Source organism: Quercus lobata, unplaced genomic scaffold (assembly GCF_001633185.2).
Source record: "Quercus lobata isolate SW786 unplaced genomic scaffold, ValleyOak3.0 Primary Assembly Scq3eQI_1902, whole genome shotgun sequence".
In the NCBI taxonomy this organism is placed as follows: domain Eukaryota; kingdom Viridiplantae; phylum Streptophyta; class Magnoliopsida; order Fagales; family Fagaceae; genus Quercus; species Quercus lobata.
In genome coordinates, this window is record NW_022154706.1 from 468,931 (window position 1) to 541,019 (window position 72,089).

At 37.0% G+C, this 72,089-nt stretch overlaps 1 protein-coding gene and 1 long non-coding RNA gene across 2 annotated transcripts; one reads left to right on the forward strand and one right to left on the reverse strand.

Annotated features, from left to right (window-relative positions):
- Positions 1–20,073: 20,073 nt before the first annotated feature.
- On the reverse strand, positions 20,074–21,468 carry LOC115972906. Its single transcript, XM_031093134.1, has one exon. It carries the CDS (start codon positions 21,466–21,468, stop codon positions 20,074–20,076), a length of 1,395 nt encoding a protein of 464 aa, XP_030948994.1.
- A 15,549-nt stretch (positions 21,469–37,017) lies between these two features.
- LOC115972894 lies at positions 37,018–37,494 on the forward strand. The gene is made up of 3 exons (XR_004087561.1): positions 37,018–37,107; positions 37,257–37,326; positions 37,485–37,494. It is a non-coding gene; the product is annotated as an uncharacterized LOC115972894 (long non-coding RNA).
- The last annotated feature ends 34,595 nt before the right edge of the window (positions 37,495–72,089 follow it).

Below are 72,089 nucleotides of genomic sequence, written 5' to 3' on the forward strand. Positions count from 1 at the left end.
TCTATAAAAGATGTTCAGTTGGAAAGATGCAAGTGACAAAGAAATCCAAGAAAAATATATAAAAACCAGGAATAATGCCTAGAATGTTGACAAGCTGCGTTAATTTGGTATGATTCGAAGCGGTTAAGGAAAGGGTGGGACAGTTTACTGGAGGAAACTACAAAAACAAGTGACACATGGCATTGATGCAGACAACTTTGGAGCAATTGCTTCAGAGAAGTTACAAGAGCTTATCAGAATCATTTGAAGCGACACATGAAAAGCATAATTGATGGTAACCTTTAAGCATAAATAGAGGCTCATTCTATGGAAGAAGACACCGCAACACACCAGAGAAGTTATTGAGATCATTTGTGTTTCTCAATAGATCTTCTAGTTCTTAGGAGTAGCGAAGAATTTTTTATGCTTGTAAATGTTCCCGTTGTACTTTGTAATTTACTTTAATCAAGTTTGATTCTAATATTTACTTGTAACAGTTGTGTTTGATCCGAATTATGTTTGCTTTCAATCAGTATAATGTTAGTGAGATAACGTAGGTTTTGATCTGCAGTAGTTTACTCCGAATTAGTTTTGTCAAGAATAGTTCACTTCGAATCAATAGCACTAAAAATCAATATATTACTAAAAGCTGAAGCGTAGCATTTAATGCTGCTATGCTCCCATTAAGCCACGTCAGCAGTCATGTCATTATCAATTTTTTTCCAATTTTTTAATATAATTTTTTAACATTTAAAGTGAATTAAAAACTCTATTATTTATTATTCTTATTTATTATTAAATTTTCAATTCCATTTTAACTTTCCAATTCCATTTTAACTTTTCATATCCCCACTACTCTTTACCTTAACTTTCTTCAACCTTTCTCATTCCATTTCAACTTTTCATATCCCCACTACTCTCAATATTAATATTATTCTATCTTTTTATCTTCCTTTATTTTTTACTCTTCTTATTCTTATCCTCATGCTATAAAATTGTCATTCTCCCTCTTATTCCATGCATAATTTCTATTTTCCCACACACAAAAGCCACTCTCTCTCTCTCTCTCTCTCTCTATATATATATATATATAAATATATTTTTTTTTTCCTTCAATTTTTGGTATATATATTTTTTAATTTTAGTGTAACAGGTTGACCATCAAAATATACTGATGCAGTATTGAAAACTCCACCAAATGCATCGCAGAAATCAGTTTTAGACTACTAGTAATCAGTTAGTTTGCTAAAATTGGAATTGACAGGTAATCAAGCTTAATACGATTTAGTTTTATATTTTATGTTGTTATCTTTTTTATTCTCATTGGTTGTTAAATGTTATATTATTGTATTATAAAGATAGTATATAAAAATATAATATTATTTTATTACCTAGCATAACTAAAATAATATGGTGTTTATTGCTATACATTTCATTTTTATTATTTTATTCTCATCTTATTTTATTCAACATTTAAATTTAGCAACATCCTCCATATCATAATTATTTATATTTTGTCTCATTTTAAAAAAAAAAAATTAAACATATAATATTTTATTCAATAGATAAAAATTGTTCTTATAAAGTCTTCCCATGAAATGTTACAATGCATCAATGGAAAAATGAAATACAAAAGAAATATCAATTTAGAAACACTAAATTTAAAAAAAAAAAAACAAAAGAATAAACAATTTTCTTATAAAGTATTCCCATAAAACGTTACAATGCATTAATAGAAAAAGAGAATACAAAACACATGCTATTTTAGAAACACTAAATTTATAATAATAATAATAATAATAATAATAATAATAATATCAAACCAAACATATCATAAAATAATAAACTAATAGTTATGGATGTACTAACTTCATGGCAGCAAAATGGAGTAAAATAAAAATAAAAATAAACGTTACAATATGCATATTTAGTACATTAGAATTATCATCAAATTTGGGAAAACAATAGGATGTTAACAAAGAGGGAGAGAAAGAGATTAGTAAAAGAAATCAAACGTCAATTAAATAAATTAATTAGTAACCATTAATTGGAAAACAAAGAGACCGACAGCTAAAGGAGTAAAAAATTAATTAAAGATGACCCTACGAATGTTATTATAAACTTTACAATGCAAATAAATAAATCGTTAAATTCACTTAATTAAATTATATAATCAACAATTAAATAAAATCATACAAAATTTAAACTTGAAACTAATCAAACTTTAATCTAGAAAATCATATTTACTATCAAAACTAAAAGGAAAACTTTCTTAAGTAATAATAGAAATATATAAGAAATAAAGATGAAAATTTTCAAAATCTTTTTTTTTTTGACATTTCATTTGACATTTTTTAAAAATAATAAAATATAAAAAAAATCCTTAAATGCTTATATTCTTCACACACCATGACTTTTAAAATCTAATGAAAGGTTCGAAGAATTTAACTCTCATTTAATGTCTTTATTATGAAAATCAACAGCCAGTAAAATATGATAATAGTAAGAAACATTATAAATGAGAACATGAAAAAACTAATTAGTCACTATTATTATGGAATAGATGTCTTTTTTTTATGCATCTAAGAAAATGAAATGTATAGGGTTTACTTATTACGGTATATGTAAAGATTCACGTTAAAAAAATATGTAAAGGTTTTTTGAAAAAAAAAAAATACTAGATGTAAGGTTTTTATTAACTTAAAAGACAATGAAAAACCAATTTTTAATTACTACAACCGTCGCTACTCTATGAATCACACACAACACTATATTCAATATCCTAAAGAACATAGTTAGGCCCTTTTGAATATACACCACCATATTCAACTTATAAATTACAACCCAAATCAATCATACAATTACACAATCAAAGCATGAACATGTAACATGTATTACCTTTTGAATTATTGCTTGGAATTTTCACAATTATTGAAAGAGAATCTCCAAATTTAATTTTTAGAAAACATCAAGACAAGGTGAATTTTATTCTTTTTAACTTCCATAGAAAACAAATATTACACACATTATTTCAACCCTTATGGAAAAGAAGGTTTACATGTAGCATGCAAAATGTGTTTAATTGACTTAGAAATGTAAAAATTAGTCAACCAACTATGGTAGAATTAATGTTTCAGATTTTAAATAAAACAATTCTACAATAATAAAAAATTATTTTGTGATAAATATGATTATGAAATGCATTACTTTTCATTAAATTAGTTCAAATTACAAAATAATAATAATAATAGTGAGATCACCATAAAAAATAATCACACGCAATGCGCGGGTTTGTGACTAGTATTGAATAATTTTCCAAACGATACAAATCTAAAGGTGTATGTAATGTCACACCATTTAAAAAATTAAATAACATGGCACTCATGTACACTATCAAATCTCATCAATAAAAAGTAGGCAAAAATGGGCTTTACCCCTTTTTCACAAATTTTCCAACAAAATGTCCCATATCTGAAACTAAATAGGAAAATGCCCCTATTTTGAAACTCGATTTTCTAAAAATCGAGTTTCAAATGTATAACTCGATTTTTGAAACATCGAGTTATAACGAACGTGGACTTAGAAAGAAAAAAAAAAATTTCTGGAACTCAAGTTCCATGAACTCAAGTTCCACTTGAATTTTTTCAAGGAACTAGTTCCAGAATATTTTTTTTTTTTTTTTTTCCGTTCGCTATAACTCAATTGTCCAAAAATCAAGTTTTAAATTGAAACTCGATTTTTAGAAAATTGAGTTTCAAGACAGAGGCATTTCCCTAAATAGTTTCGAAAATTGGGCAAAATGCTCGATATTAAAAAAAAAAAAAAAAAAAAAGGCAAGGGCAAAAGCCCATTTTCTCTATAAAAAATATTACCTATGAAATGAAGAGGATTTTACTCCGTACAATCTCTGCTCTGGCAAGAGTTCCCTCTCAATTTAATAGTGATGATCAGTACACTAATTTTATTCTACCCCTAATGCTGAGGTTATCACGACTTACTCCTTGTATACAAGATATAATATGTTTGATTCAAAATTGTGTAATTTTTTTTTTTTTTTTTTTTTTGAGAAACTTGTGTGTACGTTTTCTTGATGCACACATTCCCATCATCTTTTTTTTAATTTTCAAAAGAAACTGTCTAATTTTCTATGTTTTCCCCAACCATTTATTCTTTGCTTTATCTTTCCCATTATTGTTATGTTGAATTGTTGGAGGATTCTGGCCTTTTGCCCCTTCTGGGAAAAATATTTGGCATAATGCCCCTGTTTCGAAACTATATATGGGTGTGCCCCTGTTTAAATACTCTATCACTGTAAAGCCGAGTTACCTAAATAACTCGACTATTAGGAAGCCGAGTTGTGGGCAGGTTCTTGCCACCCTGGTAAGCCAGCCTGGCTTTTGGGCAATAAAAAATTTCCGCGTTACTGTTTGTAACTCGGCAACGAAGAAAACAAGTACTTAAAACCCGATTAACTGATAATCGAGTTATTAATTTTACTCGGCGCTGTTATAATCGATTTTCTGCTATTCTGACGCCATTTCACATCAGTTGTTTGCACGTGAAGCTGAACCCGATTAAGGGGAAATCGAGTTATTAATCGTACTCGGCTCTTTTATAATCGAGTTCTTTCGCTATATCTACTTCTCAAGCAATTCTCCTCATCATTTTCAGATATTCTCTTCATTGTAAGAATTTTCGGTCAGAAGTTGGTGTTATCTATCCATCATCTCAGGTAAGAAACTCATTCTCTTCTTTGAAATACATTGAGAATTTTATTGTGTTGGTAAACATATTTTTAGGTATTATAAAATTTTATCAATCATAATGTATGTTTTTTGTTAGAGTATAATTTTCATTTAATAAGTTGTATTACTTGTGCTTTGGTATTTTCTTGAATGAGTGTTATGTGTATTTTCTTGAATGGTATTTTAGGGGTATATTAGTTGTTTGGTGTTGTTTGATGTTACAAGAAATGTACAATAAGCTATAGAAACGGTGATAAATGTTATGTGTGTACATTGGGTTATATTGCGTGTTATGTGTCTAATGCTTATGGTCAAATTTGAGTGTTAGTATTTCATTTTTAGCATGTAATAGTACACAAATTTATGGATGTCTTTGTCATGTACCAGAGGCGGAGCCAAGGGGGGGGGGGGCGAGAGGGGGCAAGTGCCCCCCCTGACTAGTCCAAAAATATTCCATATGTACTACTATTAGGACATATTAGAATGCTTTACCCTCCTTGATGCAGAAAATAAACACAAATCAGGAAAAAAGCTTACTGGCCCTACTAAAATAGAGGGAAAATGACAAGCTTACCTAAGTCAATGACACCGTGTAAGGAAAAAAAATAGGAAACAAGGAAAAAGTTTCGTGACACAAGCAAAAATAATTGGAAGAATTTCTTAGGCACAATAACACACACCAAGAGCTTTAACTTGTTAGCTGTTAGCTTTTAATTATCATGCACTTAAGCTTAACATAATAATAATGCATTGTAGTGTTTTTCTTATGACATTTCAATCGATAGTCCTATATTGTACACAATTTTTTTTTTTTTTTTTGGTCCTCAATTTCTTGACATTTCAGTTTTAAATTGTGGGTTTACGCTATGAATTAAAATTTTAATTATTTTGAAAAATAAAAGGAAAGTCGAACTTTTTCTATAATTTCAAAAACAATCAAGAAAAGATAGTGAGATGTGTATACAACTTTGCAAGTAAATTGCTATATTTTAAATATTTTTCAAATTAATTTATTTCCACAATTTATTTTATAGTATTAACTTAAATGTCTAAATATAGTTTACGTATAATTAGTTTTTGTGTGACACTTATAGTTTTTTTTATAATTTTTTTAATATAGTTTTTTTTTTTTTTAATATTGACTTCTAAGCTTGCCCCCCCTGAATGAAATCCTACCTCCGCCACTGTCATGTACCATCTTATGCAGCATTACATTATTTACCAGCAGTTGATGCACACTGTTAACTTGATCATTTGATATTATTGTATTCAATGTCAATGTTTGGTTCTGGCAACCCACAACTCTATAGGCCTCACAATGTGTTCACTGCTATGGGTCGTTGCTGGGTATTGGAAGATGAGTTTAGCTATCCAATCAATCCAAATCTGCGAAATAGTGCTTACGTTCACAATACCATGAGACAGGAGTGGGATTGGTTATTTCGTGAACAGCAAATGTTTTATGATAAGTTGACTGGTTTTAGTTGCCAGTGCCTCGGTGACTTGCATCACAGATGCCTAGAGACACGATTGACGAACTTCGTAAAGCATTGAACCGCATAAGAGAAGAAAATAATCGAATGAAGATATGTCTTAATCGATATCGGACCCAAGTCGAGATTCGAGAGTCAGTGTAGAAAGGTGGTACGAGCACGCACAATTCATGCAATCACTTCTTGCTGATCCCATTTATCAGTCAGACATGGAGATGTCAGATGAAGAGTAATCGTGTCGTGGTGTAATTAGACTTTGTTATTTAACTTTTTTTTTTTAACTATGTTTTAAATGTATGTGTGTCACTGTTGTTGCATTTGTACCATGTAAACCTTATTATTGATTGTGAGGACCATGCACATTATTCGTAATCTAGTTTATTCCCACAGAACGCATAAAAGTCAAATATTCCCACACATGATGTTTTTCAATAAGCACCTAGAACATAACAATAAGCACCTACAACATAACACAGAAAACTTAAAATAACTTACATGATGTCACCAATATGCATGCATTGCATATTGAACACTAACGCTACTAACATTATTGACTTAACCTAGACATAACACACATACCATATAGGCATTCACTCTGACAGGTAGTCCTCGTAGTTAAGGACATTGTTACGTTCCGTCAGAGTGAGTTGCCAGTTCATTGCGGCGGCCAGCTCTTCTGCCAGCTGTAGCATGTGATACCTGGACCTACGGAGTATTATCAGATTATTCTCTTTTTTTATTTTTGTCATTGCACGCTCATATTGGTGCATGTTTTGTCGTGATAGTGTGAGTGAGACACGATTAACAAGAGGCGCTCCGAGTCACACGAGATCATCGTGCAGAGCGTTGGACTCGTTCACACGAAAGTCCCACTCCCGCCACAGTCCGACATAGTATTCCCTCTCGTCGAAATCTCTCTCCCTCTTATAGTTATCTAGAAAATGAGGTAGCATCCAATTGTGTATTGACATTGGAAAATGTGACTTCTAATCGATATGTGTAGATGTTTTGCAAGGGTAGATGTAAATGGGAGTGGGACTTTATATAGGAGTTTTGCAAGGGTAGATGTAAATGGGACTAGGACTTTATATAGGAGTTTTACAAGGGTGAGTATTCACGTGGATGTGATTATATGTAAGGGTAAGTATTCACGTGAATAAAGATGATATGTCTCGACATTGCATTGTTCAGTGAGGTGTTGAGAAGCACAAGCAAAACTGTGAACATGACTTGGCTATACAGTGGCACCTGTTGGTGCACGTGGTTCGCTGAGGTAGTTGTTTGATACGGATATAGCTTATGCTATAGTAGAAGGCTGGGGATGTGTACTGCAAAGGAGGTTGTGTGTTTATTCACGTGAAGACTATTCAGCATTCCTATGCTTCATCTGACATGACTTGACGAGACAGTGCCGAGTTGCATTAAATGTTTCATAAACTTTTCAAGGATGCTCTGCATCCTTGAAAACGGTGCATTGCAAAAGGATGCATATTTGTGTATTGATGTGTGTGTAGGTGATATGACTGGATAGGGTTCACGTGAAGACTATTCAGCATTCCTGTGCCTCATTTGACATGACTTGACGAGCTAGCGCCGAGCTATGTTAAATGTATCATAAACTTTTCAGAAATGCTCTGCATCCTTGAAAACGGTGCATTGCAAAAAGGATGCATATCTATGTATTGATGTGCATGTAGGTGATATAACTGGACAGGGTTCAATAGTGTGACGCACTGTTGAGCAGCACATGCAGCATTGCAAAGTGTATAAGTAGAAATGATGGATAGCTCACCCCTAAAATTAATGCATAAACTTTGAAGGGATGCTCTGTATTTTCACGTGAGTGTGGATGGGTACTTGTGGTTAGGGTTCAACAGTGCTGAGCTATCTATGGTAGCTACACTCACTGCTCCCTATGGTGGCATTTGGCAAGTGGGATTGAAGAAAGTTGATAACAACATTTGGTTTTGTAATGGTTGGCAGGATTTCATTGAATACCATTCAATCTGTTATGGTTATTTTTTAGTCTTCAGATATGAAGGAAATTCAAGCTTCCATGTTCTTATATTTGATAAGACTACCACTGAGATTCAATATCCACCCAATAAGAACTGTAAATTGGAAGATCATCAGATAGAAATAATAGACTTATACGAAGATGATAGAAACATATCCCTCAGCTGATTTACCTATAAAACATGAAGTTAGACAAAAGTTTGTTACGAAAAAACTTTCTTGTACATAAAGAGGAAGACAGAATGAGTGGTTGGCCTAGTTTGGATGAGTCTATATGTAATGTATTTATATAAAGTAGTACATTAGCAGAACTAAGATACACGGATATAGGTATATGATTCAGCGACTCATGGTGTCATATATATGAATTATTTGAATTATTGAATCATATGTGTGGTTAGTATGTGTGGTTTGAATGAGTTTGTATGTATTAAATCTATTAAATTTTCCTACAAGTAATGTGCAATAAATCTAAGTTGGGTGATGAGTATTATGTGGGTAACATTTCAATTTACACAGAGAGAATATTAGAAACATCAACATATCTAAGCAGAGGACATTGTCCAACCAAAGCACAAGAATCATATGTAGCAACAAAGAACAACAGGGAAAGAATGAGCAAGTGATTTCATATACACTTAGCTAATCCATTAAAAACATTGCAACATACTGACATACCAATGTAATACATTACCAGTTTCATGTCACGCATGTTGGAAGGGAGTATTATCTTGAACAAATGTGTGTTTTTACACCTCAACGGTGATGGTCTCAGTTGGGCCCCACTCTACTCCGGCGAGTCCTTGCTTTAGGAACCATATGGTTTTTCTGTGAAAGAGCGGTTGGTGTGTGTGGTTTGGAAGAGTCTGTATTGTAGAATGTATGAAATTTTCAGTTTAAATTTTCATATATAGCAACAAAGAACAGCAGGTAAAAAATGAGAAACTGATTTCATTTAAATTTAGCGAAAACTAATGAACAGTTACTCTTTAGATTTACAAAAGTTGAACGTACATAATCATCATTTGTCAGACGTTAAGAACAACATTTTGTATTGCACAGAATGTGTAGACATTAACAACAACATCTAATGTTCGTAGGTAGAAATTTCTGGAAGTCATCATTGCTTGAATCTGAGAAGTCTGAAATATCTCTTTCATCATCTAACGCAGTAATTTCATTAATAGACTTTATGGCTCGCTCTTGTGCCTTCCCCTTTAGATGCTTCCTAGCCTTTTGGATTGCGTGAAAACGGTTTAGTCGCCTTTGCATTTGATTGTTCTCTTGTTCAAGACCAGCAAGTATGTTGGTAGGTTCATCTCTAGGTAACTCAATTGAGTGTGCCTTAGGAACTCGTAACCCGTGCCATCGACAATACACCTCCAACTCACACCTCTTCTCGTATAGGGTTGACCATGGTGATTCTGCTACCGTGAACTCTATTGCGGTTGTATCTGTACTTAGTTTTGTAGGTTTGCCTACCATGATGTGTCCGACGCTTCCAAGACTCTCGTACGTGTATATTGGCATATTAACGAAATCTCTCTTCTTTCCGACCCATTTCCCTCCATAATGGTCTGTGTATGTCTGTAGTTGTTGATTTGTTGGAGCTTTTGATGATCCACATGCTGAAGTAGATCCAAACTTGTTTTGCATTTTACGATTTGACATTGAGACGTTGCGACTCATAGCTTACTCAATCTATGAATTTAGTGGGGGTAGAAAGAAGGTCATTATTGTGGTGCATTTATAACCTCATCTCATGGTTCAAGCATTACAATCAAAAGTTAGTAGGGCTTGTCATGTCAATACAGGCTAGAAAAACACTATATGAAGAGGGTCATAACTGTTACCAATGTCATGTGTCTAGATTCATGTGGGGACGACACCAATTTAAATATGAAATTGGTGTCTAATTTTCCTCCATCTGTCTAAATTTAACTGGGATCAGTTGTAATTACGCTCACTTTCATATAGAAGTTAGGTGAAAGTTAGCTGTGCTCCTTTTTTATTTATTTTTTTCCCCCACACCCATATATTTTCAAGTTCACCTCTCCATCTACAATAATCAAAACCCAAGATTGTTCCTCTCCTACTCAGCTAACGGTGCATGGTCCCAGTTACCACACTGATTCAGCCACCTTAACATGCAGCTCTCCTATTTTTCAATGAATGCTATTTATGTATCTTATATAGGAAGAGGTTCTCCATCTATTCCGATTTTACTTTTCTTTACAAGTTTAATGGTCCTGGTTTATGCTCTGCAAAACAAATTCCAACCATTCCTAAGGTTTGATTACTCCTTTCTTTAATCTGCCTAAACTTTCGTTCCTTTTTGTCAAAAAATTTTGTTGTCTAATTATATAATTTGATTGTTTTTCTATGATTGATGTTGCATGTTTATTTTCCGTTTCATAACAAGTTGTAAGGAAACTGAAAATTTTAATGCTCTTGGTTTATGCTTCCTAAGGTTTGATTACTTCTTCCTTTCATCTGCCTATACTTTTGTTCGTTATTGTGAAAAAATTATATTGTTTAATTGTATAATTTTTTTGTTTTCCTAGCACTGACATTGCATGTTTATTTTCTGTATCATAAGAAGTTGCAAGAAAACTTAGAATTTTACTGCTTCTGGTTTATGCTATGCAAAACGAATTCCAACCATTCCTAAGGTTTGATTACTCCTTTCGTTCATCTGCCTATGCTTTCCTTCCTCTTGGTGAAGAATGTTTATTCTTTAATTATATAATTATTTTCTTTCCTATGATTTATGTTGCATGTTTATTTTATGTTTCAGAACAAGTTGCGAGGAAGCTAGGGAATTGTTTGAATTGAAATTGAGAGTTTTGATAATGCATTAATATTTCCATGATGTATTTCAAAAAACTTGTTTATATTGCACACACAAGACTGTCTCCTCATGCTTTAGAAATCGAATTTCAAAACAGATTTGGTTCTACATCTTCTTCTTCCCCTGATTGTGTAATAGTATATTTTGTTTTATGTGTGTACATTTTCGGTAACTTATATGATAAAGGGTCTTTAAACAGTTTTAACTCATTGTAACATTGAATAAAGTGAAAATATTTAACATTTGTTAACTATACGGTGCATCGCACGACTTTGGTTATATATATATATATATATATAGATTAGAAATCCATAGAAAATACTTTTGCCCACTTAAGCAAGCCAAGTCCTAATTGGATGCTTATCAAAAAAGTCCTACTTGGATTCCATAATTATGCTTGACGGATATATATATACACACACACACACACACACACACATGTTTTGTGCCTCAACATTGGTTCTGTAATGTAATTAAGGTTTCTCCTTGTGGTGAGAGAGCTCTTTAGAGTTTGGGTTTTCTAAGAGTATTTTCATACTTTCTTTGTAATCTACCTCTTTTCCTTGAATCATACAAATTTGTGTATTCTTTTATACAAAAATACATGAGAGAGAGAGAGAGAGAGAGAGAGTCAAGTTTAAATTCAAACTCAAAAGTTGATTATTTATTTCCAAATTTGCAAGGTTAAGCATGAACACTATAAAAGCAATGCAAACCCTATTTTTTTTTTTTTTTGAAAGTTGAGTATAGGTATAAGCTCTTTTTCTTTTATTTTCTTCTCTTCTACTTTGTTTAAAAACAAAATTATTTTATGGTTTTTCATCGTTTAAAGTTTAGACCTGTTAAAATTTAAAACTGATTGTTTTATGGGTTTGTATACTTTTTTCTTTTTCTTATATTTCAATTTTGAATTGTTTCAATCACTTATTCTTTAATTATATATCTGTTTTCACATTTTGGAAGTTCTAACATCTGAATTTGTGTTAGTTTTTGCAATATTTGAACATGTTTAACAGATTTCAATAACTATACCAAGTATGATTCTTTTGAAGGTAATCAATTTTTCTTTTATATTTCTCTATTGTGTAATCATATACCTTTTTTTTTTTTGTTTCAAAAATTTATAGGAAGTAAATCTTATGATTCTTTAATATTTTTTAGTCTTTTAAAAGTTTTAACATCTGAATTATTCTTTTGATGGTAACACATCTTTCTCTTATATTTCTTTGTTGTGTGTGTGTGTGCGCATGTGTGTGTATAGGCTTTGAATCTTTTGATTCCTTTCAATAGTTATAGTCATGGATTATTCTTTTCAATGTAACCCATCTTTCTCTTATATTTGTTGCATATTTAGTCATACATATTTTGTTTTGTTTCAATAAATTCTAAGTAGTGAATCATCTAATTTGTTAATTTTTTTGGTTTTTCAAAATTTTTAATATCTAAATTTTTGAGTTATTTTTTTGCAGTATCTGAAACTGTCTAACAAACAAATTTTGTATAAACCATTGCAAGTTCAATCAATGGCTTCTTCATCAAACTGTAACACAAATTGAAGTCATACAAGAGCAAGTCATGCAATGTTGTAGTTTCTTAATCAATTTAAGATTTTATAAAATTATTTTAATTTACCTCAAAAATAGGTAAGTTCCCGTGCATAGCACGGGTTACCAACTATTGTATGTTTCTATTGCTTCTTTGTTATTTATTCTTCAGGTTTGGATATCAATTATCAAGTACTAAACAATTAAAATTCAACAATAAAACTCATAGATAATAAATAATCAATAGCTTATTGCTACGAACAGTATGACTTGTGAGATCACAACTTCAATAATATTCTATATACTCTCAAATAGTAGATTTTAAATTGCTTTTGAAAGAATTGGGATTTGTCTCAACTTTTTAATTTTATTTTATTTATATGAACTTGTGGTCTCAAATTTAGCCATTTCTTTGTTTTGGATTACAGGTTGGCCATATAGTGGATCACACTAGCATTTCATTGGTTCTTTATCTTAAAGATAAGGCTTCTATTTCTACCGCAAGAACTATTTAGGTATGTATCCCTTGCAAGCATACATGAATTTACATTGTCTTTTAATATATGCATGCTTTATTATTTTCCAATAGTTTTCCCGTGCATCGCACGGGTTAGCGACTAGTTAGTGTTGTTGTGCCCATTGTTGGTTCTGTACCCTTTTCTTTTAACTAGTCTCCTTCTCATGCCACATCTCTTCATTGATAGATTTATTGATAGATTTAGTTGTGCTCACTGTTTTCTGAATTACTGTTTTTCGAGTCTCTCATATACGTTTTCAATGCATGATGTCTAAATCATTGTGATTGTAGTATTTCGGGTTGCAACTGTTTTTGGGGGAAATATCACCTCACAAGTAAGACCAAAAAACCTTTCAAAGTGACACAATTTGGAAAACTGCTTGTGGGGAAACTTATTTTTATTTTGTTATTCTCCAATTATCTGCAAAAACAATTATCTGTCCCATGAAAGAAAAAGATTTTGATTTTCCTATTTCCATGGACGAAAACTTTTTCAGTTTAACTCCATCTATTTTAATATCAAATTGCTCAAGGAGAGTTAATATTAGTATATATTCTAAAACATTCACCATAAAAGACTTTCTAGAAAATTTTTAATTATAGATAATTTATTTGAAAATGGATTTTATTTAAATAGGAATAAAAAAAATGAAAAAAAGGACACTCTATGACCGGATCTAAAGGAATTTATGGAGGCATTGCAGGCTGGAGTGAATGTGTTCATCATTGGCCAATTTGGTGTTGGGTTTTAAGGGAATTAGGCTGCTTGAAGTGGTAATTTACGCTACTTTTTCCCTAAAGTAATTTACACTACTCTTATTTAGAGGGTATTATGTAAACAAGTTTTCCATGTAATTTACGGTTTTTTTTTTTTTTTAAATGTAATTTATGCCACTTTATTTTAGAGGGTATTATTATATTATATATTTGAGCTACTAGATAATGTTACCCAATTTAACCCTCACTTGAAGTGGTTGTTATCTAAGAAATTTTTGTAAACATATTTCTTTTGTAACATAAATTATATTTATCATTTGTATAATTCTATGTGAAATTCAATTTACATTTCCTCTTTTATCAACTATTACTTTACTGCTCCATGAACAATGTTACGTGCATTTTCTCAGTTTTAAGGGTAATTGATATCTTTGAAATCTAATCTCTTTTTAAGTTTTGTTATGGGGGTGTAGTAAGTGGCTAACCATTATTGATTCCTTCACCGGTGAAATAAATATATTTCGAATTTCAACTCTTTTTCACTTTTGTTATGGATGTGTAGTAAGTGGGATTTTTTAAAATGTGTAGTTTTTCTTATTTTGATAAACTTTTAAATAAGGATAGGGTCACACGAATTCCCCACCTTAATCTTTTAAATTTCCCTAATTATAAGGATATGGATGGAGAAGTGGAAACACAAAACAAATCAGTGACCAGAAATAGGAAACGTAGGTATTAATTATTAAAATAAATCTATATAACTTTCATCCAAAAGTATAAACGTGTATGAGTACGACAAATTTAATCTATCAAATACAACTATAAACTAGGCTTTCAGCACGCACGTGCTCAGAGTCTCTTCAATTTTTTGGGTAAGGATTAATTTACAGCATTTATTGTAATTTCGGATTACTACATTTTTCAATCACAAAAAAAAAAAAAAAAATTAAAACAAATAAAAAAAACGTATGGGTGTGATGGGTATTATGTGCGGTGAATCACAACGCCGTACTTTTTTTCTTGTTTGGAAAATGTAGTAATCCCAAAATATAATCAATGCTTTAAATTAATCCTTATCCACAACATTAGAACAACCTCTGTGCACGTGCGTGCTCAGAGGCTAGTATGTGTTTAATCTACTTTTATGATCTGTTTTTATTTTTTTGGTGTAGCCATTGCATAACTAATCGATAATGCATATAATGAGGTTATCATTTCAATGATTGTAGTTTTTCTTCAAATATGCATATGTTATCAGTGAGGTTACCTTATCAACATTCCAGTTGAAGGAAAAAAAGAAAGAAAAGGATCATTCAATATAAAAGTCATCACACATTGTTAATATGGTCATATTATCATAAAATTAAAACCATGTTTGTGGACCTTGAAGAGTGCATATAATAATATACAAATACTTGAGAATCACATTAAAAAACTTTCATATAATCTATGGAAGCTACAAATTAACCCTAAAGCTCCTACGCTACAATCCCTACTTCCCCTGTCTGTTATGTATTGCCAAAGGCAATCATCAAGAGTTAGAGGGTGGCGGAGGTGGAAAAGCACTGCTGTACTCTGAAAAATCCGCTCTCAACGCAGCAACCTCAGCAATAAGCCCATCTAAAAGTTGTCCATGAGCTGCTTGAGTCGTCATAAAGGTCTCCATCATAGCACAAAGAGATAGGGGAGGAGGAACGGTGGGGTCTGCAGCTGTGCTGTGAGCATGTACCCCATCATCACCAATGTTAGCAACGGTACCTATAGGATCAATAGGACTTTACTTAGCATGATCATCTCTAGTGGTGGACTGTACTCGTGGCCTTTTCGATGACCCAACACTCGGTCCAACATTCCTCTTTTGTGTAGTCCACTGTTTGATAGGGGCTATGATGTGGATCAACTCTAGGGAAGGAAAGTTTTCTAACCCTACATAGCGTAGAACCCTATAGATGAAAACTGGGAAGAATAAACCATGCTTCTTACTCTTACTCCTATGTGCCCCAACAAGCGTTTGATAGAAAAGGGAAGGAAAACAAATGGAGGCATCAGTGACGAGGGCATACAAAAAGAAACACCTCTCTATAGGAATAGTATAGACATGGGAGATGGGGAAGATCTTGTGACAAGCTATCCTAAATAAAATATAATTAAGCTCGGTTAAGTCACTCGAGTTAATTCTTGGGTCAGATCCCAATGTCATTGATCTTCCACAAAGAAGAGTCATAACAATAGATATAGGAGGATGCTCCGAGTATGGATAAGTAGGTGTTCTAAAATGAGGTACATTAAGAGCAATGGATATATCATTCTTAGTTATGACAAAACTTTGACCTCGAATCCAAGTACCCAAATTATCATCAGAACAAATTTGGAGATTGGAATAGAACTCTCTAATCAGTGCAACTGGAGAGGGTCGTAAATCTTTACATAGAGACAACCAGTTCCTACACTGTAGATTCCTATGGACAGCAAGTGGTAATTCATCTAGATTGATTTGTTGTTCTGGCCAAATTTTCCTATACTGAATTACATTTTCAAACCTTTGCTCGTTTGTAATCATTTCGAACGTTGTTTGATCAAACACAATTGCAGGCTTAGATGAGGAGGCAGACACTCTTTTGGCTTTGGTTTTAATGGTTTTAGACTTCTTAAGAGCCATAACTAGGATATACAAGTGGGAATGAAAGCAAAACAAAAAACCAATATTTAGAACTGCGTTACAGACACATAAACACAATGTACATATGCATGACAAAAAAGCCTGCATGAGATTGATGCACAATAAGTGTCAATGAATGAATGCATTGAAATGAAAAATTTTCTGTATGTACATGAACATTGACCCATACAGTCAACTTATTTGAAAAACATGCAAACCCACAGTGTACATTGTGCAGCGGGTGTAAAACCAGTCACTACCATCCATCAAACTTACCATGGTGGTCAATTTCAGGCAATTATACCCAATTCAACAAAACCCCAAATTTTACGAAGAACAAGATTGGCGAATGAACCAACATGCATACCAAGATGTGAAAATTTTGAATATAAACAATAGAGAACATGTCGCCAACATGCATACATAGCAACCCATGAACCAGTTCAAATCTAATGAAGCAATTCATCAAAATCCCCAAATTCCCAATATGAAGACATGAACTCTAATTTTTCATTTCTCACAAATCATGCGTTCTTTGCAATTAAAGGGTAGAAAACGTGTGTACAACATCCATACAAAAAACCCATTACATATTTCACGTCAAAACACCCACACCCATGAAAATCCCCAAATTCCATATTAACACATGAACCCTAAATTGAATGGGCTTGTAGAAATCAGCTATGTTTATGTAATTAAAGGCTACAAATCGTATGAACAACATGCATATGTAAAAACCCATGAGCCATTTCAGACCACAACACCCAAAATCATGAAAATCCCCACACTTGTATAGTTCGAAATTTCAGCTTTCACAGGGAGATTAATGTAGGATTTGAAATTAATTTGAATGGGAAGCAAGGGTAAAAGAGTCTTACTACAGTTGAGGATCGATGTTTGGAACCCAGGAAGTCGCTTTCGAGCCTAAGGAATCAAGAGCAATCGACTACTGCTACCGTGGGGAGTCCAATGCAGCAATCCAACAACAGTTATGTTTTTTTATTTATTTTTTTTTTTTATTTTTTTTTTTTATATATGAAACAACAGTTAACTCTGAACTGTGCAAATAAGGAACCATAAAACTTGATCCTTCCATTATCGAGTACTATATTACTCACTAAATATAAAACCGAGTTCCATAATTTGGACCGATTGTGCACCAATCAAGTAAGAATCGATTTTTATAGACAACTTTGCCTGGACTTATGCATTTCGATGGGTCGCAGCACAGATTTAACTAATCCATCTTCAATACTCACTTTCTCGGAGAGCGAGTACTTGATTGTTACTCGCTTTCTCGAAGAGCGAGTACTTGCTGGTTATATTAATTCAAAAACCAATTACTACTCGATAAGTAGATTATCGAGTTACTTAATGTAAATCGCTACCTGTAAAACCGGGTTTCATAATATGACCAATCGGATAACAATTGGTTTTTTCAGACAACCATGGCTGGACTCATGAATTCCTCGATTGGTCGCGTAGCAATCGAATAACAATCGATTCTTACAGACAAGTTTTGTTGGACTTATGCATTTTCGATGGGTCGCAGCCAGTTCGACTGGTTAGTTATTCTTCAGAAATACTCGATTGTATTGACATTGAGTTACATGGAAAACTTGCTTTATTGGAGATTGAGTACTATCTTGTTCTGGTGATTTAGAAACGACTACATAGTACTCTATGTTGCCAGTACCGAGTTATTAATGTTACTCGATGTCAGCAACATCAAGTTTTGGTGGAAAAACCTTCCACTACATATTACAACTCGGCCTGCATGTTTTTTCCTGTTGTCAGCTGCAGCTCAGTTTTATACACCAGCTATGTTCTATTTATTACAATGTTCATGAAGCAACAAGTGTATTGCATGCAACACACTTGAAGTTGGAAATCATACTAAACAGCTTAGTGAAACCCCACTGCAATAATAGAAATTTACATGTAACTGAATTGTTTGCTTGACCGGCTTAGTGAAACCCCCATCCAGTACATAACATTAATGCCACTAACAAAGTGCATGACTACATAAGTACAAAACTTTAGTATCAACTTCTAAGCAAAAAATGACCAATATAATTTGTCTTCTCATCATGGGCCCGTTCAACTGGTGTCATTCGGTTGCTTCCAATTAAAGAGGTAGGGATCATCCTAGCTGCGCAACGTATGTCTGTTATCACCCATCCACCTTGGCTGTCGTACCTACCGTAAATAGTTTAAAAATGTTATGTACACTGGACTTATATAAGTTATTAACACGCAACATAGCCACAACAAGAAAAATTTTCATGACTTACGACGAATAGTGTAACAAAACAATTGAACAACCTCATTTGCCTATTCATGCATGAACACCAATGTTTGTTTCATGACTAGTCCAAATACTTACGATGGCAATAGAGAACAAAGACACTACTACTGAGTTCTTAATAGTGACGTAACAATTTATATGACAAAAGTTGTAAGAGATATATGACCTTTACCTATGATGCAGCTCCACCGCTCGTTCACATCCGCATTTTGAGTAGGACATGTTCTATGGTTGTGCCCCTCTTGGTGACACAACCCACATCTTGACTTGGGTCCATTCTCGATCCATAGGGAGGTCGACAACTCCCTATCATTCTCGTCCATCTCATTGTGGATTTGTGTGGACTTTGGCCGACCTTTGTTCCGGATCAGTTGCAGATTGGGCATCACTACTCTAGTTTTTTCCGGATCCGACCATGCTAATCTGTCTTTCAACGGTTGGAATACCGGTTTGTAGCTATGGTACCTATGAGTCACGCTATAGCAAGGATCAATAAACTGCTGCGCATCGTGCTTATACTTAGCACAAATTGCTATTACGTGTGAACACGGCATCTTGTATGCTTCCCATTTCCCACATGTGCATGTCATACACCGAAGATCAACCCTGTGCATGTGTTGTCTGCCCCCATTACTTAGAGGATTACCCAGTGTGTCAACCTGATATAACTGCACTTGTGTGCACATCCGTGTCACCATATGGTCCTTTGCCTTCGCTTGATTTTTTTCTAACTTGTTCATGGTATACTTGCACCATTCTTGACCCGCTTCCAATTGCTCTAGAGTGAGATTACGATGATCATCAAAGTAGGAGTTCACTTTGAAAAAGGTGTACCTCACCATTGCCGTGATTGGCAAGCTGCGTGCACCTTTCAGTACTCCATTAAAACACTCTGATAGGTTGGTTGTCATTGCTCCGTATCAACGCCCTCTGTCGTGTGCAAGTGTCCACTTTTCTTTGTTTTCATTTTCCTAGTACCTGTGTGTAGTTGGTTTGACATTGCGAATTAAATCCAGTGTGGCTTGAAACTTTCTAACTTGATTCACACTTGCTACCCTCCATACCAATTTCTTCAACTCCGAAATTTTCCATTTTGTGTTAACATTGCTAGCTACATGGCAGAGGCAATACCAGTGATGGGCCTGGGGAGGCTGCAACCAAGTCATCCTTGTGTCATCCAAGCAGGCTTTTATCCCCGAATGTCGGTCAAAGATGATGCAAAGATTTGTCCGGTCCGTAACAAATCATTTCAGGCATGCCAAGAACCATCCCCATGTCTCCTTGCTTTCACTCTCAACAACGGCAAATGCAAGTGGATAAACCTCGTTGTTAGCATCCATTGCCATTGCTATCAACAACTTTCCCTTGTACTTGCCATAGAGTTGCATTGCATCGATGCTTATCACCGGCCTACAATACTTGAACCCTTCAATACACGGACCAAAAGCCCAAAAGGCACAGTTAAATGTGCAAGTTCCCGGCACACTACGGTGGTCGCACTTCAACTGTGTCACTGTGGTTGGATCTGCATCTTTTAACGCTGCCAGGAACCGAGGCAATTCTGCGTATGACTCATCGAAATCACCGTAGATGGCTGCAACGACTTTCTGTTTTGCATCCCAAACCTTATAGTGAGACGCCCAATGGTCATGTTTCGCATGAAGAAGACTACGCAGGGTTGCTACTGTTCTTGAAATGTCTTCCCATACATATGACTTAAGTGTGATGGCAATGAACTTCAAATCCATCATCCTTCCATCATGATCCACTTGGAGTGACGAGCAAGTGTGGGGACCCTTACATGTTGTGATCAGCCACAGCTTGTGCCTTTTGTTGTAGATAGCTCGAACTGACCACAGACATGCATCGTGTACACATGTTACAACCAGTCTCCAGGGGTCTGACTTCACGTACTTAAATTTTTTATTGAGCCCAACGGAGAACATGGTTAGCGCGTGTTGAACCGCAGCTTTATTCTTGAATAGCATCCCCTTGCTCAGTTCGTCCCCCGGTCGCCAACTCAGCAGACCTGTTTCTAGGGAAGGTGATGGGTCATCAATGTCATCCCATGTGTTTGACGTGAACCATTCGGGGTTAGGGTTCAGATTGTTTTCTGGTTGTAGTTCATCTAACAATTTTGGATTCCCTACCGGTCCATCGTTATCAATGAACTCCTCATGCACATCTCGAGTGTCATCCATTTCAGTTGCCTTGTCCAAGTAGGTTTGGATATCTTCATTTTGGTGAGTATACCCTTCATCCTCACGGGTATGGATAGACCCTAACACTTCGGCGTCTTTAGTATTGTCCATAGCAACCCCATTCCATGGTTGAGAGTCGTAGGGCAAAGATGTCTCGGGTGTAACTGAAGGGTACACAACGGTTACAGGAACTGATTCTTGCTCTCCAACTCTACTGGCATATTGCAAACCCCCGTCGACATTGAACCCAACAGTGTGGATAGTTACATACAAGTCAGAACCTATGAATTGCCCTACCCGCTTTATCACTCCCCACATTATATTTGCATCATCATCGCATTGTAACGGAATTGAATTGTAGAACACTTGGGTACCTACTAGTTGTTGCGGAGCCTGAAATACAATGGAGATGTCGTGGGTATCCTTGTCTAACCCCATAGTTGACATTATCTTTCATTTAAGTTTTCTCGTGTGTATCCCACATTTCACTTCAATAAGCGTCTACTTTTGGTTCGGACCTTGGTATGGTAGCCCATGCAAATCATTAATATATGCCTCCCCGTCGTAGTAAACATAGAAGTAATGTGGACTCATAACGGACCTGAACCACAAATAGTAATAATTGTCATGCTGCGTAATATTGTGAAACCATAGGCTAACTATACATGCCCTATGTTTGGGTGTTCATGTAGGTAAACAAACCTAAGAAAATTGTGCTAAACATGCTAAAAAACACTATTGAATAATTATATCGTCTACTCCATCAGACTTCATTTCGATGACGAAAATGTTTGCACAATGTGGTCGAATTTCATGTTGGATATAGTTCAACAAATGAGAACTCAAAAGCATTGCAAATAAGCGAGATAATTCCTACCATGCAATATGTACCATTATTATGTTCATATACCTCCCATTGAAGACCCACAACATTCAAATAATTTGTGTTCTCAAAAATTGTATCACATTATTATGTTCAAATACCCCCTATTGAAGACCCACAACATTCAAATCATTTGTGTTCTCAAAAATTGTCCACAACATTATTATGTTCAGATGCCCCCATTCAAGACCCACAACATTGAAAAAATTCGTGTTGCTCTGAATTGTTATCAAGTATTATTTATCTATCAGGTGAGATGTTGACAGAATGGAGAAGAAAAATGTACGCATAATGTCATTAAGGGGTTTCATGTAGGATATTGTTCAACAAATGAGAATCCAAAAGCATTGCAAATAAGGGAGATAATTCCTAGCATGCAACATGTACCACATTATTATGTTCAGATACTTAGCATTGAAGACCCACAACATTGAAATAATTTGTGTTCTCAAAAATTGTACCACATAATTATGTTCAGATACCCCATTCAACACCCACAACATTGAAAAAATTCATGTTGCTCTAAACTGTTATCAAGTATTATTTACCTATCAACTGAGATGTTGACAGAATAGAGAAGAAGTGAACTTGAGACAATTAGTGTGCTTTGTGCAGCTGGTTAATTGAACTTGAAGCTGGTACTAGTTGTGACACAATGGTTGTAATCTCAGACCGGCCCACGTCCAGAATTCAGAATGACAGTGTCAATAGCGTTCTGGTCAGTGGTCCTAGAAAGTTGGGCAAGTGGGGGGGGATGTTATTCTTGCACAGTACTCGGCTCTGAAGAAATCGAGTTATAAATAACTCGATTATACAGAAGCGGCGTACTATTAAAACCTCATACGTCATGCACAGTACTCGGCCCTGCACAAATTGAGTTATATATAACTCAATTATATAAACACCGAGTACTATTAAAACCTCATACAAATGCCAGTAGAACGCATAATGATCCTAAAATGGAGTTTAATACAACTCGTCCCTAAGGAGACTGAGTATTATTTACTTCACCTAACTAGTTGGTTAGGACAGTTGTTTATACTCGCCATTGATACAGGCGAGTTCTATTGTGTTACTTGATTTGTGGATAATCGAGTACTGTAGATATTACGCTTTATATTAAATGACAGCTTCCTCTCTTTCAGTTTGGGGCTATTGACAGAGGAAAACATTCAAACATGGAGAAGAGAAGCCTCCTTTGCTTCTAGAGGTAACATGCCCACCTTTTTTTATAGTTGTCATTAAATAATTTACTACTGTACAAAACAAATGCTGATTATGCAACTATTTGTCAAATATTTGAATAAGAAATGTCAATGTTGCTGCAGTCCACTAGCACCTGTTGGTAAAGCAACATGGTACATGTTTATCTAATACCTCAGATTCGAAATTTGGTAAGTTCTAACCTCAACACAACTAATACGGTTTTAACATATAGTGTTGTTGTACAAACTCTTTTAGGGTGGTAGATACTATGTTGTTTTCGTTGGTCGTGCTCTTGGCATATACGACAATTAGGTAGAAGCAAGTAGACAAGTTCATAGATTCGCGAACGCCGAACACAAGTCATACAAAGATAGACGGGAAGCAGAATCTACATACATAGAGTTCATGCAACGTAATGGTAGGAACGTGTAGTATGGTGCTTCCCAATCGTGAACATCTCCTACCATGTCGCCATCAAGCCAAGGGGGGGCTTCTCAAAGCGAAGGAACCAGCTATTGTGATTGAGATGTTAGGAACAGATTGTTGAGGTATCAGGTAAACGTTGTCATTGAGGAGTGTGACCACGCAAGCAGGATTGCAACCTTGAGTACTAACATGCTCAGTGAAGTGGTAGCCCATGTTATAGGGGATGAGGAAGTTCATGATTCGACACGATAAGGAAGCGCAAAATGAAGGCGAAACTATGGCTCTTGCTTATGGCATTTATGAATCTAGTAATACTAATGACATGTGTTTTTATGCCCCCTATGCCTCAAGTTTGCAGTATAGATGGGCTAAAGTGTTGTTGAATAGCTTTTTCGTTTCCCTTTTGAACATTAATCTGGAATCTGTCTTAGCCTGTTGGCCTGTAATTGCTTGTATTGTTGTTAAGATCGGCTAGGTTGTTTTGGTAACTGTAGTTGGCTTTGGATAGCCAATAAGTATTTTCTCTATATATTTTTTGCGTAGGTCAAAAAATACACTTGTTATGAAGAAGTTGCGAATATAACAAGCAATAGGTTGGTTGTCCCTTGTTGGTTATGATTTTGTAGCATAACATTGAGCCATCTAGGAACATAAAATCTAGAAATGCGCACCACCTAGCAATGAAACATGTATGGGCATTTGCCAAACTATTTCATTACATAATATGCAATTATACGACCTTAACATATAGAAATGTACATTTCCAAATAAATTTAAAGATACTTGGGAAGAAATAGACTATTTCATTCCTTACTTCGACAGAATTGATCATTTGACTCAGCGTCTAATCCAACTATCTTGTATTTAGTAGCTTTAATCCCTCTTTAAGTGCCCAATGAAGGAACTCAATTAATTTTCTTTTTTGTTGAAAATAGTATAACAAAGTAACGAAAAAGGAATGTACTATTTGCTAAGTTGCTAATAAAATTATATAAGAAATTCTAAAATCTAAAACAAAAAGGAAAAAGGGGGAAAAAATTACTCAAACAATAAGGTATATATATAGCCATGAATATCAATCCACCTGAATTGTGATTCTCACTTATTTGAATGTAAAAACATTGCTCCAATATCAGAAGACCTTATCCATGCAAATCTTCTACAAAATACACCAAACCAATAGACAAAATCAACATGCCACAATTTGCTGATAGAATTATATAAGAAATTGTAAAATCTAAAAGAAAAATAAAAGAAGAAAAGGAAGTAAACAAAAAAACTTAACATTTAAAAAGAACATGAGAGGGAGAGATGGATGCGTGGCATATAAATGGGATAGACCAACAATTGTATGAAATCCTTGCCATTAAATTTCCACCTACTCACCACCAAATTGAAACAAACAAATAAATCACAACCTATGAAAACCACAACACATAAAACGAAAATGTCAATAACAGAATACAGAAGGACAGATTAGAGTACCCACCTTTTTTTGTTTTTTTTTTCAGCGATGGCCTTCTTTGCAGGTTTCTCTACCAATTTTTTATTTTTTTTGGTTTGATACCAGACATCTTGGTCTCTTAACGTAGCAAATAATTTTTTTTTATTTTTTATTTAATTTGAATTTGCAGATGAGACGTGAGGATAAGGATAGACAGAGTCAAATAATATTGTAACTGGTAGACTCTAACTATTTCATGATAATGAGGAGTTAAATTTTATTTTCTCCTTTTTATATGAGGAGAGTTTAAACTTGTACGTAGGTAAAAGAGTGGATGAATTTTTGAAGTGTTTTTTTATTTTTTTTTATGGATTTCTTTTTTGGGTAATTGTTCAAAAGATAATTGTTGTGATAATTGGATTGAGATAAGAATTGTGCTAACATTTACTCTTTTTTTTTTTTTTAAATAAAGGTAATTGATTTTTATTTATTTTTTCAACAACGGCAGATGTGTGTGTTCTTTTTTGGTTTTTTATTTTTTATCAATTATCATGGCAGATGTATTCACAAACAAACGTGTTTGTTTTAATGAATTTTTTTTTTTATAAGTGAATAAAGTAATTTGAATACCATCAGGAGAGTAATCCTATTTTGTAGGCAATGTTTTAGTACAAGTTCGACATGTATTTTTACCTGACTATCCTTCATTCAATAGTCACAATTTAAATATAGACGTTAAGGACATTTTTGAACTAAAAAATGGGGAATCCAAACAAGGGAAACCCCTTAAATAATAGCATACATAATCTTAAAAAAACCTCAAGTTGAGTACAAAATGAAAAAAACACAACTAAATACTAAATTTTATAATATTTTATTTTTTGAGATTGCCCCTGACGTTCAGGGAAAGAGCTAAACAACTAATGAAAATTATGAAATACCCTTAATTTAATAAACTTATCTTTATCTCTAATTCATAAGAAATGGTTTAAACTCTTAAATTGATAAAAATTGAAAACAAACAATCTAATGAAAAAAGTCAAATTGTATAAAAAAAAAAAACTTATCTACCACGTTTATATATTTTGAAAAAACAATAAATAAATAAAAACTATCTCGGCCGGTTCTCTATTTTTTCAAATTCGAAACATAATACTAAAAAAAAAAAATACACTTAACACGTTTGAATTCCACTCCCACATTGTCATATATTATTCCTTTTTTTTATTTTTTATTTTTTATTTTTTATTTTTTGCCATTTGATAGTGCAATATAGATAAAAATAACCTATTAACAACCTGTTTGTTTATGACCCGAACAACCTGTTTAATTAATTCCAGTGTACTTAACTCGAATAACCTGTTATGTTGCCCATATATCTACATTCAGAATTCAACCATAAATCAAGTAAAAAAAATCAAAATAACAAAAAAAGAAAATCTTTGGCAATTCCTTTAAAATTAAACTAGTAGTCCAAAATGTTCCACCCTCCATACTATAAAATTCAATACCATGTCAAAGTTCCATAATAAATAACCAAGTAATAAATTAGATGCCATTTTCAGTTCCATATCAAAAACTAAAACACATAACGGATTAAGATAATAAAAAACCAAAATGATTACATGGCATATCAAATTATCCTTCATGGCAAAATCCAAGTGCCATATCAAAAAGTAGAACACATCACTGATTAAGAGACTGGATTAGAAGAGGGTTCCATTGAAGAGCTGTCTTCCTTGTGCTCATCGTTATTGATATCCATGCTCATTTTATCTTCACTGAGCTCTTCCAATTGTGGTTGTGCAAGGTCTACATCAAATAAATTTAATGAAACATTAAAAACTTATCTATGCATTATAAATCAGAAATTTAAAATCTGTGGGTAATCAAGCAATTGAAGCAATGAATCAATTAAACAAATAAGTCATTTCCATAGTAGTAAGAACAAAAATTACCGGTAACTTTTTTGTAGTGTCTGCTGTGTACCAAGTCTACCAACAAAATATATAAACGATTCTATTTTGAATATGCATGAATATAATTTGTATTACATTGGTTAACCATACCATCATGCATAATTTTTTAGAATTTATTCCATTTAAATTCTCACCAAGATTGTGCACATTCTATATGTTCTATTTTGATAACTCAAATCCTCTATCCATATAGCAACTTTAATGCCATTTCAACTTTTCTCTACACCTTTTCATGATTAATATTTAAAGTAAACATTTTTGTATTTTATGGGAAATCCAGAACCTTTTTGACATATATATATATATATTTTTTAAAAATCATAAACTTATAACACATTCAGCCAACATATAAATAAAAAATGCATTACCTATATCTATATCTGTCCCAATAGAAATAGGAATGCTCAATGGCACTTCAAATTTCTTTCGACATAACTCCGAATGGCGCTTCAAATTATACTGAACATATGCTCCGGCAGCAATATATTCCTTTCCACACTGCTTACATTTGCATGAAGGCTGTTCTTTGTCTTTTGTCGGAAGCATCTCAAAGGAACGCCATACAGTTGAAGTCCTCCTCCTCTTGTAGTCTTTGAGCTCAGTCTTAGCCTTTTTTGGCTCGGGAAGGTCAGCCATTTCATCAAATTGGGCATCTAAGTCATTGCGTTTTCCTTTTTTCTTCATGTTAGTAGGAATCATCTCATGACTTTCCATCTAGACCAATTTAAAGAAAAATTATTGATAAGAAATTTAGTAGTGCTAAGAAAAATTAAGGAATGACAAATGAATTTAAAATCAACAAAAGGAACAAACAAATCTAATATTAGTACTAAACAGTCAACATTAAAGTGAGTATAGATCCGAAACGATTTTATCTTAAGATGTCAGAAACAGGAAAAACTTGAGAGGAAATCAGGAGTTGTTAAAAGTCTTATAAGTGTAAGCCCAAGCTCACTCGAAAATGAGCACTCTAATTAATAAGTCATTTGTTATTTTAGTAACAGTGTTTCTTTTATGATAATTTATTTAAATATTTACAAGTGACAAAAATTGCATCTAATTAAACTTCCATCTTTTATCAAAATAAATAAATAAATAAATAAAATCAACATTATAGCGATTAACAACACAAACGAACGGATCTACAATTATTTTGTTTGAAGATGACAGATACAAAGAAATTTGAAAAGAAATCATAGAACAAGACCCAATTATTTTTAAATCAACATAAAAAATAAACGAAAAAGTCTGCTATAAGTACTAAACAATCGACATGATGATAATGATTAACACAATAAATGAAATCTACAATTTAATGAATCAATTTCATTACTAACTAAACAAAACAAAAATTATGATGGGCATTATGTCCAGGACATATATACCTTGCTGGACTGGATTCGGTGATTGAAAGCTGAAGAAAAATAACAGAGGGCAGCCACGGTTTTGAGGACAAGATAAATTAGAGGGGTTGCCTATGGATTTGAGGGGAAGAGTGAGTACAAGGTTGAGAGACATGTTCAGGCTAGGGTTTTGATTTTATAGTGTAGAATCAATCTGTAGTGTAGTGTACATGAAAGAGTGGCGGTTGGAGTTTTGAGGAGAAGAAGAAGAAGAGACACAGAGAGAGTAATGGTTGACGACGGAAACTAAGAGACAATCTTGAGATTGAGAATTTCAGAGAGGCGTGAGGCCAGGTTCTGTTCTGAGGGTAAGATGTATCTAGACACAGTACTCGGTTATCCTATAACCGAGTAACAATACTCGCTACCTAGATAGCCAAGTTCAATATAATACTCGCAATCTCTAAAGCTAAGTTTTATAAATGTTGACCGATCACATACCAATCGTACACCAATTGTTTTGTACAAAGAAGTTTGGGTGGACTCATGCAGTTTTTGGTTTTAAATTAGTACTCGCTTACACTGAGACTGAGTACTAATTGGTCATGGTTGGGAGAAGCAACACACAGTACTTGGTTATCCTATAACCAAGTAACAATACTCGCTACCTAGATAGCCGAGTTCAATATAGTAATACTCGCAATCTCCAAAACTGAGTTCTATAAAAGCTGACCGATCACATACCAATCACACACCAATCGTTTTGTACAGAGAAGTTTGGGTCCTCATGCAGTTTTTGCGATGGGTCAAACATAAGACCGACTGATCGAAATATTCTTCATTTATACTTGACTATTCTGATACCGAGTTTAATTCAGTAATCGCTTACACAAAGATCGAGTAGTACTTGGTCGTGGTTGCGAGAAGCAACAGATAGTACTCGGTTATACTATAATCGAGTAACAGTACTCGCTACATTGATAGCCGAGTTCAATATAGGACCGGTCCAACACCAATTGAATACCAATCATCGTTTACAGAGAAGTTTTCCTGTACTCTTTTCTGATTTTCCACCCATCAATACTCGACTACTGTGGTGTCGAGTTCTATAATTAAACAAATGAAGCAGTATTTGGTAATTTATTCACAGCCCCTTAGAGAACATTAATGTGAGTGTTGATAGACCAAATGCAATCCACCAACTTTCTGCCGTATTTCTACAATTTTCGTTTTTTCTTATTTTCTTAATTGAATATCTTTATCCAATAGTCACTTTATTTTATTCATTGAATATTAAATTTACAACTACAAAGGAAATGGATGGGATTCCATTTGAATTCCTATCTAAATTCACAGTAATAGAGCCGCTTAGATATTACATATATAACTAATTAATATCTAATATTACATATACATGTGTTTCTTGGATAATGTAACTCAACCGTTCAAATCTTAATTTAATAAGATTATAGAATCATTCTTCGAAACATTCACAATAGTTGTACTAATTAGAGTACATACATCTAGTTTGGCCCCCCCTAACCAATCCTTTTTTTTTTTTTTAATTTTAATTTAGTTTTTTGTAAATCTTCATTTTTTCTTTTTGTATTGGCCCACGCAGGTACAATCAATCTACATGGACAAATTCGTTAGTTTGAATCATTGCATCGAAATAGAAGTATTTGATTGATCTAAGTGCAAGTAATTTATTATTTATTAAAATTATCTTTTAGTCAACCGTTTAATTGGATGAAATCAACTTGAATGGGAATTTTTCTATATAACAATAGCATCTTTTGTAGGAGATAGCACACCATAATACTATAAGTATTACAATCCTAATTATTATTCAGATTGTGATTACTAATATGTAATAATATTGAATATTGGAATTAAATGAACAAAACAATATAAAGATAGTATTCATTGGGGGGGGGGGGGATAAATAGACCGAACTGGAATTTTAGGAAAAATATCTTCTCGATCTCTTTCCTTTTTTGTACTTCCCCTTTTGTTTGTTGCAATTCCCGAAGACCGCTAATATCTTTTTTTTGAGTATTACTTCTATACTTTATATAGTTTATACTTATATGATTTATCTATTTATTTTTATATATTATGCTCATTAAGCAGATTATCTCGATACACACATATATTGTGTAAGGCTTAAACTAAAAAAATAAATCACGCAAACTAGTCAATGACCCTCCATGGATTCACCTATATAAGCCACAGCTAAAGTTGCAAAAATAAGGGCTTGAATACTGCTTCTAAATAATCCAAGTAACATGATGGGTATAGGAACTACTGAAGGTACTAAAGAAACAAGAACAAGAACTACTAATTCATCAGCTAAAGTTGCATTCATCTTGAACAAATCTTTAGCTAAATTTACACTAGAGTATTTTGCTTATAAAAGAGAGCCACATAAAAGGAAAATTTCAACAAATCTAATGTATAAATTAAACTTCTTCAGTTGTGGGATCTCCATCCATCATCACTATATTGCATTTGTCTAAAGCTGCCTTTGTTCAAATATGCAGATACATAGATACAAAAATCTAGAATTGAACTTTTCCATTGCACATGAAAATATCCACCCTTTGCAATTATAATTGGTACCTAACTCGAAGCTTACTCAAATATTCATATAGGACCTAAGATGCTTGAGTAGCTTCATTAGTTACAAAATATGTTTAAAAAGATTCAACATATCCAAAAAATCAGCTGTTACACATATGCCGTCCAAAAATCTATTGTCATAAATGCTCTCCAAATTGTCATGTATGCTGTCCAAAAATCTGTCAGTCTTTTATGTCCAAAAAATGTTGTCAAAGTTTTGTCCGCTAGCTGTTACATCAACAATAAGACGTTGTCCAACTACTGTGCAAAAAACAAAGAAAACAACCAATATGGTGGTTTCCTGACTTTATCAATAGTAGGAACTATTGAAGCCTGCAAAATATGCCACCAAATATGAATCAATAAATGAAAAACAAAAACCAAAAACTAAATGAAAATATAAGTTTAAATTATAGAAAAATTCTTAACGTCTATGCACACCTGACTCATGCCATATATGCCAACATGATCTTGTCCAAGCAAAAATCCACAATCACAAGATTCCTACACTATTTCCTTGGGTATGGAGGAAATCCCTGTCCATTATAGAATTCTTGGGTATGCGGACATAGCTGATGGCCAATCATGGTATTTTTATTAATAAGTTTTCTTTACTTTATGGGTGCTCATTCGTGTGGGTTTTGGTTCAATTCATTGAGGGTTTAGTATTTAGCCAGATTGTGAAAGGATTCAGTTTATGTTTTCGCTTACTCGTGCGCAATCCTACATCAAGTCTTTTCCTCTTCCCTAAAGCAAGGAAGTTATTTATGGATTTCTGTACACAAAATGGTTCACCTGCATGCATCTCATCCTCACTCAACATGCTCTTGTCCCCTAAAATCATTCAAATGACATTCCCATCATGAATCTAAAACCACAGACAATACCATTTCGAATTGACCCAATCAACAAAAAGAAATGGCTTCTCTTTGTACCAAGTATGCTGGTCCAGCGACATATGCATGGTCTGAAATTTAACAAGTTGCTGTCTCTAACAGCTGTGTCTAACATGCTATGTCCAAGCTGAAACATAACAGTTGTGTTGTGTTTGTGTCCAAATATCATAGATCTAATTTGATGTGCAGGGCAGATTTTAATAATAATAATGTGATGTGCAGGGCACCTTTTTTCCATCACTTTCTTTCAAATCAAACAAAGCTTAAAGCAAGGAAGGAAATTTATAAACAGAAACACAACTAAGCAAATTCAATTTCCAAGCCATGTTGGACTTATGTATATCTAGACAGAGGAGATTCATAATTCAGTTGCTTAAAAGTAACATCTTCCTTTTATAGCCAAGATAAATCCCAACTGTCTAATAATAAGGACATTTATTTTCTCTTTTTTTTTTTTTTTTGGTTGTGAATTGTAATTATCGAAAATGAACCTCAAATACTAAAATAAATTAAGAAGTCCAGATATTGGGCAAGATTTTACCCCCATATGCTCCACATCATCAACGACTCAACGATCTTTTCGTTTCCTCACAACTACCTTTGCCGGTCTTGTCTTACCTGAAATTCAAAGGGATCACACATTACTTGAATGCACACATTCCCTATGCTTAATTTAATTATTAGAAAATGTTTGATCTGAGTATGATCATCACTTAAAGCACACAACATTATATGCAAGTCCTGTGACATTGTATTAAGGTAAATGATAAACGGTTTACATAGCATGGAGGTGTACTGCCTAAATAAGAAAATCTAATGCAAATTGAGCACAGGATTGTTAATCTAAACATTCTAATGAACATATAGCAGTTAAGAAAGATGCCTTCCTAGCTGTGCAAATAATTACTTTATCATTATGAAGATAGAAGACTAGGACATATAATGACATAGGAATAATTCCTTTACAAGTTTTATATATCTTTTATAATTATGCGCAGTCTGTGGATTTCAAAAATGTTTCCATAAATCATGTTATTTACCGTCACCGGTCCCACAACCAGGGGGATGTATGTCAGTGTGGAGTGATCTTCGCAACCCATGTACTGGCACTATATTCTCACTCTGTATCTGTTTGATCTATGCAATCGGTTCATCAGGGTTAGGAAGTGAAGAGTCCTGGGTGGGCTTAGCTTGAACTACAAGTGGGGTCGGTCGGCCAGGTGTGGGTACAAATATACAGCCACCGTCGTGGGCAGAGTCGGCAAACAATGGGGGAGACAGCCGAGTGGGTGGTGGGTACCGAGGGCCAGCTTGGACACAGGATGTGTGTTCTGCACTATTGTCATGGCTAGGGGGTGGGATGGTTGGGCAGCAGCGTTAGACGTGCATCGCGATGACCCGACACCATCCATGTACATGCCCCAGTCGCCCTCCAACGCCTCATCATCTGTAGAAAAACAATTGTATTTATTAAGATGACAACAAGGGATTGAGTCAGAAAATGTCTTACTATTTGCAGCCTAGATATGATTCAATGGCATTTGACCCTTTACAAGGGACTTAATTTGGGGAATGAGACCTCTCATTCTTAGGCCACATAAACTACCCCATATAAACCTTGTTTTGTTGGTAAAATCTAATAAAACTTTGTTTTTAATTCATTATTGGCATATTAAATTAACTATAATAATAAAATTTATAAAACAAAACCTTTGAATTACAAAGTCCAGCTTTGTTTACTTGTTTATACTCTATCATTGTTATTATTACTATTTTTTAAACTCTAATTTTATGAACCTCATAGTGTGATCACAACTTTGAATTTCCTCATATAATGCTAATTTTATGTTCATGGTCGCATAGCAATATTTTTAAAAGGAAGTACATTGGCATCCATAGTGGTCTGTGCTTTATACGATGAAAAAATGAATAGACTTACTTTTTTTTTTCATACATTAGCAAAATATATTAGCATTGATGTGTATATGTTAAAAGTGGATAATAGTATTGTGATTGTAGTTTATAAGGAATGAATGAAACAAGTTTGCATGTCTTACATTTCAATACATATATATTTCGCTTGGAAGAAAAAAGTGCTTATTCCAATTGGTTAATATTTAAAGTGCTTAGTCTTAATAGCTAAAGTTTGGCAAAACATTGTAACTAACTAATTATACCATAATTATGAGAAGGAAGTGAAAATTAACCCTAAAAACTAGTTACCAAACAATATATACTTTGCTACTATAATATGTCCTCTAAATAAATTACAACTAAAAGTAGTAGAAGTTAAAGTCAGTAAGAATTGAAGGTATTAGAGTTGGAAGTTACCCAAGTCATCGTCATTCTCATGACCACCTCCACGACCTCCACTGTATGCATGACCTCCACTGCGTCCATGCCCTCTAGACCCACGACCTCCCCCACCACGGCCTGTGGCCTGTGTGCTCGCCTCAGTCGCCGTGGCATGCGCATTCTCCAATGCTGCTCGGCTCATCTCTCCGACAAGATCCAGCATCCTCTTCAAGTGGTTGTACACTTGAGAGTTTGGTTCGCATTGCAATAGTAATTCCACATTAGACTCAACCTGCAAAATAAAGGAGTCCCGTTAAAACTTCTTTGGTTAGTTTTGTGTTGTGCAACACTAGGCCTTTAAGGGCAAATCGAGTTCTGATTTTTGACTATATCTCATGTTGAGCTTATTCATATATATATGAACATTGAAATGGTACACCAGTACATATTGCTTGTGACAGATGCATATCTAGTGGGAAGAAATGAAATGTTCTCTAAAATGAATATCAAAATATTGATCCAATGGCTCCATAAAACTTAATTTTTCATAATGCATGCAGTAACACACATATATTGTCAATACATAAAAGAAGCATCGAATTGTTGCCTTACCAGGATTTCCCAATATGCCGAGTCGCATGTAATGTACCGTCTGGTCATCCTTCGGTACGACTCCATGTAAACAGCAAGGTACGTCGTGTCCCCATCCAAATGCCAGTGCGTCGACAATATGTTCCTCTCTATGGGCCCATCGGTCAATGTAGACAGCATGCTCTTGCACCAATCCTTATCTAGTTTACCTTGGAGGGAGATTCTGTGGAGATGAACAGATGTATCACAATATCCGGTGGCACTTGCTTCATTCCGAGCTGACGAAAGACACGTTCGGGATGATGATCCTCTACTATCCAAAAATAGATCAATGGCATAGTGGCCCTCCATATATGTCGGCCGGCAGTGCAATATGGGGGCAACAACTCTAGGACATCCCTGTAGGGCTCCCAAACAACCTGCAGAAATGGTCAACAAAAAAACAAATCAAATACGTACTTATTTGTGTCAATCCTCAATGTGAGCACACATGTATAAGACCATTGAAGAACCACTTCACTAAAAATCCTAAGACATTCTTGACCTATTTCCCCCTCTTATTCTATTTCCCCCTTTTACTGGATTTGACATGATAAGATGCACCCGGATAATACTGGTTGCACTAGCTAAAACCGAGGAAAAAAATTTAAGTGTACACAGCTAAATATATGTGGAATCAAATTAGTGTAAAATTACTAATGAAGGTACTTTATAGTGACTACCCACCTTTTTCCGGAATTCGTAACTAATGCCTTGTATATCTATGGTCTAATTGACCAAAGTTACATTATTAACTATACACATGCAGTAGTTGACAACCCTAGAAAGTGAAAACCAAAAATATAGAGAATTATATCCTCATGACATGAAGCAGTGGAATACCTGGTGTGCCCGTATACTCGACAGTGACGCACGATACACAGCTAGCACATGTGTCACATGCTCTGTCTTGCTCTTCGGCCCCTTCCATCTAGTAAACATATAATTTCAGAAAATGCCCATTAGTTAATATCAAACAACAATGATGCCACGAAAATAAATGCGTACCAAAAATGAAGCCATTAATTAGCTTTCGTATTTTCGGTGATATGAAAATACTTATTAGAAATAAGTAAGGAAATACCTAAAACCTTTGCAAGGCTTAAAATTTAAATGGATCTGTAGTTACAATTGATGAAGTGTTGCAAATAAATATTTTCTAGTTGGCAAGTTCAATTCTCTCCTAATTTTATGCCTTTAGAATTGAAGAGATTAATTTCCATATGATAGGGGGAAAAAAGTGAATTACAATGTTGTCATAAACATGAAACTGATATTGGAGCTATCTGGCCTGGTCTACCATGGTCTACTGCACTACATATGAGTCAATCGCACACAAAGGACATTAAGAGCATTGTAGTTTAGACGTTTTCTCCAAAGGTTATTTAATTGGTTTCATCCCCACTTGTTACTATTAAAAAAAGAATTAAAAACAAAGTCTAGACTGTGAATTTTTGAGCATATGAATATGCCTTCGGAAAATATATGCATATTGAATGTGTTGATGGTGACAACCTCATCCCCTATCTCAAATTCTACACTTACATCGCATACATAGACAACTGATCTTCCCACCCTAATGCTCTCAGTTTCTAGCATTTTGTTGTCCCTCAAATTCCTTTCTAAACTCAGTTACCTAGGCCTTTTTTAGTCCCCTATCTGTGTTATAGGCTGTTATGCTAATTAGGGCAGGGTAAATTGCCTCCCACATGCACTTCCATCATATTTGCATATAAAGATAAAATATTTTCCCACCTCATACAATTATTTGAATAGAATCTCCCCCCACCCCAGCTCTCTCTCTCTCTCAGATCATCAGGAGCCATAGCCACATTATAATATGATATAGCCAGCTAAGTAATACCATCTATGTGACTAGATTCTAGAACAATGAATTTCTCTAGTTGTTGACACCTATTCCAGATAATTGGTTACTGGGTGTCCTTGAATTTTAGTATATGAATGGGCCTTGGAATCTTCTTAGCTGCATTATGTTGCAGTGGGGCTGCCAAAGTTTGGCTAGAACTACCTATAACATTCCATTTGTTGTTGGCATATTTTTAGTCCTCTCTCATAACTACAACCCCATCCCCTATCTCAAATTCTACAGTCATGTAATAACACTAGTTTTTCCAATGTTATTCTTTTCTTGGCTATGCTATTGTTTATTAATTATTTTGTTTGTCTTAAGAGTTATTTTCTTTTTGATTGCTAAATAAGTAGTCACTTGTGGATTGAGTCATTGTTTCATTCAGGATATATTGGAGAAGATTGCACCTACATGGATGAATGTTTCTTTGAAAATGAAAGATGACCCAGAGACTGATAAAGCTTTTGGATGGGTTTTAGAAATGTAAGCATTGAAAATAAGTGACTGTTTTTTACTTATCAGATTCAAGAGGATAAAAGTGCCTGACATTTTGCAAGTTGATACTAGAACTTTTGGTATGAAATTATGAATATTGACTTTTTCTATGCTTTTGTTTCTTTGTTTAAACCCAGGTATGCCTATGCTGTAGCTTCTGCTTTTCACGGTGTGCAGCATATTCTTCGCAAAGACTTTATGCTGCAGGTATGTCTCTTTTTTTGTGAAGGTCTTTTTATTAACTATTAATAGTAGATTTTCATTTTGAATTTGATTTTTAGTAAATACCTTAAACAACATTGCTATATGTATTTATCAAAGCTCTTCTTAGAAGCCTAGTGTTTTTTCTTTTGTTTTTTCCCCAGCCCCCATGGGGTATGGAACTTGAAAAAAAGTTTATCATTCATTACACTTGTGGATGTGACTACAACTTATAGGTACTATTTCTTCCCCAACTTGTCTAGTTATGACAATCTGCTATTCCAAGTATGGCTGTTTGCTATTGAATATCTTCCTTTGTTTGCTTTTTCTTTATTTTAGTTTCTAAAACTAGCCCTTTCATCATCATCTTCTTCTCTTAATTTTACAAGGCTATTAGGCTTGAGCTTACATTTTTATTTATTAGTAGATACTCACTATCTTTAATTTATTACAAAATATTTATCTGAAGTGGCTTGATGTTCAGGGTGAGCTAACATATGGGAAATTTGGGGAGTGGCGATTTGACAAGAGATCATATTTACGTGGACCTCCACCAAAAAACCTCGCCTTACCCCCTCCAGGGGTACCCGAAAGTGTGGTATGTATTTGTTAATAGTATTCTTCATCTATTGATCTTCCTAGGTTGAAAATGATCTTAAGCAAGCATCTGTTTTCATATTTCCTTCTCTACTACACTTATATGCTATTAATTTACCATGTAATATGTGTGTAAGGTTGAATTTAATCAACCATTTTGTTGACTTTATTCCGTGCCAAATTTGCTTGTATTTCAGCATTTAGTAATCCTGTATTTAGGTGAGTTTGTTGTAAGGGTAGTGAGTGAGATAGAGTGTTGAATGCTCAAGAGTGTGCAAGAAAACAGAGACTCGCAGCTTGATCTCGCGGTTGACTCGCGGCTTGATCTCGTGGGTGACTCGCGGCTGCAAGCCGCCAGATGCAGCACACGTGCCAAGCATGCCAGAAGGTGAACAGTCATGCTAGCTGGAGCACTATAGGACAAAATAGGATAACTGGCCATACAGTTATCTCGCGACTGGATCTCGCGACTCAATCAAGTCGCGAGGCCAAGCCGCGAGCCACCCCTGTTTTGAAAAACCTGACGTTTCACATTCTCTTCTCATCCCAGTATAAATACCCCTTATACCCACAAATGAAAGAGAGGTTCCAGAGAGAATTTTGAGAGAGAAACCCTAGAGTAAAACAAGATTGATTCATCTACAATCTTTACATAAGAGTCTCTTCAAATTCCTCAACTCTCTTCCTCTCCATTGTCAAACCCTTGAGAGGCATTTTACCAAAACCTTGTTCTCACCATAGTCATTACTGTGAGAGGGCTGTTTGGTGTTCTGGGAAGCAGTTAGGAAGGAACCAATCTACATTGATTAATGCTATGGTCAAGTAGCGGAATCCAGGAAGCTAGAAAAGAAAAAGGTTCGGTGCAACCTTATTGGAGCAAGAAGCTTGGAGGGCTTAGGTGCACTGGGTAGATTAGGCTTAGACAGTCTATTGCTGTCCATGTATCCCAACTACATTTTCTAGTGGATTGTTTACCGTTTGGAGGGCGGCGGAGAGGTTTTACGCCGAGGGCTTCAGTTTCCTCTTCGATAACACATCGCGTGTTGTCCTTGTGTTTGCATCTTCCTTCCCTTTTATCTTTGCCTTTTATTATCTGCTATGGGTTGTGATTTTAATTTGGTTTAGATAGTTTTCCAATTCTGTTTTATAGCTTTTGTTCATTTTTCGCACACTAAGTGTTTGACATAAAGTTTGAATTGGTTAATTTGTAAATTGGGGGTCTAAACGTTCAAGGGTGTTTTTACACTATTTGAACTTACAATTGGTATCAAAGCGGGTACACTTCTAGTGGTTTCATTACCATTGTGTGATCCTTGACTCCCTATTGAGATGGATTGGTCTCAATCCCTAAATGCACCTCCATATTTTGATGGTAGTAATTATGCTTTTTGGAAGGTTTGCATGAGAGCATTTCTGTGTTCCATTGATGAATCTGTTTGGGATGCTGTTGAGATTGGTTAGAGCAGACCTGAGGCAACCAAATCCACATGGGATAAGGCAGCACTCGCTGCATCTAATGCTAACAATAAAGCACTCAATACTATTTTTTTGTGGTGTGTCTCCAGATGAATTTCATAGGATCTCTCACATTACCATTGCCAAAGAAGCATGGGAGATATTGAAGACCACTTACGAAAGCACGAAGAAAGTAAAAGACACCAAGCTGCAGATGCTAACCACTCGATTTGAGGAGTTAAAAATGAGTGAGGATGAGTCCTTTGACTCTTTCTATAACAAGCTGAATGAGGTGATTGTAAGCAAGTTCAATTTGGGAGAGAAAATAGAGGATTCTAAAATTGTAAGGAAGATCCTTTGATCATTGCTGGAAAGTTTTCGTGCCAAAGTGACAGCGATTGAAGAGAGCAAAGACCTTGTTGACATCAAAGTCCAGGAGCTGGTTGGTTCTCTTCAGACTTATGAAATGTTGCTGCCCAATCAATGGAAGAGTAAATCTCTTGCTCTTAAGACCATTAATGAGAAGGTGGAAGACCATGACTCATCGGGAGAAGATGTGGTTGACAAAGATGTTGCATACCTTGTAAAAAATTTCTGAAAATTCTTGAAATTCAAGAATAATGGCAAATTTGGTGACAAAGGAAAATTCCAAAGTTCAGGAAGAGAGAAAAGGGAATTCAAAAAGAAAGATAGAAAAGAGTCCCAATCTACACAAGGTGTCACTTGTTTCGAATGCAACGGGCATGGATACTTTAAGAAAGAATGTCCGAATTATTTGAAATCGAAAGGCAAAGTGTATGCCACGATATTGAGTGACTCGGATTCATCCAACTCAAATTCTGAAGAAAGTTGTGATGGAGAGGGGAACTATTCAGATTTTATGACTATTGCCCATGTTGAGCCTTCAGACGAGTTGAATTTCCTTGTACGAGACCTTGGAGAACATAGTGATGAAGAATCATTGGGAGTTGTTGAAGAATCAGATGCTGAAGAAGATGAAAGCACAGCCAATCTTTAAGAGAATTATAACTCACTCTTGGAGAAGTCGGGTGAGTACACAAGGGTGGCCAAAGCAGTTGTAAGAAAAATGAAGAAGGCAGAGGAGGACTATAAAAGTCTCCTAATTCGATATAGGGGAGCCAAATGTGAGATAGAAACACTGAACGGTGAGCTGTCAGAAGCTTACACAAAAGTGAGATTTCTTAAGCAAGAGATTGTGCAAGCAAATGCTAAAATAGAGAGGGTTACCACCAAGAAGCTAGATGATGTTATTTCATCTCAAAAGAGCTTTTCAGACAAATCCGGATTGGGATATACGGGAATAAGTAGCTCATCTGGAAATGTCACTAAAGAAGTGAAGTTTATAAAGGCCAAAGAATCAGCTGATGTTGGTTATACTGCTGAGAAGCCCAAGATAGAGGAGAAGAGAAATGTGGGGAACGAACGGTTGTTAAATTCACATAATCAATCTGTGGGCAAGTCTAAATCCCGAGCCAAGTCTCGTCCATGACCACAAAAAGGTCCTAGATCAAATTATGTGTTTTATCATTGTGGACTTCAAGGGCATACTCGACCAAATTGTTAAAAGCTGAGAGCAATGAATAGTGCAACTCCTCAAAGGTCACGAGGACCTAGAAATGATAGGAGAAATTGGGCTGGTGAACCATCAAGAGATCAAAACGGTGATCCCGGAATGATGAACGTGATGAAGATGATTAGTGCATTCACCAACTGCTTGGAAAGCTTCACACGAAGGTTTGAAAGCCCTAACTCCCGTACCCAATCCTATAAGGAAATCACCCCAAATGCAAGTGACGTGTGAGTGAAAAAGGGTACTCGTGCATAAGCATTACAACATGTCCATGCATTAATTCTTCCTATGCTTTGTGACGTTGTTTGATTGTTAGCTTATTGTTTATGTTGATGGTTGTTTGTTTGTCTATTTGTGCATACTTTTGGTCATTTTTGTTTTTAATCAATCTTTTTCTTCTTATGTGTCAAAAATCCAAAAATCACATAAAAATAGAAAATCAAAAATTTTGATTGACATTGTTGAGTTTTGTCTCAAAACTTGTTTTGCCTTGTACCTTTGTGCTAATGACTTTGTGCATTTTCGAGCGTAGCTTGTTTCTTTGCACTCTTATCACTGTGAGAGAAATCTTGAAATCTATGTAATTGTTGTAAATAGATCTTCAAACTTGTCATGAATGATTAGTGAATGGTTATATTGATCTTGAGACATGCATAAACTTGTGACTATATATCTTCTCACTCTTTATTTTTGTTTTTGCTAAAAAGAGCTCACCAAATGTAAATCTCCAAATGAAAAGAGATATTGAGCTGCAAAAGCCTGTCGCACATACTAGTATTAAACTAGGAAAAAGGGAAAGCAACCAAAAATTAAAGTGAACATTTATTCAAAAAGCCTAAGGCTATCTCTTCAAAGTGAAATATCAAATATCACTCTCACAACGAGAGGTGATTGTCTCAAAAGGATCAAAAAGATCAAATGTTTTGATTGAAAGTGGAGTCAAATGTAAAGCTCCAACTTATGTTATCAAGTCTTGTGGGAGGTCATATATGCATATTTCTATAATTGAGATGGGTCACATGATCTAGTGCTAATTGTGTATGCCTTGGTTGAATTGATCATTGAAGCTTCACATTAGACTAAGGACTATCTCATTGTTGATATCTACACACAACACACAAGTTTATGTTCAATAAATGCCATATTCATTTGTGTGATTGTACTTGATGAAATGTGTTTTCACATGCTTAATCTTTGTTGATTCAAGCACAAAAAGATTTTTGAGTGTTTTAATGTTTTTGGAAAGTATTTTGTTCTTAAAAAACTGAAAATTTCAAAAAACATTTTTGCCCTATTTTGGCGACTCAGTTGCGGGTAAGTCAAGTTGTAGGTCTCAGTCGCGAGTTCGCGGGTCAATATTGGCGACTTTTTCGCGAGTGGAAGGTCAAGTCGTGAGGGTTACACAGAGATTTTCGCGGCTCAGCTCGCGACTACCTCATGGGTAGACCTTCCAGTCGCGAAAAACACTTAGAAATTTTTTTTCAAAATTTTGTCTTTAAGTGTTTTGGCGGCTTGACCTGGCGTCTTGTTGGCGACTCACTTCAGTCGCGAAAAACGCGTGTTTGGCAAAAATAGGGGCAATTTTTAAATCTTTTTCAGTTTTCCCTCGAACTTTTTGTGATTGTTCATCTTCTCTCTCAACTGTCTCCTTCCCAAACGCTCCATGTAACCCATTTTGAACTCCATTGTTGCTTCCTTTCAACTCAAAATCTTCAAGTAACAGATATGGGTTTTCTTTCTCGAACTCTGTTTTACTTGATTTTGTGTTTTTCCCTCTTGAATATTTGCATTTGTGTCTGTTTTGAGATGGGTTTTTGTTTCGGCTGTTGCTCTTTGTCCATGCTTAGCTAGTGGAGGTTATTGATTTAGTTTGAACTTGGTTAAGTTGTTGGTTTTGGTCTTCATCATGTGCTTAGCTAGGGTTTGTTTTCTGTTGGTTACTCATCTTGTTTGATCTTATGTTGATGTGTTGATTCAAAATGATTCCTATTTTGGTTGTGGGGTTTATTGTGTTGAATATGTGCTTGTTCATCTGGTATGTGCATCTGTCTTTTGTTCTCTGGGTCATTTCATACTCATCAAAATGTATGTCTTATTGACATATATGTGTCTTTTGGGTGTTTTCAATCTTTGCTGCTTTAATACTCCCCTGCATTATACCAGTTGTTCTTGTGTATCCACCTTTAGGTAAGTTCATCTGTGTGGTTGCATTATTAACAAAGTACTGATTTGTTACTAACAAAGTACTGATTTGTTCTACACATGTATTGTACTATGTTGTTGTGGCCTTTTCTGATTGTTCACAGATGGCTCCTTCATCCCCAAAGAAGAAAACTCCTGCAAAGAAAGCAGAAGAGAATGTATGGCCTATTCCATGACAAAAAGGGGGAGTGATAGCCTGATCAGAGGGGGAGGATATTACCTAAGGGGAAGTGTTTCTGCATTTTTCTTCAGTTTAAGTTGTTATATTGTACTTTGTACCCATGTTGCTTATGTAAGCTTTTAGGGTTATGTTTTATGCATATCTGTAGACTTTATGGTTTGTACCATACTTTATGCAGCCTTTTTATGCTTTGTTTAAATCAGTTTTCTATCTAAATGTCATGCATTTTCTTTTAAGTACTGTCACTCTTGTACCCTTGTAGGATTGTTCCTAGATGCATATACTTAGCGTATTATGCATTGGTTGAGTGTTGGGCATACAAGTAACTTGCATTGTTCTTGTTTGCTTGTATGTTCAAGTGTTCATTCCAAGTGTGAATGAGCATTGTGTTCACTACCATGTACTGATTACTTGATTGATCAAGCCATTGTTTGTCTATTAACTCCATCTGTGCTTGATCACATATTGCCTGTCTCATATGCATTTTATGCTTTTCTGCATACAATGATCATGGTGTATTGTTGTGTTTCAGGAGTTTCATGTTCATATGATTCAAGTGCTTCATAGCTTCTAGAGTTAGGTGTGAGTGAGTTTTGCTCAACTGTTCCCAACTCACATGTTAAGTCTAGAGTCTGTTTTAGGGTTTTGTCATGGAATAGCCAAAGGGGGAGATTGTAAGGTTAAATTTAAACAACCATTTTTTTGGCATTATTTCGTGCCAAATTTGCTTGTATTTCAACATTTAGTAACCTTGTATTTAGGTGGGTTTGTTGTAAGGATAGTGAGTGAGATAGAGTGTTGAATGCTCAAGAGTGTGCAAGAAAACAGAGACTCGCGGCTTGATCTCGCGGGTGACTCGCGGCTGCAAGCTACCAGATGCAGCGCACGTGCCAAGCGTGCCAGAAGGTGAACAGTCATGCTAGCTGGAGTACTACAGGACAAAATAGGACAACTGGCCATACAGTTATCTCGCGACTGGATCTCGCGACTCAATCAAGTCGCGAGGCCAAGCCGCGAGACACCCCTGTTTTAAAAAACCTGACGTTTCACATTCTCTTCTCATCCCAGTATAAATACCCCTTATACCCACAAATGAAAGAGAGCTTCCAGAGAGAATTTTGAGAGAAAAACCCTAGAGTAAAACAAGATTGATTCATCTACAATCTTTACATAAGAGTCTCTTCAAATTCCTCAACTCTCTTCCTCTCCATTGTCAAACCCTTGAGAGGCATTTTACCAAAACCTTGTTCTCACCATAGTCATTACTGTGAGAGGGCTGTTTGGTGTTCTGGGAAGCAGTTAGGAAGGAACCAATCTACATTGTTTAATGTTATGGTCAAGTAGCGGAATCCGGGAAGCTAGAAAAGAAAAAGATTCGGCGCAACCTCGTTGGAGCAAGAAGCTTGGAGGGCTTAGGTGCACTGGGTAGATTAGGCTTGGACAGTCTATTGCTATCCATGTACCACAACTACATTTTCTAGTGGATTGTTTGCTGCTTGGAGGGCGGCGGAGAGGTTTTACGCCGAGGGCTTCGGTTTCCTCTTCGATAACACATCGCGTGTTGTCCTTGTATTTGCATCTTCCTTCCCTTTTATCTTTGCCTTTTATTATCTGCTGTGGGTTATGATTTTAATAATTTGGCTTAGATAGTTTTCCAATTCTGTTTTATAGCTTTTGTTCATTTTCCGCACACTAAGTGTTTGACATAAAGCTTGAATTGGTTAATTTGTAAATTGGGGGTCTAAATGTTCAAGAGCGTTTTTACACTATTTGAACTTTCAATGTGTGTCTCTCTTTAGTAATAAAATTATTTTGGGCAAATTACAAGGGATGTTTTACAAAATGACTCTCCCCCCTTGAGGAATATTCCATGTGCAAAGATATTTTTACCCTTCACTAGTGTTTTTACTTTATAGATCTTTTACTCATCACTAGTGTTCTTAGTTTCTAACGTTAGCATATTTTAACGACCTCAACCCTTTGGTAAGAACTTATTCTTTGAATTTTCTCACTCCTAGATGTCTATTTTAGGCCTTCCCATGTTGATTCGTTTAGGAATGTTATTTTGCCTCAAACTTAGGTCGTTTAGGATTTATGGGCCATATCAAAAGTGGTACATAACCTAAAAATTTTTGACCTGATGTTAACTAAACTAACAGAATCTCTAAACTAATAACAAAAGTGTTGTAAAATAATTTTCTTTATACATGTATTAAATGGTTGTAGTATTGTTATCTACCATGTAGGATTTTTATTGGTTGATATTTTTAAAGAACTTTTGCAAACTATGCATCAACAAGGCTGGGACATCAGGTCTGGTTTGCTGGAACATTATAAAAGGGGTGGCCATGTTTGGGTTCAATTACAAAGCCTCAAAGTTGAATTATGTCTGTAATTATCTATGTTAGAGGCTATTGTGCTAATTGGGGCAGGGTAAATTGCCTCCCACATGCACTTCCATCATATTTGCATATAAAGATAAAATATTTTCCCACCTCATACAATTATTTGAACAGAATCTCCCCCCACCTCAGCTCTCTCTCTCTCTCTCTCTCAAATCGTTAGCAGCCATAGCCACATTATAATATGACATAGCCAGCTAAGTAATACCATCTCTGTGACTAGATTCTAGAACAATGAATCTCTCTAGTTGTTGACACCTATTCCAGATAATTGGTTATTGGGTGTCCTTGAATTTTAGTATATGAATGGGCCTTGGAATCTTCTTAGCTGCATTATGTTGCAGTGGGGTTGCCAAAGTTTGGCTAGAACTACCTATAACATTCCATTTGTTGTTGGCATATTTTTAGTCCTCTCTCATAACTACAACCCCATCCCCTATCTCAAATTCTACACTTACATCACATACATAGACAACTAATCTTCCCATCCTAATGCTCTCAGTTTCTAGCCTTTTTTAGTCCCTCAAATTCCTTTCTAAACTCAGTTACCTAGGCCTTTACACAGCCATAGCATTAAATTCTCCAAAATATAGTTTTGTCTTAGAAAACAAAAAGCTTGAAATTCAGAGGCCTAAACGTCCCAAAAGTTTTGAAAAACAAAATAGGATGAAAAGGGATTCCATAAAAGAGTGACAATCATAACATAATCCTCCTCTTGTGACAGTAAAATTGATTTCTTTCAATAAAATTCCAAATTTTTGTGTCTCAGCAACCAAACAGAGCATGAAGATTAATAAAAAAAAAAAAGTTCAAACAATACAAAAGAAGCTACCTTTACTACCTGTATGGTTTTTGCATCACATCAAAGAATCATTTAGAGAGAAAAAGATGAAAGTTCTGATAATAAAAATCAGATGGAACAAAGAGTTTTTTTTACCTTTCTAAATAGCAGAGAGACCGATCATAGTCTATGTTTTCCCGGAGAGTGTGGAAAATAAAACATTGAGATCGTATTTTTTTCCTTGTTGAAAATAATTACCAATTTACATACACTACCAAATGAAATTATTACAGAGACTTTTTCATGAGTTAACCAAAATTCAAAAACAAACATCTTCAAGCCAAAATTCAAAAACAAACATCTTCAATATCAATATTATACTTAAATATGATCAGATTATATAATATTTACCAATATTTTGTACAACCTATTTTTAGAAATTGTCGTCGAGTACTTAATATGTACTGAATGATGCGTGTGACTGTGATTCCCATTGCACTAATAGATGCAACTAAGTGTTATGTATTAGCATTATCTATTAAAAAAAAAGTATATTGTATTTGTAATTTTCTTCTGCACTCATAACAGTGTATATTGGCATGCTATATCTTGTTAAGTAATCCATTAAATTAATGTCAATTGGACTTTTGGTTTGAAACAGAGTTTACTTCTTGACAGCAGTGTCCTTAGCGAATGTATTACAAGTGGCATAAACTATAGACACATGCACGGTGAATGACAAATGGCATGACAATTGTATCAAACTAATCAAATAACATACCGACTGGCAAGGGGACCTGCCTTCACTGGCAGTAGTGGCAACCTCATAACAGGGCATATTAGTGGGAACCTCGAATACACCCATAGCTGCACCAACATCACTGCTCCTCCAATCTGCATCGCCTTCGTCTTCAATGCCTTGCATAAGTGCCTGTACAACCAGGCTAATGCTGCATTACCCCAACTGTACCTCTTCTCGTTGCTGATTGGGTTTAGGAATTGTAGAGGCATCATCGACACCCAGTCTGCCGACTTGTCCATAAACAAAATTGTCCCCAACCAATCTAGTATGTGATAGCGCGCATGTCGCTGCACTACCTCATTAGTTACGAACATTTTGCAACACGTTAGTTACAATGTTAACTACTTATTCGCTCTACCTCAATAGTAGATAGGATCAATTCAAGATCAATGACATTGTTTAAAATTAGCACTAAGGTGATGGGCATCATGTTTTGAAATGAATGAACAAAGTGCCTCACTGTGTCAAATGGAGTAGGGAATTAGGAATCAAAGTCGTTAGTTGTCTTATGTGTAGCCACGCGTAATTGTGTGCGCATGTTTGGAAAAAAGAATGGCAGCGGGTTCCTTTTTTAATTGATTACTATAGCTTCTAAATGAGATCTACTAACTTTGAACATTTCTGCTCCATACAATTTTCTTGATTATTTATGCTTCATACCATTTTCTCTTTGGATTAAATACAATTCTGCCTAAACCAAAAGATTCTACCATGTCCAACGTCTATTTGCAAATAATCAAAGAACCCTACAGAAATAAAAATAAATGATTTCAACATGTCCAAAGTTCAGTACAACTACATACCTGACCGGTTGGTGTCTCCCAAAGCACCGTGGATCGAAGAACCGGCTGCTGCGTCAATTGTGTACCAACCGTCTGTCCAAGATCCACATTTCCCACTTGCTGCATATCTAACACGCATGCAATCATGTTAGACATGTAGCTTTATGTTTAATAGTGAAGAAAAGCTTGGCTTTTGCAAGTAAATACAGGCAAGTAATTGAATGTTCTACAACAAACTCACAGAAACAAACACAGAGAGAAACAAAGTGAAAGAGAGATTTGACAGAAAATTGAAAACATATAATTGCTCAACTGAATTATACATCATGCATCTATATACACTGATTTTCAATCCATTTAATCATATCAAGGAAGAGTTAAAGTAAAACACTAAAATATAAACAACCTAACGTTCATGGCTGCAAGGCATAAACATAAAAGACACATAGTTGCAAATTGTATAAGCAACCTAACCAACCAACCAAGGTGAGAATTAATGTCTAAATCAAACAAAGTAAACCAACAAATGAACACAGCAAAATGCAAACCAAACAATCAATTAAGCACCACAAAAAACATCATTCTAAAACACTAAAACATAGCTCTAAAATTAAAAGGTACCCAAATACCAATTACCCCTAAACAAGCCCTGCCACCCATCAGTACTAGAATTTCCCTTCTTTAAACAAAGTGTAAAGTTCTTTCCTTTTGCTTTTGCTTGTTCCCATACTTGACATCACACTCTAAAAGAAATTTTACTTAATAAAGCAATAACTGAAAAGGGTTCATTGTAACTTAGTGGCTACTGAGGTGTGTTTTCAACAAAAAAAGGGGGAGACAAACATGGAAATAGGTAAAGGTTCCATTAGAGACTCTAGTGAAATGGACATCTCACTCACAAGCACAGCTTTGGAGGCAACTAATAATAGTCAAATTAATATTGAGCTTTATTAAATGGATTAAACAACTGTGAGACCTATACCATCAAATGATGGTGTGTGCATAGTTATGTGTCAAATGAACACTGAATTGGTGACCATAACAGTCTAAGAGCTTTGCTTTCTTCTCTTTTGGGTTTTTTTTCTTCATTTGTTTTTATGAAGTCAATTATTTTTTTTTCTTAGAAGTCAATTATATTTTTATTGGTCAAGTCTTGGTCGTAAATTAGGTTATTAGTAATTTATTTCTTTTCTTCGAATCAAGCAGAAATTTTAAAATCAATAGTTGGCTTTCCTAAGTCAACTATAAATAGGGTCAAGGTAGTTAAAGGTGAAAGGCAACCTTAAGGTGCCAAGGCCTTATACGGCCCAACGCCCTAAGGTGTGAGGTGACAAGGCCTTTGGTGCAGCCAAGGCCAGCCCATTCTAGAAGACCTAGAATTTACCAAATTGTCTTTACTCTGGGAGAACTTAATTAAAAGCAATCCAACAGGGAAAAACAAAAACAAACAATCAAATAAGAGTCAAGTCAGTTCAACTTTAGATCGACCAACGAAGGTCCCAAGATAACTCTACATCATTTGAAATTCCCAAATTAAAAGGTCTTTAAAGAAAACTGCAATCAAATAAGAGTAAATTCAAGTTTAGACTAAGGAAGGTCCCAATAGAACTCTTCATCATCTGAAACATCCCAATAGACTAAGCCAGTAACATTCCCATCACTGACTTGTAGGTTTACAATTTTTTTTTCATTTTTCATCTTTGTTTCTTTATTGCAATTTTCCATCTGCATCAAAAGCCTAGGTGGCAATTCATATTCCATTCTTTTCCATTAATTAAATTACATATTGATGATGCCGTAAAATCACCAGTGAGCCACACGATCCACGCTCGCTCAAACTAACAACCTGCATGAAGAAAGAAGTGATCTCATCGAGGGCACCGGTGTGGTGTCGACTAAATACCCTTCGACGGTCAAGTTAGAATTGTTCTCAACTCTAGAGTGCTAGAGAGGGAAATTATGCATACCTTGATTTGCGAGGGTATTGAGGCTTATATAGTAGTAGGTTGACCTTTCCTCCTTGATGTGGAAGTCTTTTCCTTATAGGAATCCTCTTGAGTAATCCCAAACGTGATGGACAAGACATTTCCTTGTAGAAGGGATTTAATGCGCGTATCTTCCAGAATGCTCTTTGCGCTAGGTTTCTAATTTCCTTGGAGACTACGTGTGCGACAAGAATATGGAGCTGCTCTAGGCCCCTGGGCTCTACTGTTGCCGGCCCATGGGCTCGGATCCATCAGGCCCAATGTGGTAAAAATCCATTGTGCTAAATTTTGCCCCTTTAGCTGCCCCCTTCACCCTATGGGCCCGTCACTACTTACATGGACGGACCCTTAGGGTGACAGTTTGGTGTTATTTGGGGTTGACGGTCAAAGAAAATTTAGGATGGCAGATAAAGATTATTGAAGTTAACGGTTCTCCAGGAGGAGACGGATTGCGACTATTTGATGACAGGTTGTCAAGCATTTATGAGCATGCCACATGTCGCTGTTCAATTGGGTTGTCTATCAGATCGAAGTGTCGCTTCGTCTTCCGTGCACTTCAGGTATATATATAACACTTCTCAATCCTTATTTCTCCATTTTATAGCCGAAACACATTGTCAGAGCGCCACTGTTAGCCTTGTCAGAGCAATCCATCGTAAATACAAACCCGTCGACCATACAACCGTCGACCTTCAAGTTACTTCAAAGAGTGGTGAGTATCGCTATTCTCATTTACAAGTCTTGTTTTTGGCAATTATATTTAGCTAGATCTAAACAACCGTCAATACTCTTAGACCCGTCAATCTTAGGTTTTACCATCAATTGTAGGAAATGTCTAGTGCATCAAGTAATTAGTCAGTGGTTCGTGATGGGACGGAATACGAGGAAGTATACCCATCCGGTCATAAAGACCAAGAGAGTCTTGACAAAGAGAGGAGTCCGTCTGCCTCTTCCTCGTCCTCAACAAATGAGGATATGGAGATGGTTGAAGTAGAAGAAACGTCTGATGACGGCGAGGATCTACCGTCGGGACCCGTCATTTGTGCTGATGGACTTAGGGAGTTCATCATGCTACCAGAATGGACGGTGCTTAAATTCAATTCTGTCATTAAGGAGAAACATTTCAAAACATTTAGGGTTAACTTTCAAATTCCGGACTACATTCCAATCCGTCTACCCTACGTATCAGAGAAATGCTATTACGACGGGGTAGAAGGTGTCAGAGTGTATGAACAGATGCTGAAGGCAGGACTTAGGTTTATGCTAAGTACATTGCATAGAGAGCTCTTAAAATATCTGGGTCTGTCCGTCAACCAGATAACCCCAAATGCCTGGAGGGTCTTCATAGCCATGGAGATTCTCTATGACGCAATGACAGACGGTGCATGGAGGCTGACGGTGCGTGAATTCCTTCATTGCTATCGTCTAGACGAGATTGACAAGTCAAGGGGAATTTATAGTTTTGCCAGTAGGAGCCCGTTGCTGAAGGTCATTTTTGAAACACCTGATTCAAATAGAGACTGGAAGAGTCGTTATTTCTTCCTAGAGGGTGACGGATGGATGAGCCGTCCAGGAGAGACGGAGTTTATGCCCGTCAACACAACTTGAGGGGTTTTACATTCATCTCGTATGCACCCATCACATTTTCTTAATATTTTACATTCGTCAGCTATAGTTGTTTTCTTTAATCGTCTATTTCCTCTACAGGTAGACGGCGCCCCCAGGTCACTATTGAGGAGTTTAGCTTCCTAGAAAGGATTTTTCAGAAGACGAAGCCAGAAAGGACTTGGGCGAAGTTGGTAAACCCAAGAACAATCCATTGGTATTGTGACGGTCCCGAACCTACCCGTGAAGCCATCAGATACGACGAAAGAGTTCACAGACGTAAGTCCATCATCTTTTACTTCGCATGAATGGTTTTAATTTATGTAAATAACTTCATCCATCCTGTAATACAGAGATGGATGACACAAAGAGGAGGGCACTGATAAAATCATAGGCCGCCAAGCAAAAGGAGTCGGACGAGGTTGTGGTTCTTAAGGGGACGGTGTTGTCGGTAAAGAGGAAACAACCATCCAAATCTGACCGCCCACATAAGCAGCAGAAGGTCCCTTTGGAACCTGTCGTAGGGTTGATGGCTGAGGGTGCTAAGACCGTCACCCCTGCAAAACAAGGTTCGGGTAAGGGCTTAATAAAGGCCCCGTCCACTAGCCAGGAGAAGCCTCCCCTTCTTCTCCGTGACGACTCCAAATTTGCCTTGGAGAAGCTTTCATCAATTATTTCCTCGGAGGACTACGAAGACTTGGGCAATCATTCGCCAGAGGCAATAGGGGAGACGGGTCTTTTTGCCGTTGCACAGGTAACATTTATCCGTCGATTTGAGTCCGTCTATTTTGCTTAGCTTTTTGTTTAAACACCTTTTAACTTGTTTGTTTCAGTCCTTGGTTATGATGAAGGGCCTAATGGACCGATGTTTAAACCGTGAGGCGGCTCTTGACCGTGTATGAGCAAAGACAGAGCAGACGGAGGATGAACTTGGTCAACTTCATAAGTGGAAGTCTACAATGGAGAAGAAGTTTGACCATTCAGAACAGGCGAGAAAAGAGCTTGAGCAGAGGACGGAGGAAGCTGGGAAGGCCTTGGAAGCCGAAGAAAAGGAAGTCCAAGACTTGAAGGAACAGCTTTGTCAAGCTAAGGAGGTTACGGTCCGTGAATACCGTGATTCCGATGCTTTGTTGGGAGAGCTGGGGGGATCGTTCCTTCAAGGCTTTGATGATGCACTCCGTCAACTTAAGAAAGCCTACCCTGAACTGGACGTGTCAATGATAAATGTCAATGATCAAGATCAGACGTTTGCTTTGCTCGTCGCTTCAGAGAATACAGACGACCTTTTTGGGGAAGATGCGGTTCAGGGTGACAGGGAATCAGTTCCAGCGAAGGATGTCCAAGATGCCGATCCAAAAATGTAGACAAATATTACATCTCTTTTTTTGTATTTATTTTAAGAACGATTTGTCCATTATTTTTGTATTAAACAGTTGCCCCAAGGGGATTTTATCCGTCATTAATGCTTTATCTTATCTTTATGCATTCTAATATTTTTTGTTTGAAACTTTCTTAAATATCTGTCCTCTTTATGAAGGAGAGATTGAGAAAATGCCCGTCTATGTTAATTCTTTTATAAAGGTGTTGACGGTCTGGTATCCGTCTAGTGGTACATGGATTCTTATTATCTGTCTAACACGTGCGATCCGTCCATTTTATGGAATTTAAATTATTTTCACCATTTGGGTGATCCGTCCACTATGGGCTAAATCATTTCAACCTTTGATTGATCCGTCGACTCAGTGGACTACAAAAAGTCTTCACCCTTTGGGTGATCCGTTTACTTTTGTGGACTTTGTAAATAGTTTCACCCTTTTGGTGATCCGTCTACTTTGAGGACGAAGTTATTTCACCATTTGGGTGATCCGTCCACTTTTGTGGACTGCAAATTATGTCACCCTTTGGGTGATCTGTCCATTTTGCGGACGAAGTTATTTCACCCTTTGGGTGATCCGTCCACTTTGTGGATTTGTAAATTTTTTCTCCATTTTGATGATCCGTCCACTTTGTGGACAGTTATTTCTCCCTTAGGGTGATCTGTCCACTTTATGGACAGTTATTTCTCCCTTAGGGTGATCCGTCCACTTTGTGGACTAAGTTATTTCACCATCTTGGTGATCCGTCCACCTTGTGGACTAAGTTATTTCACCCTTTGGGTGATCTGTCCATTTTGTGGATTTGTAAATTTTTTCACCATTTTGGAGTTCCGTCCACTTTGTGGACAGTTATTTCCCCCTTTGGGTGATCCGTCACTTTGTGGACTTTGTTGCCTGTCCGTCTACTTTGTGTAGCATATCCATTTGTAATAAACATCCATGTGGAAAATCAAAACTGTGTCTGAATATTCTTCTTTAAAGAAAAAATGCATTTGTAGAAAAAGTACCTGCCCCCTTGGGCTTAAAAAGGCACAAAAAGATTGTAGCAAAAGTCCAAGAAAAACTAGTAAATTGTAGCTAAAAGAATGAATTTAAATAAACTGGGGAATCGATGGTTTCTCATATTCTCACTGCTGGTAGTATTTCTGAAGATGCTTCGTGTTCCAAGGGTGTGGCAGCTTTTGTCCATCCATTGTCTCGAGGTGGTAGGTGCCCTTCCTTTGCCATGATGCGATCCTGTAGGGACCTTCCCAGTTGGGGCCGAGTTTTCCTTGTGACGGATCTCTAGCGGCACCCATTACTTTCCGTAGTACAAGATCCCTGACCTGGAAGTCCCTACGCCTCACTTTGTTGTTGTAGTGTTTCGCCATGAGATTCTAATAGCGTGCCAACCTCTGCTCTGCTGCCGCTTTGACTTCGTCCACTAGATCGAGTTGGAGGCGTATAGCCTCTTTGTTCTTATCTTCGTCGTAGCTCTCCACCCGGTAGCTCGTGAGCCCTACTTCTGCAGGAATGACAGTTTCGGTTCCATATGCAAGTCGGAATGGTATTTCTCCAGTGGGTGTTCTTGCTATGGTCTGGTATGCCTATAGGATGCTAGGTAGTTCGTCTGGCCAGATACCCTTTACCCCTTCGAGACGGGTCTTGATTATTTTGAGTAAGGATCGGTTTGTGACTTCAACTTACCCATTCGCCTGTGGGTGTGCGGGTGACGAGTAGTGATTCTTGATCCCTAGCTCCGAGCAGAAGTTTCTGAACGCACTGTTGCCGAATTACTTACCGTTGTCAGAGACTAGCACCCTAGGTATCCCGTACCTGCATACGATATTTCTCCAGACAAAACTCCAGATGTTTTTCTCCGTGATGGTGGCTAAGGCTTCCACCTCGACCCACTTAGTAAAGTAGTCTATGCCAATGACCAAGAATTTCAACTGTCGAATTGCCGTCGGGAATGGGCCCATAATATCAAGTCCCCATTGTGCGAACGGCCAGGGTGCCGTCATAGGTGTTAGTTCTTCGGACAGCTGCCTAACGAGATTGCTGAACCTCTGGCATTTGTCGCAGAACTGGACATAGGCTTACGCATCCTTCATCATTGTAGGCTAGTAGTATCCTGCTCGGATCAACTTGTATACAAGTGATCGTGCGCCCGAGTGGTTCCCACAGATACCCTCATGTACTTCTCTCATCACGTAATCTGCTTCCTCTTTGCACAAACACCTCGGGTACGGTCGAGAGAAACCCCTTTTATATAAGACGTCCTTTATCAGCACGAACCATGATGCCTAGACTTTCAGCTTTCTTGTGGCGCCCTTTTCGTTTGGTAACACCCCAGCCTTTAGGTAGGAGATCAATGGCGTGGTCCAGTTATATTCAGAATTTACCACCTGCATATTTGTTCCGTCATCGATAAGTGAGGAGATTTGGATGAATGATAATACCTGTTCGGGAACCAACATGAATTCTGCTGATGCAGCTTTTGCTAGGTGGTCAGCCTATTCGTTCTCTTCCCTTCGGATCTGAATGAATTCGACTTCGAGGTTGTTGATTCAGTATTTCACTTCTTCTAAATACCTCTTCATTCCATCGTTCTTGCACTCGTAGTCACCATTGATCTGGCTCGTCACCATTTGTGAATCGCAGTGGACAATTATGTTTTCTGCACTCGCGGCCTTTGCAAGGTCTAGCCCTGCGACCAAGGTGTAAGGTTGAATTTATTCAACCATCTAATTGGCTTTATTCCGTGCCAAATTTGCTTGTAATTCAGCATTTAGTAACCCTGTATTTAGGTGGGTTTGATGTAAGGGTAGTGAGTGAGATAAAGTGAAGATTGCTCAAGAGTGTGCAAGAAAACAGAGACTCGCGGCTGGGACTCGCGGGTGACTCGCGGCTGCAAGCCGCCAGACGCAGCACACGTGCCAAGCATGCTGGAAGGTGAACAGTCATGCAAGCTGGAGCACTACAGGACAAAACAGGACAACTGGCCATATGGTTATCTCGCGACTGGATCTCGCGACTTAGTCAAGCCGCGAGGTCAAGCCGCGAGCCACCCCTGTTTTGTTAAACCTGACGTTTCACATTCCTCTCCCACTCCAGTATAAATATCCCTTTTACCCACGATTGAAAGAGAGCTTCGAGAGAGAATTTTGAGAGAGAAACCCTAAAGAAAAACAAGATTGATTCACCCACAATCTATACCTTAGAGTCTCTTCAAATTCCTCAACTCTCTTCCTCTCCATTGTCAAATCCTTGAGAGGCATTATACCAGACCTGGTTCTCACCATCATCATCACTGTGAGACAGCTGTTTGGATTTCTGGGAAGCAGTTAGGAAGGAACCAATCTTCATTGGTTGATGCTACGGTCTAGTAGCGGAATCCGGGAAGCTAGAAAAGAAAAAGGTTCGGCGCAACCTCGTTGGAGCAAGAAGCTTGGAGGGCTTAGGTGCACTGAGTAGATTAGGCTTGGAGGGTCTATTGCTGTCCATGTATCCCAACTGTATTTTCTAGTGGATTGTTTACCGCTTGGAGGGCGGCGGAGAGGTTTTACACCGAGGGCTTCGGTTTCCTCTTCGATAACACATCGCGTGTTGTCTTTGTGTTTGCATCTTCCTTCCTCTCTATCTTTGCCTTTTTACTATCTGCTGTGGATTTTATTTTGTGTTGGCTTAGATAGTTTTTAACCAATTTCATATTATAGCATATGTTAAGTTTCCGCACACTAGTTGTTTGACATATTGCTTGAATTGGTTAAGTTGTAATTTGGGGGTCTAAACGTTCAAAGGTGTTTATACACGTTTTTTTTTTAACTTTCAATTGGTATCAGAGCAGGTACACTGCTATTGGTTTCATTACCATTGTGTGATCCTTGACTCCCTTTTGAGATGGATAGGTCTCAATCCCTAAATGCACCTCCATATTTTGATGGTAGTAATTATGCTTTTTGGAAGGTTCGCATGAGAGCTTTTCTGTGTTCTATTGATGAATCCGTTTGGGATGCTGTTGAGATTGGTTGGACCAGACCTGAGGCAGCCAAATCCACTTGGGATAAGGCAACACTTGCTGCATCTAATGCTAACAGTAAAGCACTCAATGCTATTTTCTGTGGTGTGTCTCTAGATGAATTTCACAGGATTTCTCACATTACCATTGCCAAAGAAGCATGGGAGATTTTGGAAACCACCTATGAAGGCACTAAGAAAGTGAAAGACACCAAGTTGCAAATGCTGACCACTCGGTTTGAGGAGCTCAAAATGAGTGAGGATGAGTCTTTTGACTCTTTCTATGGGAAGCTAAATGAGGTGGTTGTCAGTAAGTTCAACTTGGGGGAGAAAACGGAGGATTCAAAGATTGTAAGGAAGATCCTTCGATCATTGCCGGAAAGTTTTCGTGCTAAAGTGACAGCAATTGAAGAGAGCAAGGACCTTGATGACATCAAAGTACAGGAGCTGGTTGGTTCTCTGTAGACTTATGAGATGTCGCTGCCCAATCAACGGAAGAGTAAATCTCTTGCTCTAAAGACCATTAATGAGAAGGTGGAAGACCAAGACTCATCGGGAGAAGATGTGGTTGACAAAGATGTTGCATACCTTGTCAAAAATTTCAGAAAGAATGGCAAATTTGATGATAAAAGAAAATTCCAAAGTTCTGGAAGGGAGAAAAGGGAATTCAAAAAGAAAGATGGAAGAGAATCCCAACCCACACAAGGTGTCACTTGTTTCGAATGTAACGGGCATGGACACTTTAAGAAGGAATGTCCGAATTATTTGAAATCGAAAGGTAAAGTGTATGCCACGACTTTGAGTGACTCGGATTCGTCTGACTCAGAATCAGAAGAAAGCTGTGATGGAGAGGGGAACTATTCAGCCTTTATGACTATCGCTCATGTTGAGTCTTCGGATGAGTTGAATCTGCTTGTACGAGACCTTGGAGAACATAGTGATGATGAATCACTAGGAATTGTTGAAGAATCAGATGCTGAAGAAGATGAAAGCACAGCAAATCTTCAAGAGAATTATAACTCACTCTTGGAGAAGTCGGGTGAGTACACAAGGGTGGCCAAGGCTGCTGTGAGAAAAATGAAAAAGGCTGAGGAGGACTACAAAAGTCTCCTAATCCGATATAGGGAGGCCAAATGTGAGATAGAGACACTGAATGGTGAGTTGTCCGAAGTTTACACAAAAGTAAGATTTCTTGAGAATGAGGTTGTGCAAGCAAATGCTAAAGTAGAGAGGGTCACCACCAAGAAGCTAGATGATGTTATCTCATCTCAAAAGAGCTTTTCAGACAAATCCGAATTGGGATATACCAGAGGAAGTAGTTCATCTGGAAATGTCACTAAAGAAGTGAAGTTTGTAAAGGCCAAAGATCCAGTTGTAACTGATCTTACTGGTGAGAAGCTCGAGGTGGAGGAGAAGAAGAATGTGGTGAACCAACAGATGCTGAATCCACGTAATCAATCTGTGGGCAGGTTTGAATCTTGTGCCAAGTCACGCCCACGACCACAAAGAGGTCCTAGAGCAACTTATGTGTGTCATTATTGCGGACTTCAAGGGCATACTCGACCAAATTGCCAAAAGCTGAGAGCTAAGAATAGTGCAACTCCCCAAAGGTCAAGAGGACCTAGAAATGATAGAAGAATTTGGGGAGGTGATCAATCTAGAGATCAGAATGGTGATCCCGGAATGATGAACGTGATGAAGATGATTGGTGCATTCACCAACTGCTTGGAAAGCTTCTCACGAAGGTTTGAAAGCCCTAACTCCCGTACCCAATCCTATAAGGAAATCACCCCAAACGCAAGTGACGTGTGGGTGAAAAAGGGTACTCATGCATAAGCATTACAACATGTCCATGCATTAATACTTCCTATGCTTTGTGACAATGTTTGTTTGTTTTGCTTGCTGTTTTTGCTGTTGGTTGTTTGCTTGTCTACTTGTGCATATTTTTAATTTTGTCTTATCAATCTTTTTGTTTCTTGTGTCAAAAATCCAAAAATCACATAAAAAATTAGAAAATCAAAAAGCTTGATTGACTTTGTTGAGTTTTTGTCTCAAAACTTGTTTTGCCTTGTACCTTTATGCTAATGGCTTTGTGCATTTTCGAGCATTGCTTGTTTTCATGCACTCATATCACTGTGGGAAAAATCTTGAAATCTATGTGATTGTTGTAAATAGATCTTCAAACTTGTCATGAATGATTAGTGAATGGTTATATTGATCTTGAGACATGCATAGACTTGTGTCTATATATCTTCCCACTCTTTATTTTTGTTTTGCTAAAAAGAGCTCACCAAATGTAAATCTCCAAATGAAAAGAGATATTGAGCTGTAAAAGCTTGTCGCACATTCTAGTATTTGACTAGGAAAAAGGGTAAGCGACCTTCTATTAAAGTGAATGTTTATTCAAAAAGCCAAAGACTTGTTCATCAAAGAGAAATGTCAAATATCACTCTCAAAATGAGAGGTGATTGCCTCAAAAGATCAAAACAATCAATTGTTATGATTAAAAGTGGAGTCAAATGTAAAGCTCCAAATTATGTTATCAAGTTTTGTGGGAGGTCATATATACATACTTCTATAATTGAGATGGGTCACATGATCTAGTGCTAAGTGTGTATGTCTTGGTTGAATTGATCATTGAAGCTTCACATTAGACTAAGGACTATCTCATTGTTGATATCCACACACAACACACAAGTTTATGTTCAATAAATGCCATATTCATTTGTGTGATTGTACTTGATGAAATGTGTTTTCACATGCTCAATCTTTGTTAAATCAATCACAAAAAGATTTTTGAGTGTTTTAGGTGTTTTTGGAAAGTATTTTGTTTGAAAAATCTGAAAATTTCAAAATTCCAGTTTTGCCCTGTTTTGGCGGCTCAGTCGCGGGTATGTCAAGTCGCGTGCCTCAGTCGCGTCTTCGCGGGTCATTTTTGGCAGCTTGTTCGCGAGTGGAAGGTCCAGTCGCGAGGGTAACTCAGAGATTTTCGCGGCTCAGCTCGCGACTCACTCGCGGGTAGACCTTCCAGTCGCGAAAAACACTTAGAAGAATTTTTCAAATTTTTGTCTTTGAGTGTCTTGGCGGCTTGAACTAGCGACTGTGTGGCGACTTAATCAAGTCGCGAGAAACGCGTGTTTGGCAGAAACAGGAGCAGTTTTTAAATCTTTTTCAGTTTTCCCTCGAATATTTGTGACTGTTCATCTTCTCTCTAAACTTTCTCCCTCCCAAACACTCCGTGCTCCCATCTCCAATCTCCATTGTTGCATACTTTCTGCTCAAATTCTTCAAGTCACAGATATGGGTTTTCAATTTTGAACTCATTTCTACTTGATTTTGTGTTTTTTCCCTTTGATCTTTCGCATATGTTCATGTTTTAGAAATGGGTTTGTGTTTTGGCTATTGTTCTTTGTTCATGCTTAGCTTACGGATGCTGTTACTAATGTTTGTGTTGATCTTGATTGTTTACTTTTTGGTCTTCATCCTGTGCTTAGCTTAGTGTGTCTTTTATTTTATCTGATCTGTTGTGTTGAGTCAAAATGTTCCGTTGGATGTTGTGAATTTTACTGTGCTGAATGTGCTTATTCTATTGTGTTAATCTGTTGGGAGCTTCTGTTAGTTTTCAAAATGCTGATTGTGTGTCATATCATTTTTCCATTATATGTCTCAATGACATATATCTGCCTTTAGGATAGTTTCTCCATGTTGTTCATGTGTTTCCTATCTTAGGCTTGTTTATCCATGTGATTGATCTAAGTAGCTTACTGTTTAAATGCTCAAAGTTCATTTGTATGGATGAAATCTCTTTGTTAATTACATGGTACTGACTAGTTCTGCACATATACTATTCTATGCTGTTGTGGCCTCTTCTGATTGTTCACAGATGGCTCCCTCACCTCCAAAGAAGAAAACTCCTGCAAAGAAGGCTGACAAAAGATTGAAAATGGATTCTAAACTGTTTAGGTCAGTCCATCACTTTGAGAGATACAAGGATAACTTCTTGAAAGCAGGAATTATTCAAGAAAGATTTGTAGATTTGGAGGACTTAAGACAAACCTTTATCCCCAGCTGTTTTGAAGGAAGAGGATGGGAAAAGCTTCTGAGTGATTTCCCTGTAGTGTGTGAACCCCTGATTAGGGAATTTTACTCAAATGCTGTGATAAAGGAGAATGAGTTAAGTTGCTGGGTTAGAAGTAAAGAATTCATTTTGGATGCACATGTCATAGATGATGTGCTAGGGCTTGAAGGATTAAAAGATGAGGAATTTATCAATTACAAGGATAGGAGTGTTTCTATTGAAACAGTTCAACAAATGATAGGTGGGTAGAGAGAAGGGAAATGTTTGAATACCACTGCCTTTCCAGTGGACATGAGGTGTCTAACAATAATCATGATGTTTAACCTCTATCCCATTAAGAAGTTGACTACAATCAACTGTGCTAGAGCAATTTTTCTGATGGATCTCAAAGAAAAGACTTTCATAGACATAAGTTCCCACATATTTGACACCATTGTGGATGAGACAAGAACAACCTCTAGGCCAAAATTGATCTTTCCCGGTTTGCTAATGAGGATTTTTAGAAGGAAGGGTGTTCCAATCCCTCAAGACATCAGTCCCATGTCCACACCTTCTGCAATTAACAAGCTTACCTGCAAAAGGATTAGTGTTAGGCTTCCAGGAGAAGAAGATGAAGGTGATGAAGGAGAGGGTGTCCCAATGGAGACTGAAGCAGAGGCAGCAGGGCATGCATCAACCTCAACACCCAGAAGGAGTGGCAAAAGACCTAGAGCATCAACTTCTTCAGATACACCTCCAGATGCTTTCTAAATCATTCTGGAACGACTTGATGGGATCAGAGAAGTCCAGACTAAGCACTCTGAGAGGATGAGAGCCATGCAGGACCAGATTGATGTCTAGTCTGCAAAACTTGACAGCTTCACCACTCAGCCTGAACAGTGACCCTTTGGCCATTCCTGTCAAAAAGGGGGAGAAGTTTCTTTCTGTTGATAATGTCATTGATGATTGAGAAGCAGAAAAGCAGCTCTTAAGGGGGAGTAATGTGTTGAGGGGGAGTTGTCAAAATCAGACTTTGTTTATATATGTTTATGTTTTGGGTACTTTTAGTGTTTTTTATGGGTTTGATACACTGTATTTTTGGTGTATAGTTGTTTCTAACTCTTAACCTATACTCTTGGTTTAAACTTTAATATATTTTGATGATGTTATTCAGGATGTTTTGTAGTTTGTACCCATGTGCTTTTGTAAGCTTTTAGGGTTAATGTTTTATGCATAGTTTGTAGGCTTTATGGTTTGTACCTTGCTTATTGCAGCCTTTATGCTATGTTGAAATCAGTACTTTAATCTAAATGTCTTGCATTTTGGTTTATGTACTGTCACTCTTGTGCCCTTGTAGGATTGTTCCTAGATGCATATACCTTGTGTATTATGCATTGGTTGAGTGTTGAACATGCAAGTGTCTTGCCTTGTGCTTGTTAAATTGTATGTCCTTGTGTTCATTCCAAGTGTGAATGAGCACTGTGATCACTACCTTGTGGTGTTCACTTGGTTGATCAAGCCATGATTTGTTTCTTAACTCCATCTTTGCTTGATCACATATTGCCTGTTTCATATGCATTTATAATTTTCTGCTTACAATGATCATGGTGTATTGTTGTGTTTCAGGAGTATTATGTCCATATGATTCAAGTGCTTCACAGCTTCTAGAGTTAAGTGTGAGTGAGTTTTGTTCAACTGTTCCCAACTCACATGTTAAGTCTAGAGTCTGTTTTAGGGTTTTGTCACGGAATAGCCAAAGGGGGAAATTGTAAGGTTGAATTTATTCAACCATCTAATTGGCTTTATTCCATGCCAAATTTGCTTGTAATTCAGCATTTAGTAACCCTGTATTTAGGTGGGTTTGATGTAAGGGTAGTGAGTGAGATAGAGTGAAGATTGCTCAAGAGTGTGCAAGAAAACAGAGACTCGCGGCTGGGACTCGCGGCTGCAAGTCGCCAGACGCAGCACACGTGCCAAGCATGCTGGAAGGTGAACAGTCATGCAAGCTGGAGCACTACAGGACAAAACAGGACAACTGGCCATACGGTTATCTCTCGACTGGATCTTGCGACTTAGTCAAGCCGCGAGGTCAAGCCGCGAGCCACCCCTGTTTTGTTAAACCTGACGTTTCACATTCCTCTCCCACTCCAGTATAAATACCCCTTTTACCCACGATTGAAAGAGAGCTTCGAGAGAGAATTTTGAGAGAGAAACCCTAAAGAAAAACAAGATTGATTCACCCACAATCTATACCTTAGAGTCTCTTCAAATTCCTCAACTCTCTTCCTCTCCATTGTCAAATCCTTGAGAGGCATTATACCAGACCTGGTTCTCACCATCATCATCACTGTGAGACAGCTGTTTGGATTTCTGGGAAGCAGTTAGGAAGGAACCAATCTTCATTGGTTGATGCTACGGTCTAGTAGCGGAATCCGGGAAGCTAGAAAAGAAAAAGGTTTGGCGCAACCTCATTGGAGCAAGAAGCTTGAAGGGCTTAGGTGCACTGAGTAGATTAGGCTTGGAGGGTCTATTGCTGTCCATTTATCCCAACTGTATTTTCTAGTGGATTGTTTACCGCTTGGAGGGCGGCGGAGAGGTTTTACGCCGAGGGCTTCGGTTTCCTCTTCTATAACACATCGCGTGTTGTCTTTATGTTTGCATCTTCCTTCCTCTCTATCTTTGCCTTTTTATTATCTGCTGTGGATTTTATTTTGTGTTGGCTTAGATAGTTTTTAACCAATTTCATATTATAGCATATGTTAAGTTTCCGCACACTAGTTGTTTGACATATTGCTTGAATTGGTTAAATTGTAATTTGGGGGTCTAAACGTTCAAAGGTGTTTATACACGTTTTTTTTTAACTTTCACAAGGCTTCATACTCAGCCTTGTTGTTGGTTGTTAGGAAATCCAGTCGGATCATACATTGTATCTTGTCCCCCTGCGGAGTTTGGATCACTACCCCGGCTCCTCCGGCTCGTCTGTTTGAGGATCTGCCTGTATAGATATTCCACTGTTCTTTCTCTTCTACCAACTGGCCTTCCCCGAGAGTGAACTCGGCGATGAAGTCAGCTACTGCCTGCCCTTTTATGGCTGTTTGCAGGCAGTATTGGATGTCAAATTCTCTTAGCTCTATTGCCCATAAAGCCATTCTTCCTACTGCTTCTGGGCTATTCATAGCTTTTCTTAGTGGCTTGTCCGTTAAGACAACGATTGTATGCGCCTAGAAGTATGGCTTAAGTCTTTGCGCGGCGATTACCAACGCGAAAGCTAACTTCTCCATCTGAGGGTACCTCTCTTCTGCTCCACGGAGTGCACGGCTGGTAAAGTAGACGGGTTTCTGTGTTCCGTCCTCCTCTCTCACCAAGGTTGCGCTTACTACGGCTTGTGAGACGGCCAAGTAAAGGTAGAGTTCTTCGCCTTGAACGGATGGATTGAGCAGCGGTGGAGACAAGAGATACATCTTCAAGTCGTTGAAGGCCTTTTGGCGTTCATCCGTCCACTCAAATGATTTTCTTAGAGTGCCGAAGAAAGGTAAACACCTGTCCATCACCCTTGTGACGAACCTGTTTAGAGCTGCAATCTTTCCATTTAGACTTTGGACCTCCTTAACTGTCCTTGGTGGTTCCAACTCCATTATGGTCTGCACCTTCTCCGGGTTGACCTCTATTCCTCTTTTGGATACCATGAAACCCAACAATTTTCCCGCTGTTACTCCGAATGCGCATTTGTTCGGATTCAGCTTCATGTTGAATGATCAGAGCGTATCGAATGTTTCTCTGAGGTCGTCTAGGTGATCTTTTTCGTGCAGGATTTTTACCAACATGTTGTCGACATAAACCTGAACGTTCCTGCAGATCTGATGTGCAAACATCTTATTCATTAGCCTTTGGTATGTTGCTCCAGCATTTTTGAGTCCAAAAGGCATCACCTTGTAGCAGAATAATCCCTGGCTTGTGATGAAGGAGGTCTTCTCCTGGTCAGATTCGTCCATCCTGATTTGGTTGTAACTAGAGAAAGCATCCATGAAGCTTATGAGCTGGTGTCTTGCAATTGAATCCACCAGGGTATCTATCCGTGGGAGCGGGTAGCTGTCTTTGGGGCAAGCCTTGTTGAGGTTTGTGAAATCTACGCAAATCCTCCAGTTTCCATTGGCCTTTTTAACCATAACGACGTTCGCCAACCAATCGGGATAATATACTTCCCGGATGAAACATGCCTTCAGTAACTTCCGAATCTCCTCGGCTATGGCCTTGTCCCGCTCCTGGGTGAAGACTCGTTTCTTTTGCCGGATGGGAGGGAAGGAGGGCAACACATTAAAGCTGTGGACCATGACCGAGGAGTCGATTCCCGGCATTTCTTCATGACTCTAGGCGAAGATGTCTTGGTTATTTCTTAGGAAAGTCGTGATCGTCTGGCATACTGGCCAATTGGCTAGTGTGCCAATTTTAGTCGTTCGTTTAGGCCACGTGTCGTCAAGTCTCACTTCTTCTAGCTCTTCAACTGGCTCTGCTAATGCTCGCTGCTTCCCGATACACATCGTTTGCTGCTGATCCTCCATCTCTAACATGGCGATATATCATTCTCGCGCTGCTACTTAATTTCCCCGCAGTTCTCCCACCCCATATTCCGTCAGGAATTTGATCATCATGTGGTATGTTGAAGTTACCGCCTTCCAGGAATTGAGAGTGGGTCGCCTGAGGATGGCATTGTAGGCGGATGAGCAGTCGACTACGAGAAACGTTATCTCCTTAGTGATCTGTTGAGGATAGTCACCTGCCGTCACAGCTAGTGTTATTGTGCCCAAAGGGAACACCTTCATACCCCCAAATCCCACGAGTGAGGCATTCGTTGGGGTCAACTGTTCCTTGTCGATCCTCATTTGCTGGAACGCTAGATAGTGCAGGATGTCTGCTAAGCTGCCGTTGTCGACGAGGACCCGGTGCATGTTATAATCCCCTATCTGCAAGCTGACCACAAGCGCATTATCATGAGGATGGTGAAGTCTCCGAGCATCATCCTCTGAAAATTTTATGACTGGGTTATCTATTCGCGGCATCTTTGGTACGGATCCTGTGAGTTGGACGCTATGGACCATCCTGAGATATGTTTTGCGGGCTTTCTTGGAAGATTCGGCTGTGGCTGTGCCCCCTCCGATCATTCTTATGTCCCCTATGGGTGGTCTAGGGCGCTCGTTTTCCCATCGTGGGGCCTGTTCCTCTGGTGTATCAATTCTTTCCCTGCTGACGAACCTCTATAGCTTCCCCTGCCTGATCAGGGCCTCAATTTGCTGCTTTAGGTCGTAGCAGTTGGCTGTGTCGTGCCCGTGGTCTCGGTGGAAGCGACAATACTTGTCTCTTGATCTTTTGTTGGGGTCTCCCTTCAACTTTCCAGGGAAATTCAATGCTCCTTCATCTTTGATTTGCATCAATACTTGGTCGATCGGGGTGGTTAATGGGGTGAATTGGTGAATCTTCCAGTGGGGGGTCTAGGGTGCTTTTCATCACGTTGATTCCTGATTCTAGTGACCTTTCGCCCCTTATCTTGTCGCGTGTCTTCCTGCCTCTCCCTCTTCTTAGGCTTTTCCTCGCGGGCTAGCAATGCATCCTCTGCATTCATGTACTTGGTAGCCCTGTAAAGAACGTCCGTCATGGTCTTTGGGTCATTCTTGTACAAGGAAAACAAGAACTTACCCTTCCGTAGCCCGCTAGTAAATGCGGCTATAAGTATCTTATCGTCAGCTTCGTCAATCGAAAGGGCTTCTTTGTTGAAACGAGTTATGTAGGCCCGTAGCATCTCATCTTCTCGCTGCTTGATGCTCATTAAGAACGCGGTGGACCTTTTGTACCAATGTCCGCCTATGAAGTGTGAGGTGAACTGGGCGCTCAACTCCTTGAAAGTATTGATGGAGTTTGGTGTCAATTTACTGAACCAAACCCTCATAGGCCCCTTCAGCGTGGTCGGAAATGCCCTACACATGATCTCGTCTGGTACCCCCTGTAGGTGCATCAGGGTCTTGAAGGTCTCTAGATGATCGAGGGGGTCCTTGACCCTGTCGTAGCTTTCGATCTGGGGCATCTGGAACTTCGGTGGCAGGGGGAATGAGTTGACGGACGTGGTGAATGGTGAGTCAATTCTATTCACTAAATCGTTGAGATCAGAAGATACTCGTCCCTTGAGGGCATTCATCATGACCTCCATTTGTTCCTTCATCGCCTGCATCTCTGCGATGATAGGCGGAGGGGCAAGATCCATGAGAGACGGAAGGCTTATGTTTTGTCGCTCCGGTCGGCTTGGGGCATTGTTACCCTCTGGCCTCTCCTGCTCCCTTCGTTCTTCCTGATTTTCCTCCTGCAGGTTAGGTCCTGCATCCCTTTGGCATAGCTGATCCTCCAGATCATGGTTCTGCTTCGTGAGTCGTTCCACTGCTGCCATGAGAGTCTGGACCTACCTTTCTAGTGCAGTAGATCTCGGTGGCTCATCTTCTTGAACGTTGTTAGTGGTAGCCATCGAGCGAGTAAGTACCATGCGACTCTTATGTCCGGGAGGCGATAGTCTGGCTTAAACTCTTCGTTCCCCACAGACGGCGCTAACTGATGATGCCGCAAAATCACCAGTGAGCTACACGATCCACGCTCGCTCAAACTAACAACTTGCAAGAAGAAAGAATTGATCTCGCTGAGGGCACCGGTGTGGTGTCAGCCAAATACCCTCCGACGGCCAAGTTAGAATTGTTCTCAACTCTAAAGTGTTAGAGAGGGCAAATTATGCGTACCTTGATTTGCGAGGGTATTGAGGCTTTTATAGTAGTAGGTTGACCTCTTCTCCTTGATGTGGAAGTCTTTTCCTTATAAGAATCCTCTTGAGTAATCCCAAACGTGATGGACAAGTCATTTCCTTGTAGAAGGGATTTAATGCGCGTATCTTCCGGAATGCTCTTTGTGCTAGGTTTCTGATTTCCTTGGAGACTACGTGTACGACAAGAATATGGAACTGCTCTAGGCCCCTGGGCTCTACTGTTGCCGGCCCATGGGCTCGGATCCGTCAGGCCCAATGTGGTAAAAGTCCATTGTGCTAAATTTTGCCCCTTCACATATCAAATCCCATTCAAAAGCCTACACTTTATACCCACAAAAATTAATTCTGACACATAGAAATCAATACCTCCACCAATACCCTTGGGAAATAAGTATAGTAAGCCAAACCACCAAAAAAAATAAATAAATAAACAAAGCCCTAGGTCACCCTAGAAGCACCACAACCTGAAAACAGTTGGCTTTTCAGAGGATGTACTATTTCCATTCCCAAAAGCCACCACAAATCTCAATGCTCCCTAACCTAACCCAACCTATTATGAAAGGATTGGGTGATCCTAAAAGGCCACTAAGGCCACTAAGTTCCCTTTTCAACCCCAAATGTAATAGATGATAATAATAATAATTTGATGTACCTAGTCAACAAACATAAACCACAAAAGGCTACTAATCTGACACAAGACATGAGCTTAAACGGGCTTTAATACCAAATTTGATGTAGGCTTTTTAGGAATTTCAACACTAAACTAGATTCTTGATAACATATTGAATGTGTTGATGGCTGTTTGGTATTTAAACAATAAAAAGAACATCAAATAAAGAAAGATAAAACACTGGGCAATCACACCTAAGCTTTCCTAAGCACTCACATTTAGGTACGAGATAGCAATTGCGATTGAAAAAAGTTGGAATGTTCATTATATAGGCTATTTCTAAATCCTTTCTTAGAAAGACTAGGAATACTAATAACCAAAAAAAAAAAAAAAGTACTTTAAGAACTTCTAAGACAATTCTAGTCTCTTAAGACAATCAATTATGCATCTGTACACAAAATGTAAGTGACTTTCAACTGATGTGGTAAGTAAGTTTATATGTTCCCATATGATATTACAAGGATAATGACATGAAACCAAAAAAAAAAAAAAACTTAGATGTTGAATAAAAACAATATGGCACAATTAGAGCCCTAAGCAGAGTAAATGGCAGCAAAGGTTTTAGGATGTCCATGGTTTGTGTGTAGATATATGCGTGCATATCCATTATACACACATTATATCTATTATAATAATAACTAAACAGAGTGGAAGCTTGTAAAAGCCAGTAAGTTTGAAGCTTGTAAAACCAATAGCTTCTCAATTCAAGATCATTCAGCATTGAATTAAAAAGAAATTTTCCCTAATTCAAAATCATGACATAACTTGTGACATAGTTTCTAGAAAAAATAGAGATTGATTTGATACACTTTCAAACTATATGAATTACAAAGCAATTTCCCCTAACAATGAACACCGTTGTCATGCTAACTATATTTTACATGAATTTCTGCCCTAGATGTGCATCAAAAGCCACTTCAAAACCAAACCCACTTCAAAACCAAACCCAACAAAGCTAAAACAGCAACAATAATTATGAATAGAGATAGAGAAAAATCTAAGAGAGAAAAACTAAAGAAGCCATACTCAAATCAGATTACATGCAAAGGGAAAAAATTAAAATTTGAACTCAGCATTTACAAATTACCTTAATGCGTTTCTAATCCTTTAACTCCGAAGACAGATTGGGTTGAGCTTCGACTGTGGTGAGATTGAAAAAGTGTGGGTTTGGGTATGGGTTTGGATTCAGCTTCGGAAAGGGTCTACTGAACGGTTTGGTTTGGGTGCGGGTAGAAACAGGAGAACTTGAAGATGCGTTAAACTTGGGAATGGTCTACTGAACGGACTGATGGTGGCTACTGATCGAACTGAGGAAGGGAGAGAAACTGTTGAGGAAGGAAGACAAACAGTTTTAGAGACGTTACATTCAAAAAATCGTTCTTATTCTGCATATAACTCGGTTTCCACATTGACGAGTGACAAATAGTAACGCGGGAATATTTTATTGCCCAAAAGCCAAGCTGGAATACCAGCGTGGCAAGCACCTGCCCAGAACTCGATTTCTTAATAGTCGAGTTATTTAAGTAACTTGATTAGCCTATAATCGAGTATTGAAACAGGGTCACACCCCTATATAGTTTCCAAACAGGGGCATAATGCCAAATATTTTGCCCAAAAAGGGCAAAAGGCTAGATCCCCCTGAATTGTTGACATGGACTTTCCATGCCACTTGTAATTTTTGGGTGCAAACAATATTATTTATTTTGTGTTACTTATATGATGGAATTTGCAGTTGAACAGTAAGTTTCAATTATATTAGGTGTCGATAGAAAGAAAAAATTAAATTAGGAAATGTGAATTTTAAGTATAATATAATTACTTAATATATATACTATAATTTTGAACACATTAATTTTTCAAAATAATTTTAAAGATATTCACAATTTGGAAATCTATTGAGTTCTTCAATCTTGCATATCCTTATTAATTGGCTTTATGTAGATTATCAAGCAACCGAATCATACAAACAAAACTGGTGAAGTAAATGTTTAAAACCTGGTTTTAGAAACTGGAAGATCACTTTAAACATCATACATTGAAAATGTTTAATTAAACATTCTAATAAGAATCAAATTAAATGGTGAATGCATCAAACTGTAAACCTAGTTTTGGAAATAGGGAAGGTCACTTTAAACATCATTCTTTAATAAATTTTAACTAAACACTTTAATAAGAGTCACATTAAATGGTGTGTGCATCAAATGCAATTAATGCTTTTAAAATTAAAGTATTAAAAATATAAGAAGAAGAAGAAGAAGAAGAAGAAGAATAGATAAATACATTTACAGAAAGCTAATTTAAAGCATTGAGGGAAAAGCATTCAAAATTTCTTTTCAAGTAGGCCGCATGCAAAAGCAAAAGCTCAAACATTGCAAGTGTGTGTGGGTAGGCATAACATGATACCTTTCATTTTTCATTCAAGATAATCCCTGCACGAGTTATGGCCTCCGATAAAAAGTGTCCCACTTGTCTGGCGCTTCTTAGCTATTGACATCTTTGTGAAAAAATACATTGCATATGTAACAAAGAATAGGAAGCAAAAAATGCATTTTGGACCAGCAAACGAAAAAAAAAGAAGTAACCAGTATTTCAGCAACATTATTCTTTAACTAAACCCACCCATGACAGATTAGAACCCTACAATTACCTGAAACAGATGATTTTTCCAATTACTCCTTTGTCCACACACTCCAGTCACATAAGCAGCAGGATTTATTCAAAGGGATTATGACAGAAAAGGAAGTTTTCCTTTTTATGTGATCCAATTACTCTATTAGCATAAAACGCCCCTGCATACCTAATCCTAATAGTACTGAATATTAAGTTACAATATGAAACGAAATTTCATTATCATCAAATTGCCAGATAAATTACACTGTTTTATGCTGTTTAGAACTTGGCTTCAACGTGTAGAGAGCTGTGATTAGACAAGATAATTCTGAAAAATCTCATCAGCATTAGTAGTTAAAGACATTGACTAATCCCCTTCATTTCCCCGTCCTAGCTCTGGTTCCACTCAAATCATGCTGCAGAAAATAACAGCCATTCAATTCAAACACTTCGGATGGCAGTATAGACAAAACAAACACATGCACTTCAAGAACTACATCAACCAAAAGAAAGCCAGATTTACAGATTGCTCAATCTATAAAGTATTTCCTCCAGGGGTAAAATTTTAAAGGGAAAAAAGCTTCAATAGGAGATGGAGGAGATTTCAAAAACATGTTGAATATAGGGAACACACCTGTCACTGAAATATGGGATTTTCTGGGTTGTCCACCTTCTCTGTTGGACAGCACTAGTGCAATCAACTACAACAGAAGTTCAGGGACTTCTTATTCTTGTTTGATCCTTTTAGCCATGACCTCCTCTTGTCCTTATTAACTTGGGAACTGAACAACTGATGGTGCAGAAAAGGGATAAATCAATCTAAATGATATTAAACTTTGTATTACAAATCATCATCACAAATTGGGGTGAAATGAGAT

What these genes read in the sequence shown, in the direction of transcription:
- LOC115972906 (XM_031093134.1), bottom strand. Translation starts at nt 21,468, where the DNA reads ATGGGGTTAGACAAGGATACCCACGACATCTCCATTGTATTTCAGGCT.